The 60,948-nt window shown below is 46.9% G+C and overlaps 2 protein-coding genes across 2 annotated transcripts; both read right to left on the reverse strand.

Annotated features, from left to right (window-relative positions):
- Positions 1-26,214: 26,214 nt before the first annotated feature.
- LOC131258763 (dynein beta chain, ciliary-like) lies at positions 26,215-45,443 on the reverse strand. Its single transcript, XM_058260143.1, has 18 exons — positions 45,138-45,443; positions 44,031-44,201; positions 43,784-43,872; positions 43,316-43,652; positions 42,979-43,244; positions 42,223-42,921; positions 41,856-42,150; positions 40,818-41,796; positions 39,489-40,747; positions 39,055-39,084; positions 37,411-38,793; positions 37,074-37,340; positions 36,902-36,937; positions 33,859-34,191; positions 30,936-33,770; positions 29,447-30,843; positions 26,424-29,375; positions 26,215-26,341 (listed from the first exon to the last, which is right to left on the reverse strand). Exons 1-18 carry the CDS (start codon positions 45,441-45,443, stop codon positions 26,242-26,244), a joined length of 13,734 nt encoding a protein of 4,577 aa, XP_058116126.1. The 3' UTR covers positions 26,215-26,241.
- LOC131259799 (casein kinase I-like) lies at positions 34,717-35,691 on the reverse strand. The gene has a single exon (XM_058261389.1). It carries the CDS (start codon positions 35,689-35,691, stop codon positions 34,717-34,719), a length of 975 nt encoding a protein of 324 aa, XP_058117372.1.
- Positions 45,444-60,948: the final 15,505 nt, after the last annotated feature.

Genomic DNA, 60,948 nt, shown 5'->3' on the forward strand with positions numbered 1-60,948 from the left:
CCCAACCAACACGCGGCGTCATCGGTCTCAATTCCCTCTAAGAACCTCAATTAGCACTTGACCACTTTCTTTTCCTGCTGGAGAAGATGCTTTTGATAGGCAGAAACCAACAATAACCGGGTATCCTTCCGGGGGGCTTTGTTATTCTCTGACACTTTGTCTCTTTCTCTATGTCTACGCAACAGGTTCGTGCGTCACCAGGACTCTATGATCGGGATATCACTTGGTTTCGTTTCACTTGCATCTTTAAAACACTCAGGACTTCACATTCGCGGTTGTTTGTTTTTCGAGGAAAAACTCTTTCACCACCGGTTGTTCACTGTAGCTCACGGGAAAACTGTCCTTTCGCCAACCGTTTGCTTCATGATCTCACTTTTCGCCAGCGCCGCGGCGGGAAAACTGTCTCCTCCGTTCGTCACCAGCAGCACAGCCAAGATTTCGAACGATCGCGTGTCGATTACACAAATCCACTCCGATTGATCCGATCGCCGCGGGATCGATCAGGCACGCTCCAGAAGCACCGGAATAAAGCCCGAACCGGTCCAGCAGATCCTGCCGTGTGCCGAATCCTGTGCACGTTCCTGTGCTGCCCAGCAAATCGCGCGCGCTCTAGCCACCAACAACAAATCCGTGCGGACACTTTGCGCGCGGGGCGAGAGAGAGCTTTATTATGTTGAATGTTTATATATTATAATGTTGAACAAACTGGCCAACTGGAGTCCAACGCTGCGCCGGAGCCCCGTCGAAGTCGTGGCCGTGGCATACAAGCGACAAGATGCGACTGTTTGCAGAGGGGAACAGCAACTATTTGGCTTTCAAACAGTGTTCGAACTGAAGTGGTGCCTCTAAACTTTAAGCACACACAGCACGCCGTCAACGCGGTCGTCGTCGTCGTCGTGCGTTAGGGGTTGTTCTCGCGCCGGTGTGCGTGTGACCGTCCCTGTCGATCGCGTGTTGTGCTCGTCGTTGTTGGATGGTTGCGAGGCTGCGTTAGGGGTGCGTTTCCGTCCACGTTCCGATCCGATAGGACAGAGGAGCGCCGATACATAGTGCCATCTCTTTCCCAACGGTACGCTTGTGGTGGTAAACGGATGCTCCTTGCGTGTGCCAACCAATCAACCGGTTCGGTTCTGTCACCCTGCTCTACGCACACATCCTTGCACCCCGATCAAGATAATGCGATCGTACGCGAAACCAACACACCCTTAACGCGCGGCGCCCAATCGCTATGGCGGACGCAGCTCGTTAGGGGCGGAGCCTAACCCGAACCCGTTTTATCCACCAGGGAAACCGCTGTTTCCTTCCCGCTTTCCATCGTGACGGCGAGCGTGACGGAAGGTTTTCCACGCATGTCCCTTGCTGTGGGACCACCACAGTGGAAACCCAAAACACACATACATCCACCCGGAGTGTTCGGTATCCTTGGCAAGGTTTGTGCGGTCGGAAAAACGGCGCTTCGGTTTGAATGAAGTGGAACAATTCCGGTGGATGTCCTGTTTTTCACCCGCAAAACACCGTCCAACGCTGCCTGCTGGTGAGCGAATGCTGATGGCCGTGGGTTGAAGGCAGTGAAAAAGGTGTTCACCAAGGGTGGGGGATGGAAAACCCCTGATGATGTTGTAGCACAACGTCTCGATCGATAGATGGATGAAAACGCGCGCACTGGGAGTCGGTGGAATCGGGTCCGTTTTTCCTCTCTTAGCATCAAGCGCCCGGGGGTTTCAGCGAGTGTTTGTGTGTGTGTCTGTGTGGAAAATGGCTGTCGTACAAAACAGGAAAGGTGATATCGAAGTCACACACACACACACACACGCAAACCTTCCGGTACGCACGTACCGAGGAAAATATCCCCTTGTGTGCCGTTCCCTGGATCCTTGTTCTGGAACCCCCTTCTGAAGCGATGCTCTACAATACCAGCTTAAACCGGAGTAGCTGGGTATTCATCCGGCGGCCCTCTACCACCACCACCTCTCCACCAGCCCCTGGAAAGGTGGGCTAACCTCTCCTCAGCCTCCCCCCTCGCCCCGCACGTTGTGTGTTTGCACAATCGCGAGGGGCCATCGGGCCTCGGGTAAATGCCGGCTGACGGCATGCCCGTTTCGAGGAATTGACAGTTTATCGATGGAAAAGACGCCAACCGCACTCGTAGTGACAATTTTTACGGCGACAAAACCGGTCGCGGACGGAAAATCCCGGACCATCCCGGAAAAATGGCGCCCGGTGAAGCATCACGGTGGTGAAGGCCCAGAAATGTTCTCCCAGTGAAAGATTGTTTTGGTTCGCACCAGCTTTAGTTAAACTTTGGTACGGATAAGTTGTTGAAACGCATCCAAGGTAGAAGCGATGGGGGATTTATTTTAAACCTCGGCGTTTGGCGCCCGCAGTGTTTCCGGAAACGATAGTGGTAATCAACCCTAGAATGTTGTTGCGGAAACTGTCCCACGGACACAAACACTGGCACACTCGGGGAGTGCTACAACCTTCTCTCGGGGCGACATCAGTTCCGGAGGGCCATAAATCGCAGCTCAAGAGGCGAAGTCGCGCTTCACCGTGCGCCTTCTTAATCGTTCCGGCGTCGTTACAGCTCGAGCTCGAGTCTCCGGTCGTCATTCTCAAGGTGTTGCAAAAAAGAAAGGCCGTCCACGGGACGGATCGGACTTGTACAGGACGCGCCAACCGATTGTTGAACGATGTTGAGATGGTAAGTTAAAGGGGCGCAATGGGTGGATAGCAGGCGTGTGTGTGTGTGTGTTCGTTGGTGCAACTAAACGTTATCTTATCAGGGAGGGATTTTGGTGTGAACTCGAGGCGTCCAAATTGTACGACGCAATGGCGCGAATCAGAGAAAACATCTCGCGGCGAGTTCTGGAATCCGAGTGAGAACATGTTCCGACTGTATTTAGAGACTTTAATTCTACGTTTAAATGAGTAAGTTTATTCGTTTTCAGATCGTTTCTAACGACCAGCTATAATCAAACACATGCTTAGATTTCATTACCAAGTGACTTTGAAGACTGTTCCATGTATTCATATTGTACAAAGAAACATTAATTTGTTTGTCAATGTGTTTCTAGCAAATTTGCGTACCTTTAACGCATTTTTCAATCTTTATCAATGTAAAAGTATCATCAAGATTGACTTCAAACCATTGACCGTGGCTGTGCATCATAATTATTTATTTCAACGTCGAGCTGCGTCGTTTGTTGCAACCCTTTAAATACATTCAACTGAAAGACTAAATTTTAAATACATTCAATTAACGGAAAGAATGATACATTCAACTGAAGGAAAAAAACATTTCTAGAAAATTCTGCTTTTGTAAGAGAATTACCATATTTCAATTAATCCTACATACTTAATCCAAGTTCTAGAGAACGGTCAATTCCGGACACAAATTTCTCAAGAAAAACTATGCTTACTAGACGCTTGGATTACTTTTTTTACTCTTGAGGTTATGTTAAATATAATTTAAGAATTCGTTGTGTTTGTGTCAACATCTTCCATAACTTGTTCAACTACTCATTTAATATTTACGCTGGATTGGAGGGATACGCTTTTTTTTTAGAATTACACGACAATATAAATGTTTCATTATACTTTTGAAAATAATGTACCTCATTATATTCAAATAGTATGTCTAAAAGAGAAAAAATCTTCAAAGCATAAATGAAGCGGTACTCAGAATAAAGTAGGTTTGCAGATTTTGGCACAAATTACTGAGTCATGTTATAAGGGTCTAGAGGCGCGTCGCATAAAAGGTTAATTTGTATTTAATCTCAAACATAATTGATAGCTTTCAGCGCTGCTTCGTTTATTCAATCTTTTACGCTGAGCTCCAGAATATCCCAACAAGATCGACTCAGCAAATCGTCCAAGATGCGACGGAACTTTCTTATCGCAGCCGTTTCCCGGAACCCGAGGATGGGAATTATTCATCGTTTGGTAGAGAACGGAACACGGACGACATTGTGCACCGCTCTGACGTCTTCCGCCGTGGTCTATCTCCGCGGTCGCTTTCTTGATTCTAGTTATCATTGTGCACACAGAGCTGCGCACTCGGCAAATACTGCGACGGAGCGACATCACCATTGCCGGCAGCAGGCAGAACGAAGGCAACGGTCCTTGCGGCCATCATGGCATCCCGGAATGGTTCGGTTTCAAGGAGGGAGGATGGGGAGGGGGGGGGGGGGGGGGGTAGCACGGAACAGCACGGAACGGTATTCGGTACGCAGTTTAAAGTCGTGCGGCCTGTGGGCTATCTGCGGCCGTAGAGCCACGGCGGACCGATTCTATTTGCTCACCTTTTTCGTCCCTCACCGCCACCACGGTCCCTTCCCCCGCCCGACTGACCCGACCGTAACATCGGCCTTTTAATCTGCATCCCCCGTTCCGGCGTTCCGAGACGTTGTCAAACCCAGACCGGGAGGGCACATTTGAATAAGGATAAGGTCATCTGCGTTCGTCGGCACTTTTTCGGCCCCTCGGCGACGACGACGACGACGAAGACTCGCCCCGTCGGCACATTTGCCTTTCAAGACGCTCCGTTTGAGTCACCGGACCGTCGGCCATTTTACGATGCCTTGTGCGTGCGGTGCAGCGCGAAAGGAAACTGATAAGAAACTGAATCAGAGTCCATTGTAGGAAGGAATATTTTCCACGACGCCTCGGGATGGCTTACGGTCAGCCCATATATGTGTGTACGTGCATGAACGCTCCTGCTTCTTGATGAGGACACTGCAACCCAATTGCTTTCTTTGTGCGCTCGGCGTTTGTGGATCCCCGGGAGAAGCAAGAGCCCTGACGCACGGATTGTTCTTCGTCGGCCGAAGTTTGTCGTTGTTTACCGAAAGTATCATATAGCGATAATACGTGCCTCGGTGCGGAAGAAAGTATGTCCTGGCTCATCTTCGCCTTCTGGCTTCCGACCCTGCCGGGCCAGCTGCCGGAAGCTTATACCTCCGGCCCCCGGCACATCCGGGATCCGGGTTGCCTTTGTTCACTCGCAGGAAACTTCTTGCTCGGTCCGCACGAGATTGCGGGCTTAGTCATCATTCATAAAATCGAACCATTACCCGTTCCGATCTCGCAATGGCGCCCAACCGAGCCGCGGGCCGGGGAACGAGTAGCGCGGAACTGCAGATACCGCCGGGATGACGCTTTGGGATAAAACCGCTGCGTTATCAGCCATTTTGTTTGCGCTGAGTCAGGGCACGTAGCAAGAAGCTGGATGGGTTGAGTCGTTCACAAGGTGAAATCTTCGCTTTGTCTTCGGCACCGAATGAACCGAGATTACCCGTCCCGTTGTCTCGGGTTTGGTGAAAAGTTGAGCGTATGCCAAACGTATCACATACAAGTTAGCTTCGTTGGCGCTAGCGATTCGAAGTGTTGTCGTAAATTTAATCAACAGAAGATGACCAATTACTTTAACGATAAGATGAAACTATCAACACTTCCTAGCATCCCTAGAACATTTGAGAGGTAAAGGATGGCTGAAGGCTTGAGAAAGCAAATTTAAATGCAACGTTAGGGTTTACCCTCAATCGAGCTGACGCTACAACACACTTTACAATTCGGTGAAATTGAAAATGAGCTTAACATAATGGCGGTATCTTAAACTCCGAAAATGATAAATCATATTGCTAATTGAAATCTTTGTTTGCCAAACAAACGTCTGACTTGTTGAACATTGAACAAGATTTGAAACACACAATTAGCAGCATTCAATTTGAATTTGAAATATTTGAATGAAGTATTCGATTATTCCAGCAAGAATATCATGATAAAATATTTAATAATCATTTTTCTTCCTCTAGCGTTCTTGGCATAACTACCGACTTTCCGTTATGCCTGTTCCATTAAGGGATTACCAAACTTTTTACCTTTGTGTGCTTTACAAAGTCTAAAAATTTGATCAAATACCAATTAATCAATGTTAACCAATTACAACGAAAACGAATAACCCAGCTAAACTAATTGAAGAAGCCACAAAGATCTTTTACAATTAAACATTCAATCGTTTAATTTTTGTTACGTTCCAAAAACCATATGATAGCTTAACGCACTTAGAATTGTTGAAACGAAAATGTATTCCTCTTCTCTTCATAAAAAAGGGATGAAAGCATTCCTTTATATTTCATTAACCAGTCTTCCGCTTGAAAATTGAGTTATTCTAAAGTTGGGAATTCGATAAAATTCGATAAAAGCTGTTAAAAAGCAATTAAAACAATTTGTAATTCATTAAAAAGAAGGTAATAAAACACCTTTCGCCCGGTTTCCGAACACGTTTTAAATCAATTAAAGTCCTTCCGAATGGTGATTCCATCATTTGCTATCAAAGCGCGATCGTATCGCTTCATTCCACTGGTAATTATCGCGTTGATTTGAAAAGAATGAAAAATAAAATGTTCCCCGTGGGAAGACACGGGCCAGACTCGCGGGGCGTCGCGATTGGGAAGGGCTTTGTTTGTTTGTTTTTTTAAGGCTTTACTTTTTATCGCTCGCCTTTCATTGTTTATCTCGCTTTGCTGTGGCATTCGATTGGGTTGTAAAAAGGTAATAGATGTCAATGTTTTTATCGGTTTTTTTTCTCTTACTTCAACAAATCAATCGGTGGTTTGCCGCCGCGCGATTGACGTGATTTTTTTTTTGTTATCAAATTAGCCACCGGATTGTCGTCCCGGTAGTTCCGCTTGGGTGGCGCTCCCTGTGGCTTCTGTTTGGTTTGGCTTTGTTTGACCGATACGATCCGGTTTGGCCGGTCGGTTTTGTTTTTCACCCTCCCCCCTGTTTTCTTCTTCGATCAGATAAATTATCTTATTCCCTTCGATCCCTTCAATCCCCAGTGAGTGTCCGGTAATGTTTTGGACCCTTCAATGGGTTTCCCGCTTTATTTAATTTCATTTTTTTTGACTCACTGTACCAACCGACGTTCAAGACGCTTTCGATCGATAACTGACCGATATCGGAACAGAAGCGTAGCGCGTGACACTTTTTGGAGGGGCCCCAGCAAGGGAGCTTGGGGTTTACTTTTTCCTTCCCCGCCATCCCGACTCCGGGGGGCACGCGACATGTGTACTACACGCGCGATAGGCACGCCACGGGGGGCGTCATAGATAGTCGCTGTTTGCCGACGGGGTTCCAGCTTGATGCTATATTTTGGAGCATTACTGGCTACTAAGTATGGCGGACATGATTGGTGTTTGCTGCCGACTATCAATATTTGATTACTTTAAAGAAGGAACCATGAGCGATAAATAAAAAAAATGATCAAATTAAACATATTCCTGGAAAATTCTCACTTTATCAACGATGGTAATCCATCGAAACGGATTTACGGTTTCTTGGAAAAAAGTATTTCATGTTCTTTCCATTGGGATGACGAAGCGTCGGTAACGAGTTTAGTTAGTTTCAATTTCCAGTTCCCTACCGAATCGTCCTCGTAACCACAGTTACATTCCAACGGTACGTCACGGCGAAGGATGACGGCCACCAGCTTCGACGGACGCGGCCAAACGAGCTGTTTGTTTTTCCCCATTCGGCCATACCGGCAAATGTTTGTTTTCACAAAAAATCATCGTATCATTACAATAATCACATACAGCATTCTCCTTCGCACCTGGCCCCGGGTCCTCCCCTCCCGCCAGCGGGCAGGACGGAAGAAGCCCGAAATGAGCCCCCGATGAGGCCCCGTAATCCCTCAGCGGAACGGGAAAAAAGGCTTGTAATCCACGCTGGAATGTTGGGTACCTTAAAGTGCCTTCAACCCGTAACCACGAGCATTTCCACGCAAACACTAAAACGTCGCACCGATGAGAAGGCTCACATGCCTGAACGTAGTCCGGACGGGTAGAGTGGCCCGGTCGTGGCCCACCGGGGGAAGGATGGCGCAGGTATGGGGAAGGTAAGTGAAAATGTACATAAATCCCATCGCATCGCATCGGAAAACCATCACCTCCGAAAAATCACAGCTAATAATTAAGAAATAAACATTGTTAAAGCTTATCGGGCAAACATCGTGCAACGAGGAACGACTCGGAACGGGTGCGCGGTGGGACGGCGTGCCTAAGAGGGGTTGTGGGGGAAGAATAAAAATTGTTTGTCTAAATATTGTCTTGTTTTCTCGTTTCGCCCGGGCACCCGAAACACGCTGACCGGTTATCCGAAAATGCGACTGGACTGCGTGCCCGCTTGTAAGTGATCCTCATGGCGAAGGGTGCGGTCAGGTGGGTCGAGGCGGGGTTGGAGGTGTTAGGACAACTGGGAGGTATTCGTGTGCGACATGACGCAACCAGTGTCTTGTGGTGTTAGGCCGCCCGTGGTGGTCATTAGAGAGTTGTTTAGCCGTTGAGTAGCGTCGTTTTTGAAAATTGGTACAACGAAGTATCTGTTCAATAAGTATAAGTTTAATTATAAAAAATATGTTTTTAAACAAAAACAACAAACAATAAATTGTAACGATAGTATACCATCGCAAAAGACACAACAAGTATGATGAAAGTTTTACTCAGTTTTGACTTCCTGATATAATTTGAAAGTAATACATCGTATTTAAAATATTTCAAATAGAGTCTTACAAGTTCCTATGATTTGCCACTAAAATGTTTGACCATTCTCCTACAGTTTCGGTAGCACCCTTCCTCCACCCCAACCCAGCATTCAGCCTTGCATCGTCCTGAAAAACAAACAGTTTACAGCTGATCATCCGATCCGATCGTTGTTGGGCGACGGACATGAACCGGACGGCGTCAAAAGTCACACCCCGGAGTCGCCTGTCAGTTTTGACATTTGCAGCTGCCCCTCGGCCCTTTCCGGGTTGCGTTATCGTTGTTGGTCATTGTTAAAAACAGATACACACACACACACACGCACGCACACGAAAGGTGCAATTCAATTACGCCCTTTGCCGAAACGGAACGCAACCGGTCTCGGTGTTTGCTTTGACGATCTCGATCAAACCGTCGTTGTCCGGTGGCTGTTTGTACATGTATGGCTAAGTCCCTGCATCAAGCAACCCTGGTCATATGAGGGGGAGAAGAGGGGGCGTGTGCGCGTGCTCGTCCCAATTATAATGCATCCGTAAACAACGTTTCACCCGGGAAGGAAGGGAGCCGATCTGGTCATTGTGCAGGGGAACAACTGAAAACAAAACTGATTTGTCATTGCGGGGTGGCGTCCAAGACTTTTTGGGCTGGTGTTGGTTAATAAACCCATAATGATCACCTTTCGGTGCGTAACCGCTAGACAAAGCGGCTCGGTATGGCACGATCCAAAACGTCAAACCATGACGGGACACATTTTTGCTCGAGTAGCGTTAGGAATTAAAATGCTCGCCCGATCGTGATGTCCTTTGCCGATTGAATTCTTACAGGCCACTGGACAGGGTGTTTATTGAAATGCTACCCCCTTCGTGGGTTGGTTCGTATGCTGGAAAATTCGGCCTTCGTTTTGAAGGGCAGTTAAATTAATTCCTAAAAATTAAATCAACCGCGCATCGGTTTCGCCTTTTGACTACTTGATCACACACTCCACCGTGTGGCTCCACTCCACGAGTCAACTTAGGTGAAGAATAAAAACTGCTTAATTTCAATGCGATAAAAACACGACACACGAAATTACACGACGTTTGGTTTATTTTTCTTCCCCATCCAACCCATTACCTCCCAGCCGCCCACTCCGCCTCTTTGCGAGGCGTGCAGTCTCAAGTGACCAGATTCTCACTCGAAGGCTACCCTTTCGGGCCGGCCCCGAAGTGTCAGACGTGCTCGAACGCTCAAACGATTGCATCCGACCGTGATATCCGACGCTGGACCACCCAGAAGAAGACGTCGCCGTCCGTAGGGGGGGATGGTATCAGAAATCGATGGAATTAGTGACATCATGCGTGGGTACTTGGGTCGAAGAGGAGCTGTGAAGAAATGGGTGTTTAGAAAAAAAATTGAGCTCCCCTTTCCCCCCCGCAGCACTAGGGCAAACACATTTAAGTGATTGAAAATTAAAGAACCGTGAGACGCTTGTGCTATCGATTGGTTGACGTATCAGCAGAACGCTTTTAAAAATGTACCTCACCGAGAAATTGGATTTTGGATGATCATGGAATAGGACAATATTAACGACATGTACTCGAACAGTTTTTGATAGTTCAAAAAAACTCTTCTTCATAGATCCATCCCCTCATAAGTTGATTGTGCATAATTATACAGTCAACTCCTTCATAACGAGTACCTCGTAAAGGTTCTTGCATATCAAGTAAATCGAAATGCTATGATAACGATATTTTCATAACTTTTCTTTGATATTTTTTTTTGATATTTGATATATCTAAAAAATCAACGAAGAGATTAGGTAACTTTAGCTAGTGCCTCAATTTGTAACTTAAACTACTATAAACGTACGCAGCAAACTAATAAAACTTACAATTCTTACAAAGATTTGAAATTTTAATTCTATTTTAAGATTGACAAAATGTTTATTGTCTTCTGTAGTATCATTTTTGTAAAACGAATTATTTCTTTGATTATTTGGAATGTGTAAAAATAAAATCTCGCCTAACTAATAAACTGAAATACTTGAACGGTCCTTGTAAAGCGAGCTATTCTAAGGAAAAAAGCTCTCGCATTGTCTCATTTCATTGAAAAACAAAATCCAAAGAAAACTCTTCGCTTGGTTTGAGCAATGACACTTTATTTCACCGTACGAGATAAGACAGATGAATTCCGGAAGTGCCTTGAATGGGGAGAAGTAAAGCAATTTGAAAAGAATGACTTCAATCGTAGACGAAACGCCACAACCGAGAGTACGATGAGAGCCGGATATATAAACACGTAGTATATTAGGGGGCCTATTTAAAGGATTAACAAGACAATGATATTGACACACTTCAGTCCCCTCGAGGACCCATTATTCAATAGAAGTCGATCGTGAAGTGCACGTTCGGGCCGCGGACGCGTTCGGGAAGCAGAAATGGATGCCTTCAAAGCCCCGGATATATAATAGCCAGCGGGTTTTGTCATGCGTAGTAAAGCGGCACACACAATGGGCGAACCCAATTGTGGGTTCCGGGGCGGAAGTTTTCCTCCCGAGTGGTGGTGCGCCGGGAGCCAAGTCCTCGGTTGTAAAACACCTGTAGCCTGCCGTACCGTACCGAGTGTCCTTTTTGCCCTCACCTCTTCACGTTCCTTCGCGTTCACCAAGGCGTACTGATTACTGGCAGCAGATCCTAGGGGCACTTCCTGATGAATAATATGAATAATAAAGTAGCATTTTGTTGTTCCGAATCCGTCTGCATCCTTCCGTCTTCGCCGCCGACCGCAACAAGATGGGAGGACTGATTTCTCTTCTTTTCGTTCGGTTTCATTCAAATCGAAATCTGTCTGTCTTTGGTGAACCGAGTCGTAAGACCGCGAGGATCTTGCTTCCGCAAGGAAAAAAAAGATACCTATGATAGGATTGCAAAATAAGAGCGAGTTTAAGGTTTTCTCATTCGTGCGTCCTTTTCCATTTTCCCGTTGTTTTGTGTTCCTCGTGACCTTAATCCCCGGGTGATGGCAAGGCTTGCCGTCCTTCTCTTCCCGTTATGTTTTTTGGTTGTTCATTTCTTCAGTCCTACCATCTCGGAGCACTTTAAGGCGTCAATGAATGGAATCGATTTGTTTTTGTGTTATTATTTTCTCAGGTTTTCGGATGTTCTTTAAGCAACGCTACATTGTCCACTTCCGTGGTCCTTCGTTTTTTTCTGCCCGGGTTCATTTTTTTTCCTATTCCGGCCGAGACATACAAAAGCAAAACGAATACGGAAGAAAAAACCGCTTGCCTTCGGGAAAACTTTTCCAAATGCCACTTAGCAGCATAATAACCGACGGAACGGTCCATGAAATTGAAGGACAATGGGCACCTGGGACGAGCTGGTCAACACCGAAATGAGCATAAAGTTCCATTCGGCGGTTGTGTTTTTCCGTACAGCGTTTATTTTTTTCTTCACTGTTGGTTTTCATTTTTTCCCCGTCTTATGTGCTCCGTGCTTCCGTGACCTACTCATATAGGTTTGCCGCCCGAACGGCTGCTGCCCACTGTCGGTGTGCCCGTCCTCCTTCGAACCCTTTCCGTACGGTTCCGTTTCGTTTCGCCGGCTTTCGTTTTCACCCTTGATGGACATTACAGCCAGTGCGTGTACGGGTTTATCAAATTTAATTAACATGTGATTGTTAAAAAGAAATACGTTTTCGACGCGGGCTGAGCTGGGGTCGATCGTTTCATCTTTTCAATTCATTCTTCCTCGTTTTGGGAAGAGCCCAGCGTTAGCACGGGATGCCCATGCTAACTCGTTTCTGTGTTCATCCGGGCTTAAGGCCCGTATCCGGATGGCTATCGGCCTGCACTCATTGATTGCAATCCGCGAACGTGGCCATTCGGACCTCCGACGGTGCGTTTTTAGCCGAGAGCATTCGTTGGGGGAAGGTGCGTGAGCCGCGTAAGGGTGTGAACTTATAAGGAAAGAAATGGAAGAGATGAAAAATCAAATTTACGCCACTTAGCAGGGAATTATACTTTCTTACCGCTGAGCGACTGAAATTTCGAAGATGTTAGAGGGCATGAAAGAAATAAAAATATTTTGTTCAAATTTATATCTTCTTCAAGTATTAAGTGATTCCGAAATAATAGCCTACATCCGAAACTCACTTGAAGATCATCTCAACATAATTCCAAAGCATCTCCTGGAGTTTGAAATAATTTTCCCACAATGGTTTGTCGGAAGTCCAACAAGGTCGCACACCCTCGGAAGATCGCCGGTCACTTGGTGTCCGCCGAAAGAACCGTCGGCGTCGATCGAAGTCAAAGTTCTGATCACTCTCGAGCGCCTCTCTTTTGGTCCGAGCTGCTTGTGATGATCCACCGCTCGAGGACCCTCGAGACGTGACTCATCACTGGCAATGGCTTGCCCAGAGAAATGCGCCACGAGTACCGACGCGTTGGATCTGCTGGAAGTAGTCACTGCCCCAACCGAAAGTCAGCCCGAACCGCGGACAATGGGTTTGATTTAGTTTCGAGAACTTTAGAAGCAACTTCTGACTCCTCAGCTCTTCCGATTCGCGGACCACCCAGGTCGTGGCTTTGTGCATTCGTGCAAGTGTTTCTAAGCGAACTCTTTAGGCTTACGACGAGTCGACTCCGGATTACCGATCGCTACTGTAGACGCGATCGTGATGGCTTTCGAAGACTCTCTCGGAACACATTCCACCCGAGCTGGGTTCGACGGACCGGCGTATGGGAAGATCGTGGCTCAATGGCATCCATTCATAACGTCCGCCCGAGCTTGACCGGTTCCCGTCGGATACTGGTGCAGGTAAGTGATCGCCAGTAAGTTGGGAGATTAATTTATGTTGCGCCGTTTTGCAGTTCCCTTCCGTTGCGTCCCGGATGCAAATGTCCAATGGCTGCAGGGCTGTTTACTTAAACGACGCACGGTACCCTTGGACGGAAACATCACATTCGGTTGAAAAAAATACATAAAATTGACCGATTGAACAGCCATCCGGAGAGCGGTGCTCAATGGTCCTGATTGTTGCATCCCGTCCCGAGGTGACCCCAAACACGGTCAGCTAAATGGTTCCAATTGAACCCGCGTGGCGTACGCACGATGGTTCGTACCATGATATGTTTATGGTTGGTGTTTGTATGGAGCTTTTCAACTGAATGTTATTTTGTCTGAGGTCGGAAATTCCGCTCGGTTTCGTTTGAGTAAGCCCCGTTTGCTTGTAACTGTAGTTCATCGTATAAATAACAGTAGATGACTTGGAAAAAATAGGAACTTTAAATAAAACGAAACTGAAAAAAAGACATAGACCCACAGCCTACTTCTGTATCTCCATTGATTTGACATTTACATTTAATATAACATAAGGACCTGTTGTGCTTTTCGAAAGCGAATGGAGGCTCTAATGGTAACAAATGGCCTTTCGATAAATTTTTAGTATCGTTAAGACTGCAAGTAACATTTCCCATCGAAATAAGAAATAAATATCGAAAACAAAACCTTAAAAATGTGTTTAATTCTTTACATCACTGAATGGTGCAAACAATATCACGCTATGCTTAGTACAATTAAATTATATTTAATCTCTCAGAATCTGCAGAGTTCCGATACACTAAAAAGACGGATTTAACTCACTAGTATAGTTCTAAAATATCTTCATTGGAGCACTTCAAAAAGAGCCCCGCAACCCTCCCACCATGCAAATTACTCCTAGTACTTAATTTAATCCTCCACTTTAGAACAGTTTCCCGGGAAGTCTTCGCACACTCCCTTGAAAAAATCCCTTCCGTCCCTAGGACAGGTTGTGCCAAGTCCAACTTGGTAAGGAAACATTCCTTGGGGTGGCCGTGATTGCCGTCCTCAAACGTGATAATCTTGCATTTCACCAAATCACAGCCCAAAACCTCGAGACGCCGCTCGGGGCGATAAATCAGCAGCTAGCCGCAAAAACCCGTAACCTCACACTATTTCTCCCGTGCCGAGGGTTTCAACCCGGACACGGAATCCCTCCCGGCGGCAGGTTCTGTACCGAATGCTAATAAACGTGTCGACGTTCGAGCTCGGTATTGCGTTTATCGGAAGGGTGGTGCAAAACTGCGGCTGCCAACGCGAGGGAGTAGGTAAATTTGTCTGAAAATCCCAACAATCCACGATCGGGAAAGTGCGCCGAAATCGAGGGAGATGGTGAGCCCCTTCGGATGAAAGTTAGAACCTCCCAACTGCAGCACAGGATATTAATAAACGTTTAGGGATATGGCCAATCGTGTAAGAAACGACTAAAAGAGAGAACGAGAGTCCTGGATAGATGGATGGGAAACTAATCTTTCCACTCGCAGAAAATCACCCTTTTGTCGTAGGGTTACCCCTAATACCGGGAGGGTGGGTTGCCTGCTGGTCATGGTCATGGACTACAACAGGAGCACAAACAGAAAAGCCCCGCAGGGGTGCGTGTATTGTTTCGTCGTACGCCACGCCGTGGAAGGATTCTTCTTGCGTGTGGTGTGAAAATGACGAGTTTTTGTATATTTCAGCAGGGAGGTAGAATGTAAGGTTCAATAAAGGCGGCATGATGGTTAAGTTGGTTGTAATCTATTACACAGCTAAAGAGCAATAAAACGAAAAGCAATTCTCTGAGCTTAAGTGATTTTGTCTTCTTGTATTTGTTTTACTTTTATATTTATTGTGCTGATCCGAAATATATTCTTCCCAACAATTCTTACCATTTTATGCCAAAAATATTTCGCAAAATTTCCTTCAACCCCTCACGTTCTCCTGGTCATGCAACCTAAATTCCTGGCCAGCACAATCATTTCCCATGAATAATGTACCATCGGTCAAATTGAATCAACCATTCCCTGGGGGGAAGGGGGACGCTAATAATCGACCCGCCACAATAAAGCAAGCCACGTATGCCGCTTTTGCGGTAACAGGTTCATTTCATGCACGGGGACCCTTCGGCTTCGGCGACCACGAGACCCACTTGTTCTGTGGCTTTCGTAAGTGTTTTGAGAATCCTTCCGATAAACCTCCCACTTTCCCACGATGAAATATTACTACTTTTCGAACATTTTAGCGACATGCGAGAATGAATTATCAAGTGCAGGCCTTTGTCAGTCGGTCCCGCCAGGGGTGGAATTGGGTGCAAAAGAAACAGGTTTCCCTCTCCCACCCCATCGGATGGGCGTAATTATCACATCTTCGTACCACTCCGGCGTTGGGCCCGATAGAACACGGCCGGTAACGTCAGGTGAGTCGTAAAAGTTGAACAATTATCTCTCCGTCGAAAGATACGTCGCGAGGCGTAATCATTGCTAAATATAGCTACATCTTTTTGTGGTCGGTCCGTGTGCTTAGGGGAGTTTTTTCTTCTCCTAGCTTCCAGCAAAGACACTCGGGTCTTTCTTGGACTCAGCGGAACTTCCTAAGCTAATCTGCATCACAGCTATCACGGACTGGGACGAAACGGAACTGGGAACCGCGTGTGCCCACCGTGCGGTCACGATTTTGTTTGGCAAAAGGTAATCGACGCCGGCTGGGAAGGTGTTGGGCCCGGTCTACCCAATTACTACCGTGATTTAATTCTAATAACATTCGCAAATAACCACCGAGTGGTACCCGTTTGTAAGTGATTGAGCAAATATGTGTTCGTTTGTCGAGCAAACGAGCGTCAAGTTTAGCCGAGGCGTTCGTTGGGAAGCGATCCGGCTTCCACAAGGAACCCAGGCCGAGGTCGCGGGGAGGGAAGATGAGGGGCAGAATGGAGGCTGCGGATTTGTTGAAACGGGCACGACCGGGTGACGGAGCTCGCGAGGAGCTGCCAGGTGGAGTAGTAAAAGTTAGCTGAGCAGTTTGTAGCAAATATTTTGGTGTCAAACACATATTTGTCTGGCGACTACATTACCGACCGGCCGTGCCCGGGGGGGTGGAAGCTGGTTAAGAAGAAATGTCAAGGTTAAGGGGGTCCAGTTTTGAGTGGCGAGAAGTAGACGTTGACTGATACACCGCGTTGATGATAGTGCTGATAAACATTCGCTGACAACAGTCAAGGAAAACAGATTGCACATTAATGCACATTAAATAGTGAAGTAAGAAAGGGATAGAAAGAAAAAGAATGAGAAAACGATAGATTTAGCGACAAATCCTTGTGCAATGAAGTTGTCAATCAATCGCTTTTAGTTTTTTCGTAGTTTTAGAATAAATTCTGAAGAACTAAAAAGAACTGAAAACTGAGAAAAAGGAATAATATACAAAGAAAAAACTTAACCAAAATCGAAGTTGTTGTTTATGCGTTGGTTATTTTAAATTAGTTCTAATTTCGTTCCTTAAGCCCTGTTGATATGCCTGACAAACTTATTCAAATGATATTTACTTACATTAATTTCCACAAATGAGACACTTAAATCACGTATCGAGTTTTGAATTTAATCTGAACAAGACAATTGTGAAAAAATACACCCAATGTCATCAAGTTTTAGTTTTCTACTTAACACAATCATTTGATGTAGTGTTTTAATACTTTTTTATTTACCTTTTGCATTCAATAATCTTTTAAGAATAATGATTGTTTGGAGGATCAGACAGCCCAGAAGTTTGTTTTTTAGTTTGAAACTTTGTTCGAATATAAATAAACCTTATGCTAAATTTTGTTAGTGATAAACGGTTAGGTTATTAAAGATTCCAATCCAGAAAAAAACCAAACGAGTGATGAAAAGCTCTTTTGTGTGCTTTCGAAATTCTAGCATTAAATTATACATACATTGTTTTGTCAAACTCATTTCGCGTCCCTCCAAAATCAATTTCATTTATCACCCTTGCTAAGAAAAATCGAATGTTTACTTTCGTGTCTGAAAACTCTTCATGTACGAGTAAAAGCCGAATGAAAACAGTAATAACATTGCCCAGCGCTGAATATCCGCCAACAATGGTGAAATGATGTCTTGGCCTGCGCCGTCTCTCCAGCCGGGAAGTGTATTAATTTCGTGTACAATCACTTTAAACAAACAATTACCACCGTTCGACATCCAAGTGACTAACGTCGGCGATGGCTCTGTGATACGCTCCTAAGCCGGTGTAAAGCACCGGAAAAAGGGGTTTCCGCGTGCGTAGGGAGTGATGCCAACTAATGCGGGAAAGTTTAAAATTTGCCTCACACTACCCTCCTCGCTGCACCGTGTCCATCGTGGACTGTGATGCTGTTGTTGCTGTTATGATTGTACGGCCACGTGTTCTTACTTGTGCACGTTTTTTCCCCAGGTCGGCCGACCAGTTCGATCCCGACACGGATGCTGATTGTTATTTCAATCGTATTTTTTTTCCTGTACGTTCTTTGGGAAAATAGGCAAGTGCATAAGAAAAACATAAACCGTTTTCGTGCCTTTTTCAAATCCAATTCGTAGGTGGTTCGAGGCCTGTTTGTAACGGTAGTGATTTGTTCCCTCGATTGGCGACCGCATGCCTAATGCCGTTGGTGTGCAGGGCATGGGAAATGATTTTCAATAGTTGAGATTGATTATTTTGAGGATGATTACGTGCGGGCGATGTTGACACGTGATACTCAGATTGAAATAAACGTTTCACAACTCTCGGCACCGCTCGCTGTTGTTCACCGGAGATTAATGTAAATAGCAAGACTCTTGCATATTCACTTGCTGCACAAACAACGGCATAATTTGTAGTTTTTTTTTTACTAGGAGGTTTTGAAGAGTCGCTGTCGCAATTCTTCAAGAAAAAAATTATAATCATGTTATTTTGCTGCCACATCATGTCCTTAAGGTCAGAGTGTTACACGTTTATTCATACATACATTATGGATTGTATTAATTTAAATTTGAAATAGAACTCTTTGTCACTGCATTTACTTTAGTACAAATGATTATTTTACTATGTTTGAGTACAACAATATGTAAAGAAGGTAAAATAATGCCTGAAGTCTGTTTATATTAAATGCCACCATATTTTTAATTTCAGAATGTTATGTAAAATATTACGAAAACATTGTTTGTCTATCAGTGTTTACAGTAAATCAAACTGTTGCGCTGCTATCCTCCTAATTATAATATTTGATGGATTTGTTCTAAGAGGTTGTGTCTCTTTTTAACCTGAAGTAAATTCCAATTACGATATTCTGTACATCAGCATTGTTTTGCAAATAAATTGCTAGTTTCTCCTTGTAAAACTCGCCAAAACACATCGGAATAAGCCGCCTTGATGAATTGTCTATTTAAAATGACCACACGCGTCATCCGTTTATCGGGAAAATTACAACCATTCACCTCTTCGACCACCTCCACCGAAATGATCAATGTGGGTTTTCCTAACCAGCTCATAACGACTGTCAATTTCCGCCGTGCCCGTCGGTAACCACCAACCCCTCCCGTCCCCCGGCCATCTCCAGCATGTTGTTTATTCACCATTCTACACCAATTGTACACCATCGCGGTGGCCAGCACGGAAAATCGCCTGCACAAACAAACGCCACTCCGGCGGGGGATCCGTAAGGGAATGGGCTGCGGCGGCATCGTCATTTGAGTCCGACCGATCGGCCGGCGGTGAAAGATCGTTTAGGAGATGCAGCATTTTAAAGTAAACCAACAGATTCCAAGGTGTCCAAAACGAGACTGCAGCCGTCCCTTACCGGAGGTTTGGGCTGCTTTACCTTTTTCGTAGCCGCCCGCGAACACGTTCTCCATTTTCTCATTCTAATGTGATCCAAAAGCTCGCCGTAGAGGTTAGAGGAAAGGAAAGAAAGTTTGTTTTCCCTGTTCGGCGCTGTTTATTTCCCTTTTCCTGTTTCACGGTGTCCTTTTGGTTAGGGGGTGTTTTTTATTTTATTTTTGGTTTTGTTTTGCTTAGAAGTGTTTCCTTCCTTTCGGGACGCTTAGAAGCCGGGGTGAAGGTGAAGAAAGAAATATCTCTCGAGCACAAGTGATTCCGGTTTCGATCAGCACCCGGACGAGCTCCTCCAGTGTTCGCTCAAGTGCCGCCCCGAGTAGAGCTTCGGTAAAACCTCCCTCGAACCGCCGGGGTCAAAGTGGGAAAGCGGAAGGGCAGGGAAGAGGCACATAAAATGGTGCCGCATTTTTTACCTTTTCCCTCCTCCCACGGAGCGCTTCTCTATTTATTTCGCTTCGATTCTTACGAGATTCCCCATACCAAAGGCACGTCCAGCGACTTTCAAGTGCGGTCGCAGGTGTTGATTCCGATCGTCGGTGGTCCTGGCCGATCCGCCGGCTCGATTTTTCACTCTTCCTGACGTTCTCTACAAAGCTCCCTTAGGAGGATGACACGGCACATCATCATCATCACCGACGAGCCGGAACGCGGCAGTAGATATCAAACGAAAAGCGAAAGGGCGGAAAAGTCTCGCACGTTTAAGGATATTCGGGACCTGTCAGTGCCGAGAGTCGTTAGAGTGGTCGTGCTAAAAAGGGTATAAAAGTCGGCATGGGCGGACAAATTGGATGTTCTTCGGGGCACCGGAGAGTCACTGAAGTGCCACCTTTTTCCTTCCTTCACCGAGTAATAATTTAGAAGTGGAGAAAATTGTGAATGAAAGTCCAATAGAAAAAGGATTCGTTCGACGAAGTTTGACCATTCTAGAGACCACCCAGGAAGCTTCTCTAGGGAATTAAGATGTCTTAGTGGTGACTATTCCTAAAAGGGGTTTTGTTAATGTGTTAAATTTATTTCATTTGTTAATGTACTTTTATTCCCATGTCTATACAATGCGATGCTTCAAAATGTGCGAATGGGACCAAAAACTAACAAAACCCAGAGATGCTGTAATGACTGGGAACTACTATTTTCCAACGAAAAGTAAGTCAACATAGCACCGTTCACTGAATGATGACAAATTAGTGTCTAATGAGCCAGCCGCAACATTATGCCAATTTTCGAGTTTCACTTTCCAACGCCTGCTCAAACAAACACGCTCTCTTTTTAACATATGACAATATTGTCGTCCAAGAATGCACTTCTTTCTTGGGCCCCCCTCTGTTGGGCAGGAAGTAGTTCGGTGAGTGATCAGCCAAAAGTTTCCCACCCACTCAACCCCAACTGACCCAACTGGCAACCTCGTTTCGTACCGTTTTGCGGTTGGGTGTCTGTCACGTGACCACAATGAGTGTCATTGTGACATCGTTATGCCGCTGGTAGGTAGGATGATTAATTATGCATATGCTGCACTTCATTTACCTACTCGGTACATTTTTTTTGGTGTGCTCCCAAAACGTGCCCAAAAGGGTCATAAAGTAAAAACCGAAACCATTCGAGACAGAGGGTAGCAAAGATAAAAAAAAAGTAAAACTACATACGGATGGAAAGTGAACCAAACTTGCTCGGACAACCAAATTAGGGTCAAACGGAACTGTTTTGAAGTCGCGTGTCCCAAATGAGGCACATACGAGCCACCGGTGTTACGGATGACACGATCGAAGGGAACATCGAGTTTGGCTATCGATTGATAAATGTCGTCAGTTCAGCGTACTGGGGATTCGACCATGGTGGGAATTTCCTCGGATCCAAGCAAGCGGGAAAATGAATCATTTCGTTTGAACTAGATCCGTTGAAGAGCTCATATCAGAAGATTTTTTGAAAGGCAAATATTAGTCTTACTAAGAATCACCCAATGTTTAATTTATAGCGAATTGCAAATATTAAAATAGAAATGTTAAAAATAAATACTGACTAAGCTGTCATAACTTTTATTTTCGTAGAAAAAAACCTTTACATGAAATGTACTACGAACATTTATTGTGCAATTTAAAAATGTTTCTTAAAATCCATAAATTATGATGACCTCTTTAGGATTGGAATTATGAAAATGTATTCAACACAATTCCCCCGCATCAATCAAAGAAATCGTAGCCTACCGAATACCGGTTATCTACAAAACCCCAGGCTTGGAATGTGTAGCTCATTCAGACCCATTATAGTGCAATTACGTGCGCACGGTCACGAGTACAGGACACGACACGCAACCGATGGGACTCGCGTGCATCGATTACGGAGGTCTTGCACTCGGATGCCATGCATCCGAACAGCAACAAGTCGGACGGACGTTCACGTGGCCCATTTCACCTTTTTCCTTTTCCAGCTCGTGAAACAAATAGAATCATCAATTATGCTATGGCAGATCCAGCCATAAAAGGGTGAGTAGTTTGTCTCTCTGTCACCCATTTTTTTGGTGGGTCTTTTACCTTTGCAACTTCTTCGGAGCGGTTCAGTTGGTTGTTTTTTGCTTTTTTGAAGCGAGCAATTAGTGTGGAGACTCCTTTCCGGTCACGTGTCGATCGAAAACGCATGCTTTAGGTCGTTGAGGCAAGGGTAGGACGGCGTCGGCGATGAGGTGACAGGGTGGATAGTTAAAGGCACTCCCTGTGGCCTTAGGGATGGGGACGGGTTGCGCCATCCTCCACCCATGGGTCCGATGGGTTGTGTGTTTTCACACCATTGTGTGAGAAATAATTTGCTAATGCCAGACGCCCTTTGGCGCAGTTTAATGTTGTCAACGTTATGTGAATGAAATAAACGGTTGTTCTGGACATGCGAAAAATATGAAATTAAGTTATTTTGCTTCATGGTTTTGCGGAAAAGGAAAAGAAAATTAACAATCAAGCATTGCCATTTACTACGACTTAAAAATCTCATCTCACTGGTATGCAAGTTTAACCATTTTCAATGATTTCGCTGAGAATCTGGCATTCAATAATTTGCATTTTCAAGAACCTCCATTCTTCTGCCAACTAATGAACACTGGACGTGATGGACAAGAACCGCGACAAAAAGGGTGTCGCTCGTAAAAGGCCACTTTGCACCTTCCATTGCGTTTCGGTACGGTGCATCATTGACACGGTCCCGGTCCGGCGCACAATAAAACCGGCATCCATTGCCACCAAGTTACGCCCGAGCCTCGAGTGGCTCCCATTGAGGAGAGAAATTAATTTTATATGAAAGAAATTCCGTCATCCAAACCGTCCGTCGGTGGCCGGGATACCTTTTCTCACGATGACCCTTTCTTTTCAGCAGCATCTTCAGACGATATTGAAGGCAATGCACGGCAAAAAGGTGTGCCTCAAGGTGTGAAGTACGCTGCATCAGTGTCCTCGAGAATCATAATACATAAACACACACATACACACACGCGCACCCGTCGAATCGATGCATCCGCGGGCGATGCACCGTCGGACCATTTGTCGGCGTGCCAGCCTTTTACAACCTGCCGGCGTAAGAGGATCGTAAAACTGCATCGGATCATCTTACGGCACAGATCCCACGATCAAACCGGACGGTGCGGTGCTGATTGATACTTTACAGGAAACAGAATGAAATCCCTCGAGCCACAAAGTGGACCCCAATATCCGAAAGAAAGACCGTTGCAAGGGTTTCCCTGTTTTTGTTTGATTGATTACGAGCGATGTTGTTCATTTTATGGACACGAAATATCACGAATCCCGTCCGCACGATTGCTACCGGCCGCGGTGTTGATTGTTTGTCCTCAAAAAGTGTGTATGTTTTGATTAATGTTCAAGAGATTAATAATGGACCAGGGTTTATCGAAAGGAGCTACCTGGACTTTTCACTTCTGCACTTGATTTTAAGGACAAAACAGGATCTTTCATCCCTAACAGTCATGCGGACAAAAGGATTGTAAAGGACTCTTTCTATGTCATTTTTTAAATTTGATGTAAGACATTGAAGCGTGACATGAATCAAACACGCTAACATGTGAATTATAAAAGTTAGTTTCATTAGTGATGGGAAAAAGTTATGCATGAATATATAACGAAGTAAAGTTAGTTAGTTTAGTATAAAGAAAAAAACAATGCATCTTTAAATACTGAATGGGTACTTTCGATTTCGACTTTCTAAATTATGAGTGCATCCGAAAAATACGAGCTCTAGGTCGATTTTGATTGGAAGCTGAACTCGATCGACGTTTCCATATAACAATTCTCATCTTTATCTAAGTTGATGTCAACTGATTCGCTTCGATATTTCGATGTTTTGTAAGTTGAAAGGGTAATTTCCGTGATCTAGATTTATTTTTAAAGTATTCTTCGAATCATTTTAGAAGTCACCATTAAATTTGACCAATCACATGGCACAAATAAAAGCAGTAAAACAAAATAGAGTAAAAGTAAGGATGAAAAGAACAAACTACTGTTAGCGCTGCCAGAAAAGAATAGAAAATATAATCAAAGAAGGCTTGGTAAAACGACATGGAAAAGGTTAGCAAAGAAATAAGGCGGTTACAGTCAAAACTTTGAGAGAAGAAGTTGTAGAAATTTTTTTTTTTAGTTGATGGAGGTTTGATGGAGGTTTGATAGAATTTGATGGAAAATTGATGAAATCGATGTAAAGGAAATTTGGTGAAATATAGATGGAAATTCGAAGCCAATGAAAGCATCTACTAAACACGACTATTTAGTTATTTTCCGAGATAACAACTACCAAACCTATTCTAAAACTCAAAAACCTAAATACAATCCTTAACCAAAATGTAACTGAAAGAAAAGTTGTGAAACATTTTACTGATCTCGCAAACACAGTGTCCTGTTTTTTTGGAGTCAATTTATCTATCTTGTAATGAAATTCGATCGCCTTCCATTCAGCCCTAGGCGATGGCCATAGGTAAGGAGTACAAATGGAAGGAACAAGGCCATCAAAAGGATCCCTGGCCGGTGCTCTTTCAGTCAGGCCTGATCGAAGCGGACGTCCATTGCGAACAGTGAGCCAATTGCGAACTCGGATGGGCTCGCTGAGTAAAATTACCAACCCTGGTGCGGGAGACGGTAAAAGATCGAATTACTTACGAACCAATAAGTCGCAAATGGGCGCAGAATTTTCGTCGGTCGACCATTTTCGCCCCCCTGCCACTTTCTCGGGGAAAGTAACCCACCCAATATGGTGGGTGCAGCCAGGAGCGGTCGAACGGTGACACAGATCAATCAGCCCGGCAAGCTTTTAAAATATCAAATTAAAATGGACGCCATCGGTCCCGTCGCCCCTTTCTTGCCGCCCGTAACCCCTTCCCTTCTGGCCGGGCGCTATTTAGGGATTAGTTTCGACCGCTTACCGATGGACGGAGATGGGATCGATCGGCGGACGTAGTGACGAATGATGATTTATGAGGGGTATCAGAAAGGCGAACCACCATGACGTCTGAGATTGGCCCGAATGTTCCGCACGTTTGGGAGTGAGTGAGTGCCCAAATTGAATTGATTCTGCACGGTCGAACTAAATATTCCCGTACCCACTAGCGATAATTAATGTCCGCCGTGGTCCGAGCGATGGACATGATCCACCGGATGCAGAATATAAGAATATCGCATTGTTATTTATCTTTCTATTTGCCAAAGTACTCAGATTCCCACCGAACGAACGGTCGGCAGTGGGCCGGTTCGGATGGGTAATCGTAGACGGGCCATACTTTCACCGTAAAGGACTTCCATGGCCTGCCATGGTACCGGATTTGGCATCCTTCTGTGTGGGCTTTTAGCGTTGGCAGATTATTGGGAACGGAGCGGCCGCTAAAGGTAGGTAGAGGGCTTGAAGGGTGAGTGCATTAGCCAGAAAGGATATGGGATATATTCATTTATTTGATTAAATTTTTGGAGCTCTGTTTGTACACTCACTTCCGGTGAAATGCATGTGAGTTGGGAAAAAACGAGCAGGGAAATTGAAGGATTGTAATAGAATATTGGAACGCTCAGCGAGGATAAGGTGAGGAGGATTCGGGGAACTTTGCCTATATGAAATCCAACTTATTAGCTTATTATTGTTTCATCCAAAATGATCCACATGATTCACGTTAAACCAGTTGATAAACCTTAATAAACATATTTTGCATAATATCGTTGCTTCTTCTGTATTCTTCACACAGTTTTTACCTTTGATCTTTTTTTTGGCTTACTAAACACTTTCGTTAAAAGTTGTACAAACCAGGAAAAAAACCCCCGCAGGAAAGCAACAGAGATAACGGCTCGGAACTTTAAGGAAAAGAAAATCTTTTATTAGAAATGCGAAATTTTTTATAATAAATGAAATTGTGCATACCAGGTTTCTTATTTTTATGTATTTTAATTATGTATTTTAATTAGAATGCTCACATCATGACGAGTGGTCTCTGCCCTAATTTTAATGATAGATTTATCTCATTCAAAAATCACAAAGTGAGATTTTTCCTGATTTGGTTTTACTGTTGGAAAGAAAGTTGGAATTTTTAAATAGAATAGCCTATTTGTCAATTAACATTTAGTCTGCGAACCAGTAGGAGTATAGTACCCCTCAAATGATTTTTTTTACAAAACATGGAACTTTTAGATTTAGAATTATTGATTTAAAAAATATCCGTTAGCCGAGATTAGTGTAAAAAGCTACGCCTGGAGTTCAAGATTTAGACAGGTAGTTTTGAAAACAAGGTTACTAAAACAAAGCAGTATCAAGATAATTAAAGGTTTTCACTTGCACACGGTTGCTACTGCCAAGCTGTGCCATAAAAATGGAAGTAGTTCTCAAAATTACCACTAGAGGGCGCTAGATGACTCAAATTTTAAATTTGAATAATAATCCGTTGTGGCTCGACCGTTTAATAAAACGGGGGATGTAATTGTTTAGTAGCATTTGAAACAATTTATTCAAGAATTTCCAACATCAAAGTCAAACAAGTTGCAGCTAGGAATAAAGTGAAATTTAAACGAACACACACGTTTTCAAACTTGCAACAACAAACACACTCCTCCCAAAGTCCATTTGGCCGACTTTTCCTTCGTTTTCAAATTGAAGGTCCACACGAAGGTCGGACCGCGAATGCTGGAGCAGAAAAGAAAATTTGGGTTAGAAATTGTCAACCATTTTGACGCAGAAAAAAAAAATAAAAAAACACCACACGTACCGTGTTTTGTATACCGGGCACTCGTAAATGTTTTTCGTCTCCTGCTTGTCCTGCGTGATCGCTTTGATGTAGATGACAGGCATTTGGGGGAACAGCTCCTTCATCAGCGAGTTGGCAATCGAGCCGACGTTCACGTCCCAGCGAGCGCCTTCCATGAACAGACCGTTCACGTACGCACCCTCCCTCGGCGGGGCGCTAAAGTCCTCCTTCCACTTCTTGGTCACGTCGCAGCTCAGGCACATCTTGTCCAACGGCCACTCGTTTTTGCGCGCCGTCTGCTGCATGATGGCCGTGAGGAAGCTCTGTGGATTGAAGAACCCGGCCAGCCACACCGAGGAGGGCAGGTTGAAGTCGTTCGACCACGCCTCCAGCTCCTTGATGCGCATCAACAGGTCGGCGAACCAGGACTGCAGGCCGTGCATCGACGGGTACGCCCGCTTGGTCCAGCCGTCCGGCACCTGGTCGAAGAAGAGGGCCTCTTCCAGCCGCTCCATGTCGGAGGTGATCGTCAGTTCGCCCTTCAGCCCGAGCAGCAGCTCCCGGAGCGAGCGTTTCAGCTCACGCACGAGGATGTTCATTCGCTCGCACTCCTGGAACGCGACGATGATGAATGGCGTCCGATCTTCGACACGCGCCATCAGTTCCACCATATTGAACTCCTCCGGTAGCTTGTCCAGAAAGTCGTCGATGGTGTTCTTCACGACGTCCTCGCGGCTGATGGAGGCACTGCTGGCGGAACCCGAATCGCGTGGCTGCAGCTCGAAGATGGTCCGGAACGCTTGCTCCGAAAGTGTGGTCAAGAACCCTATCTCCGCGTTCGGATGCAACCCATAAAGATGGGGCGATTCCGAGGGCAGATTATCATCGATGTAGCTGTGGTACCCGGCATAGTCGAGGTTCGGAGGAGCGGGGAATCCGGTGCACAGGTTCAAATCGCCGTCCACCAGCTCCGGCTGCATGAACTCCTCCAGGTACGTCCGGCACAGTCGACGGTCCCAATCGTCCGTGATGTGCCCTCCGTACATAATCTCCCCGAAGAGGTACCGCAGGTCCTCCCACGGCACGCGGTTGTTCGCCTCCAAATAGTTGTACAGCACGTACACGCTGATGGTGAGATCACCGACGTTGAACGGGTACACCCGGTTCCAGCCTTGCGGGCCGAACTTGCGGCGCTCGGCCACCACCGCATGGAAGTAGCAGAGAGAGAACAGGATTGCCTTGAATTCGGCCTCCTTGCCACACATCTCCAGCGTTTCCTGGGTGAAGTTGTCGAGCGCCTTGTGCACATTCGCCAGCATGCCCGTCGGCGGTTCGTTGGTGATCTTGATGGCCGACTCCAGGATGCCCTGGGGAATGATGTGATATTCCGCCGAAGGCGCCGGCTCACCACTGATAAACAAGCGGTAGTTCGCGTGCGCCCCTTCTTGAGTCGCTTCCATCTTTTTCTCCAGCGTCGGCAGCCACTTCGCCACCAGGTGAATGTTTTGCAGTATCACCCAGTGACCATCGCGACAGGCCACATCCATCGCTGCCTCCGCCACCACCTCCTGACCTTGCCCGAGCGATACGTTGTAAAAGTTGCCATAATCGGACGAGTACTTCATACGCTTGCCCAGCTTTTCGACATCCTTCAGCGGATCGACACCGGGTGAAAGGATGAAAAACACCGGAGTTGAGGCGCTCGACTCTTCGAACGACTTGGCAAACTCCACGGTGCGGGCCTCCACATACCGAGCGCCAAGCTTTTCCTCCACAAAGTACCGTACGGCGTAGGTCATCCGATCCGGACGCAGGCAGCGCATGATGCAGAGTCGCTGTAGCGCGTTCTTGTTCTTCCACTCACCGGGCATCTTCTCCCGCTCGGGGCACTCCGATTCGACCAGCTTGCGCCACCGTTTGGCCGAACCTTCGATATCCTTGTCGAGCGCCCGGAACTCGTCCATGTTCGCCAGTGCCTTAATGCCACCCCATCCGCTGTTGGACAGAAAGTCGAACGGTGACGTCAGGTTGGGCAGGTACGGGAAGCGCAGCAAAAAGTCTAGCTCCACCGGATCGATCTCCTTGGCGTGCAGCAGTATCTGGATTGCCATCTGGGCCATAAATATGAGTTTATCCTTCTCAAACAGGCCCCGTGTGGTGTACATATGCACGGCGAACGTTATCGAATCGATCAGGTTGGTGACACGTTCCTTCAACCGGTCGGCCGGAGCCGTCCTGGCGATGGCATCCTTGAAGACCGTCGTGAACGCCTTCAGCGAGAACTGATAGATGGGATTGATCTTGTGCAAGTCGTTCAGGATGAAGTACAGTATGGAGGCACGTTCCGCGGCCGCTCGGTAGCTTTCACGCGCCACATCAATCTGCTGGGACGTTTTCCTACTCTCGCGCACCTTCACCTCCACCTCGGCGGCTGTCTTCTTCGTCTTCTCTAGGTTCAGTACGAGCGATGCGTCCTCGAGCACGTTTTCGCCGGCCGACGAAAGGCGACTGAGCAGATCGTCCTCCAGCAGCTTGAGTGTTATCTTAAACTTGTTCTGTTCCGTCGTTAGGTCCGCTTTTTGCTTCTCCAAATCGGGCCGTTCTGCCTTGACCACTTCCGCGAGCAGTTGCTCCTCCAAGCCATCGCGCGTGACGGTGAAGTTGATGAGAGTGGTTTGCGCCTGCATTTCCGGTTTGTAGTGCGGGTTGGCCAGCTTCGTCTGCAGGATGAGCTGGAACGAAGGGTTGTAATCGATCTCTTTTTCACCCATCCGCAGACAGCGCCCCTTCTTGACCAACATTCGACCGAGCAGCGGGTCCAGCACGGCATCGACGGTTTCACCAATGTTTTCGATAAGCAAGATCTTCCCATTTACTACACACTTCTCGATCGCGTCCAGATACCCCCGTGCCGTAAGCCTTAGGACCGTCAACTCGTCTCCGTATCGCTGCTTGATCCACTTGATACCTTGTCTGGAGGGGATAAAGCAATTAGAACCATGAATCGGTGATGCTTTCGAAACTACTACGAAAGTATTACTTACAGTTGTGGATCGATCATCAGTGGCCAACGTGAGGAGTACGTCAGTATGGTAGCGTTCTCGGCCGACATACGATCTGACGGTAGACCCTCGTTGTTCCAGGAGGCGATCATGGCGTCGTCGCAGATCAAACTCAGTGGATCGACACCTTCCGTGAACGGTATCATCGGCCGCGACATGCGGAATGTGGGAATCCACAGTTTTTCCTGCAGCTCGACGCGGTATCGTCTGGTGAAGCAACCGACATAGCTGATAAAGCAAGCAATCAATAGCACATCACCCGGCAGGGTCACCGTTTGACCCTTCAGCGTGGCTATCGATTCCCGCCATCGCACATTCTCCGATGCCAGTCCGTTCACCAAACGATGCGCCAGATCGATGGTAAAGGCGGTCTTGTCGGCCTCATCCTGGCACTTTTGCTTTTCGGCCAGCGCGTTGTTAAACGCCGCCTGGATCACTCCCAGCTTGTCCTCCAGCTCGGTAATCTTCGTCGTCAGCTCCATCAGTTTATCCTGCGCATCCTTCAGCTCCGTCTGCGCCTCGTTGAGGGCACGCTGCTTCGGTTCGACCACCTGGTACACCTCGTAGAACTTATGTATATTGATGACCCAGGCGGATAGGCCGGCCGCAGCGATCGATTTGGCCCGAATCTTGTCCGGATCAAACTCCGGATCCTTCAAGTACAGCTGCAGCGCCTTGATCACGTCAGGATGAATGTGTTCCTTGTCGTAGTAGAGGAGATCGTTCAAGAAAACATCCACCTTGTTCATGATCATCTTGCACGACTTCCAGCTTCGATCCTTTGGGATTTTGCCCTTCGGAGAGAACAGCACCAGGACCGCAGCGCACACGTTCACCACAGCATCCGGCGGCGACCCGAACGACTTCAGTTCGGTTAGGTTCGTTTTGTCCAGCGTATCCAGCGCCTCCTGAGCCGCGAGCAGTGCCGGTTCCGCCTTCCGTAGGTCCTCCTCGCATATCTTTGCCTTCGCACCGACATCTTCCTCGATCACGCGCACCTTCAGCTCCTCCTCGGCGGCAATACTTTTCTCCTTCTTTACCTTCTCGTTCTCGGCACCGACCACTTTAATCAGCTTATCCGCTTCCTCGTTTTTAACCTTCAGCACAATCTCCTGATCGGCCAGTTGCAGCTGCAACGAATCGACCTGCTTAGCGCACTCGGCCAGTTTCAGGATACCACTTTCCAGGCGATGGATTCGTTCGTGTAGCTCGAGTGTTTTGTCCGTGAGTAGCTTGGCGTACAGTGAAATCAGCTCCAGAAACGATTTCGGTGTCGTATAGTTATAACGTCGTTCATTCTGAAGATATGTCTGAGACATTTCATTAACCGTACCGTGCACATAGGACATGAACACGGCAATCGGTTCTACTAGTTCCGGCTACAAACAGGAAAAATAAAACAAATACGAATGTATTAAACATTGAAATGAACTTTCAACACCAACCATTTTGAACGAACGAGTATACTTACGGGCAAAACTTCTACCTCCGACAGGAATCGTATCGAAACCGACTCCAGTGCATTCTTTGGCCATTCGTGGAACCAATTAATTGCGGTACAGTTCACGATGGCGGGGAATTTACGAGCCCGGACGCGCAGTGTCGATCCAACCGGTGAAAAGCATAGCACTAGCTTCAACGACTTGCGTACCTTCTCGATGAAATACTTCCAGACGTTTTCCTTCGTGTCCATTATGCCCAACTGCTTCACTTCGTTCCGTAACGCATTGATGATGTTATCGATTTCATCCTCCGCAAAAAGCTCGGGAATTTCTCCCGACGCTAGCAGATCGTTAATCAACACCAGGAACGCTTCCTCGGCCACCTGCGCGTCCGTCATCAGGAACATGCAGGGAACATTTCTAACACCAGCCTTCATGTACATCACGGCCAGGTCCGTCTTTAGGTCCGCGATGCCGTAGCCCTTTCTCAGCTGGATTTGAAATACCTCCAATCCTGCAATGCTGGCGGCAAGGCGCGCCAGAGACTGCTTGCCGGAACCGCCCACACCGATCAGTAGCGCATTGCCCCGCGGACCCTCCAGAATGCGGCTGATGCGACAGATATGGCTCATTGCGTCCTCGAACAGAACTAAATTCATAGCACCGACCAGTTCGTTGTAGTTGGCTTGGGCTTCTTCCAGAGTTCTGTTGAGCGACTCCCAGCTCTGTACCGGCATATACTTGGGATCGGCCAAGCCCTCGGCAAAGTGCGAATAGATTATGGGCTTCGAGAACACCTTGGTTTCGTCTATTTCCTCGAACGATTTCTTCACCACGTCTACGACGAGCTTATTGAAGTTGTCAATGTCCCGCTCTTCCAAGAGCTTATCCCCATACACACGGGTGGCCTCGTGAGCCCAGAGTCGAATCAGCTGGTTCGGTTCCTGACACGTTTCTCCGTTACCAAACAGCATCCCTTGGAAGATGTTCGCCAAATCGCGCATGTTGAACACGTAATGAAACTTGATCGCGGTCGGAAGGAACATCTGGCCCATCTTGGTGTGCAAGTTCAGCGCGCAGGTGACCAAGGCGGCGCAGATTTTCTGCGTCGCCAAGTTGAATTTGTTCAATGGATTCGAGAGGTGCTGCGACAAGACCGAGTAGTAAATGTGGTACAACGGGTCGCCAGTCGGAAAGCTGACCGCAAACACGCAGAAATGACGCTGTAATCGTGGATCGATCGTAAACGAGCCGGCCGTTGGGTTCATGCACGACACAAACTGGCAATTGTGGATATCCTTCAGCGAGAGCTTTGCCCGATCGTACCAGTGGTGATAGTCCATGAACTGGCGTATCAGCGTATGCGGCTGGACGGTACCGTACGTGTCGACCTCCGGCATGTTCATGTCATCCACGAAGTAAACCATCGTCTTGTTACCTGGCGGGCCGTAGTTCCGGCCGGCCTTCTTCTCCAGTGGTTTCTCGAGCACACGCTGCAGCATCTCGGAGGTGGTGTAGAAATTGAACGGTACATTGGTCACTGCGTACTTGTACGACAGGCTGCTCAGTTTGTCCGCCACGATGACACTTTTACCAGATCCAGCACCACCAACCAGCATGACCGGATGTCGCTGCTCAATCAGTATGTCCATAAACCACCGGAGGCGTGTCGTTTCCGTCGTCGGAACCAGCATCGACTGGAGCGGTATATCGGTGTCCAGCTCGAACGTCGGCACCAAATCCGTCCAGGGGTTGAATTTTTTCGTTTCCGGATCGATGTAGTAGCTGAAAATGGTACCACCCGGCGGAAAGCGTATCGCTTTGAACTCGTTAATCCACCACTTGTGGAACTCGTTGCGCCAATCCACCATCTGATCCTGGTACAGCGCCGACCCGAAGCCCCAGATGACGGCAAACACGTAGTATACCTCGTACCACTCCTTCGGGCACTCGGGTGGAAGGTTCTGGGGCGTCAGCAAACAATCCAACAGGTGGCAAGTCATCTGGATCATTGCAATCTCGGATATTGGGGTGATCTTTTTGAAGCGTCCGTGCGCATCCATCAGCGGAGGAATGTACTTATCGAACAAAACCGAAAGGATACCCTTTTCGGCCTGCGTCTCACGCGAGTCAATCCACGAGGCAACGAACGGATTCCAGCCGAGATCCTGTGGGTTGATGTACAGGATGCCGGCTCGTGATACCGTGGCGGGGGTCGCAGTTCGGAGGTTAGAAATTTCAAACAGAAGACGCATCTCCTTGGTGAGAGCGATACGCTCGTTGCTGGCAAGCGTGAGCACCTTGTTGTCGTCCATAACCGTGTTCAAGCTTTCGATCCACATGGGGTCGATGTCACCGTCGAGCACTATCCACTTCGGTCCCGTGCCGGGCATGTTAGCCTGGTCGCGCATGATCACCGAAAACAGCCCATCTTTCCACTCTCTCGTCGCCGGGTTGATAATTCCAAACAGCTCATCGTTGGTGACCGCCTTCGGGTTTAGGTCGTTGAAGTGCGGCTTGCGCTTTTGGTTTTGGTATGTCTTAAACAGTGCCTTCCACACTTGCGTTTTACCGGTGCCCGCGTTGCCGACAATAAACACCGAGTGGCGCACGGCGAACAACTCCTCCAGCTGTACCACCTTCAGGATAAAGTTATCCTCCGGCTGAAGCTTCATCTCCTGGGTAGACCGACGGATTAGCTTTTCGAAATCCGGCGAACGTTTTCGGGGAACGTCCAACGCCGGGAAAAGATCGCCGATGAGTCCCATGAACACCGGCACATCGTCGGTAACAATTTTGGGGATGTTAAAGTCACGCAACGCTCTCATCAGGACCTGGTCTTCAGGTCGCTCACGGTCACTCCGCTGGGTGGGCGATAAAAGAAACACGAATTAAGATATCCACCGGCACCGGTAGGTTTAAAGTAATGTTTCGCCTTGTGCCGTTACTCACCTTCAGCGATCCGGCCACCACCAGCACCGACTTGATGGCACGCAGGCCCCAGTCGTAATGGTCCTGCTTCGACAGGAGCTCCTTGCACAGCGTGTAAAGGGTAATAAACTTACGCGCCAGCAACCGAGCTTCCTGGAAGCCCTCGGCGACGAGCATGATTTCGCAAATGAGCTCAAAGTCCGGCACCACCATGGCGCAGGGGCGGAACAGCGCCTTCAGATTCTCCGGTAGCTCCGTGCGTCCGGCGTACCCGGGATTCATCGTGATGAAAATTCCCACGGTGGGCACGAGCGAAATGGTCTCGCCCATAAAGTTAAATATGGTTTTCTTGCCCTATTTATATGCAAATTTAATTATCATTTCAAAGTATCGTTATGGTGGCCATTCGCGGTGTGACCGACCGCAGTTCAAGTGGAAGCGGATGTGGGTGTGAATAAAAAGAGTGAGTAAAGCGAGAAAAGAAACAATTTTAATGTTTAACAATGGTGTGACTTATTGAAGCGCAAGTAAATTCAGCGGCCAAATCATGCATTTGCCCCAAGGACGCAACGAGATGCAGTACTGCCAACAGAACGATAGTGACAGGAAGAGGAGTTCTATTATGCTAGCGTATATAGAAAAACCAAAACAAAATTGCTAAGAGTGATGCGGTATTGAGTAGAAATTGTAATAAAATAGAAGTGAAGCCAAACTACAACATAGTTTTTGTGTTTTCCATTAGCGAAAACTGATTAGTTCTTCTTTCGACCATTGTTGCGCCATCCTCTTCTGCCTATACGCGCGTACGTGTATTCAGTTCAATTTGTTTTACATATTTTTTGAAACGAATCCGTTAAACTATCAAGATTATCAACAAATCTACTCGTCCATGGCACGCGGCGTCTCGTTAGGTTTGTTTTTACCCGAGCTCTCAGCCGGTGGATCACTGCTGGCCTGCAGCATCTCTTGCTGCTTCAGCACGTTCCAGTCGTAGTTGAAGTCGTGATGGTGGTTCATCCTGCGAAGCAAAATTCGGAACACCTGTCTCAGATACATGTAGTCAGGTTCCTCCTCGAAGCGCAAACTGCGGCAGTAGTGGAGGTACGAGGCGAACTCAAGCGGAAAGCCCTGGCAGAGCACCTCCACCGAAGTTGACATCTTCTTCTCGGTGATCTTCTCGTACTTCTGCTTCTTGGTGGTCGCCTTCAGACACTGCCAGGGCAACGAGCCGCGGTTGAGGTACATTAAGACGTAGCCGAGCGACTCCATGTCGTCACGGCGGCTCTGTTCGATGCCGAGGCCCGTGTTGATCGACGCGTACCGGGCCGTGCCGGTCAGGTTCTTACCCTCACAGTAGGAGATGTGGGTGCGCGTGTGGATGTCACGGTACTGTTTTGCCAGCCCAAAGTCGATCAGATAAAGCTTGCTCGCGTGGCGTCCGATGCCCATCAGGAAGTTGTCCGGCTTGATGTCCCGATGGATGAAGCTGTTTTTATGCAGATACTCCAGCCGACTGATCATTTGATCGGCTAGCATCAACACGGTCTTGATTGTCAAGCGACGGCCGCAGAAATTGAAAAGATCTTCAAGCGAGGGGCCGAGCAGGTCCATCACCAAAACGAAGTATCCGCGCTCTCGACCGAAGTAGCGCATGCTCGGAATACCGAACCCACCATTCAGCACCTTGTATACCTTATTCTCGTCCATGAGATGCGGGTGGCTCGAGATGGTCTCGATCTTCAGTGCCACTTCCTCGCCACTGGTGATGTCGATTCCCAGGTAGATTTTGCCGAACGAGCCCGATCCGATTTCTTTAAGTATCCTAAACCTGCCAGCTACTATTTGTCTATTCATGTTGACGGCTGCGCAACAAAAGAGGAATGACTTCCGTTTATTCTAACTGACACACGGCTGACAGTTCTTTTATCCCTTCTGTCACTATCGTTCGTTTTGGCAGCAGCGCATACAGGGTTTTGCCACCCAATTTGCTCGCGCAACTTTATGCAGTTGCACAAGAGATGAGATTAAATGATGATTTCAATCTACATTCAGTGCGAATATATTTATACATGCAGTGCAGTAAATTTTCTAGACTAGCTATTACAAGTAGATTGAAAAGCATAGACAAGCAACTCGGTAAAGTTTTCCTAAAAAATGTACACGAGCATTATCGTGAGAAGATAGTAATTTTTTTGCGAATGAGAAGATTGTAAGTTTTTTAAACTAAACTCTTGTACATATTGCAGAAACGAACAAATGTATGTCAGAATTACGTTATAAGAAATAAGAGTTGGGTTTAGAAGGGGTATCAAAAACTAGAAACATCCCGCTAGGCGATTTCGAGCAATCGTTCTAAAAACGTTCTAAAATGAAACAAACATCGAGCAGTTTTGTACGGGAAGTAGGACGAAGTAGAACGACTGCTCGAAAACGTGCTGCTTTTGTTTCATCCCCATACAAAAAAGTAGAACGTTTGTTCCGTGCGTAGGACGTATTTAGGATTATATTTCGAGCTGCCGGCAGGGATATCGCTAGGCAGCTCGAAATATCGTCTTAAAAACGTCCTACGCGCTATGGTGAGTAGGACAAAGTAGGACCACTGCTCGAATCATACTGCTCGTTTCATACCGATACGTTTGTTCGAGCGTAGGACGTTTTTAGAACGATATTTGGAGTTGCCTGGCGGGATTACGCCAAAGGTTCAATTCTTTTGACGATTAATTCGATTGAAGTCCGTGCTGAGGCTGACTGTAACAGTAGCTTTTACCAATCTGGTAATTGTTAAAAACTTTAACACGTTTAACTAACCAACTGCGTTAATTGTCAGACCCACGGATAATCCGATCCAGGATAATCAACGTTCCGCTGCACTAACATGTAATTGCCGTTAGCCATTGCCTACTGATCGTAAAGATAAATGAACCAACGCTATTAGGCGGCAATAGTACATCAAATGATATGCAGCAACTTCTACCAAGGTTTGATTTGGGATTCTTTTGGGGATCAATCATACTAACACGTGTTTGGCCATCCTAGAGTGCGTTAGTTACAGTAGACAAATTACCTTACTATCGCTAAGGGTTGCATACTTTTTCCCTCCCTATCATTATAATACCACAAACAATCATTTTACCACCAAAGAGAAAGAAACAGTTCCATTACATAGGCGGCTACATTCTCATTACGTCACACACAAATCTCATGGATAATCTCAAACCAACCAGAGGGTACCTTACCTTGATTGCGTCCTGAATCGATTTAACCTGTACCGCCACCACGGACAGCACCTCCACCGAGATACGATTGAACTCGTCGAAGCAACCCCAGGCACCGGTCTGCGATAATCCTTTGTAGATGTTGCCACACGATTTATAGTCCATCTGCTCGGAGCAGTTGAACACGTACACCATGATACCGAGCGCACGGCCAAGATCTTTCGTCGTTTCCGTTTTTCCTGTTCCGGCAGGACCGGCCGGTGCACCGCCCATGATTAAATGCAGAGACTGCCGAAAGCGGGCGATAGGAAGAGCAATAAATATCGACATCTTTGAGAATGGAGGATGGTTTACCAACCTGCGTCAAGGTGATGTAACAACGGTCCGTAAGAGGAGTGATTACCAAACGTGGTGTATTTCCCAAATACTCGTAATCGTACCGGAACTGGGCATCACAAATGTTTGCGAAACAGTCCTGCAGCGTGTCGTCCCATCGGTGACGTAGTTGGCTTTGCCATTGGAACGCTTGGCCAGTTTCGACCTTTTGCTGGATCATTTTGGCCACCACGTCTCGCGAGTGTACGTCGATCGTGCAGATGGTCATGATCTTCTGCCGATCACCCTGACTTAGGTCTCCGCAAAGAAGAATGATAAGCGCGTTCAGCTGGAGGATTTGCTTCTTCTGGTAGTCTTTGAGGGCATTTTCGTAACCCTCTTCCAACTTTGCGAACGCCACGTTCACCTCCGTCGTCCACCAAATTTGTGTGGCACACAGGGCTGGCTGGGCCGGCCAATCAAAGATCCACGCATCACGAGGCTTTTCTTCGTAAGCCGACACGGACCGCTCGAAAAGATCACGCAGCGTTACGCGCATCGAATCGGTGATGCGGTTCAGCCAGATCTCAACCTTTCCGTCGCAATCGCACGGATCCTTGAAAGCGACGAACTCTTCGTTCTCCTTCGAAATCATCCCGAGGGCCATCTTGGACGATCCCTTTTCGAACCGCAGCTTGGCGATGGAGTCGTACAGTTTCGTTAGGTGTTTGGCCACCATTTCCGGCTGGTTACCGTTCGATAGGATGTCCAGCAAGTCGGCCGACGACACGAAGTAGAACCGGGGATACGCCAACCGTTTTGTTTCCAGATAGTCATTCAGTGCCTTCTCGCACAGGATAAGCTGATCGAGCAGTCCCTCCAGTTTCTCGTACAGACCCGGTCGGTTGGTTGCCTTCACTATATTGGGGGTGGCGAAGATAATGGCCAGCAGCGATTTGAACTCCCGGTCGATGTCATCGAAACGCTTCGAGTCATCCGGCAGCTGGTTGCGAATGTCCTCCGAGCCAATGAAGATACTCTCCAGATACATCCACTTGCGCTGAACCTCAAACCAGGCCGTAATAACCTGATCCGCGTTCGAAAGGGACAGCTGCCACCGGGAGACCTGGTCCAGGAAGTAGGCGATGTACTTGGAGGACAGCAGATTCTGTAGCTGCACCTGATTCTCTTCCAGCATTTCGATGACCTCCTCCGACACCTTGAGCAGCTTTAAATTGGTGCGCTCGTGGGATTCGAACTCGAACGCCAGATCCTTCCAGGCAATTTCGAGATCGTGCAGCATTTTTTCCATCGCCATCTCTTTGACCGATTTATCGACAATCGTTTTCACTTCCTCCTCGTAGTTGTGCAGGTTTAGCTCGAGCAAATCGGCCAGCGTGGTGGAGTCCACCATTTGGAAACGAACCTACCGAAAATGACCGAATTAGTTGGATGATTGTAAGGCCAGCAGAAAAAATACAAAATAAAAAATCACACATACAATATATCCGTGGAAAGTTATACAAAGAAAATAAATTCAAAAACAAAAAAAAAAATAACTGAAGCTGGTTAGTAGAAAGGCAAGAGAAAGGTGATTATTTTTAATTTTAACCCAACGCTCCGCTGTGAAAACATAAACACGAAACTACACGATGCCAGAGGGCAGGGGAAAACGTTTAGCACAAACCAGCATTTCCTTTCCGTATGTTTGAATCAGCTGTACGACCCATGTTAACATTTTGCCGTGGCGGAGCATAGGAGCAGCAAAGGTAAGTGGGAGTAAAATTGAAAGAAATGTAGATTTTAATGCTCTGGTGCACACAACTGGGGGATTTTAATGACGTAAACAATCTGCAGAGTTTACAACGAGAGGCCACTTCAACACAGACGGCTGTTAAAGAGCGAACGGAAATACTGAACCCGTAACATAATTGGGAATCCGGTGCACTAGAATGCGACGGTGTACTTGACTCGTATGATTTTAAAGTTATTTGAATCGTTCGTAAATTTGTTAGAGTTCATTTGTTTTAGATTTTACCTTTAGGTAACTGCTACATGGAATTCAAAACTCTGCCAAACGTAATTAGTTACTTTTTGTAGCAAATATGGAACACTACAAACCTTTGTTGCGTGCATAAGCTCGAACCAATGGCGTTCACGGATGGCCGGATTCTGCAGCTCGGTAATGGCTCGCAAAGAGGTCATCAGGTTCTTTAGAATCGCTTCCAGGTGCAGGTACGGTGCCCAGTTTCGCATATCTTTGTCCAGCTGACGGATTTGCTTGCCATAGTTCTTACACTCGACGTCCATTGCCTCGACGTCGATTTTTTTCCAGGACGTCTTCTTCCAGTCGTTCACGCACGACTCCACGCTGTACACAAAGTCCCAGATTTGCTTCAACATTTTCACTTCCTTCCGGCACAGCCGAAGCTTCGTGTCGTCCGGTGGACTGAGCTCGAACAGTCCCGCCGAATCGGTTAGATTCTTCAGCTGTGTCTCCATGATGTTCAGCTCCAGATTGACCTGATCACAGATTTCGTACACATTCTTGCACGGTACCTTGAAGCACGACAGTTTCTTAAACCCGTCACGATACAGCTTCATGCGAATGTCGAACAGGCTGATGCGCTTGCGGATGAGATCCACCTGATACGCCTGGGCCGGTGCGATCTTTTCCCGCACCTTCTGGGCCGTCTTTTTCATGTGCAACCATCGCTCGGGCAGCTCGGTGAACTGTTTGTAGACCGTTTCGTTGAACTCGACGTTGTACGTCTTGAGCAAGTCGACGGTAGCTTTCAGTGGCTCGAACATGTTGTCGGTGGCCGCTTCGCGTTCCTTGATTTTGTTCAGCACGGAGAGAATTTTCAGCAGCGTGGGGAAATCTTCCTCGGCAGCGTCCATCCCGAGCACCTCATCGCACTCGATGCTAAACTCTTCCAGCTTTTGCAGGCTCATCACCACCCGATCGATGAGCGTCTGCTTGTAGATGTTCGACCAGGTGCCAATCTCGTGGAGTAGCTTGTGTTTGAAGTGGCGAAAATCTACCAACAACCACGTGTCGAAAACGTGCGACACTTCGGCCTGGTAGACTTCGTCAAACAGATCTATGTAGCTATCGATCTGAGCCTTGAATTGATCCAGCGTCGGAGCCACTTCCTTGAGCGGGGTCTCCGCCGACAGCAGCATTTCCATCTCGTCCTGGGTCAGCGGTCGCCCATACTTTAGAAACTGCGCTAGAACGCTGTGCTTATCGTCGAGCCAGAGGTAGTTGTAGTTGTCGAACTGCTTAACGTACTTCTCAGCGTCCCTGGTCGATTGAATGACCATGAGCATAATGGAATGTTTCATACGCTCGATGCCATCATTATTTCCAAGATGAGCTGTTAACAAGGCCAATAAACATTCGTTACTCGAAGCTCTAAGTCTTATTTTCATAAACAAGATACTTACAAATGTACGTTTCCAGACAAACATTGCCGTCTTCGTCCAACCGCTCGTTTTCCGGAGGTTGAGCAACGCGTGGAATCATATCCGACATACAATAGATGTCCGTGATCATGCTCTCGATGAGCGCAAAGAAACCGTCCGGATCGTATGGGTCCAGCGAGGGATAGAACCGTGTTTCCGGTGGATGCAGTTCGTACTTGATCTCGAATATGGGTTGATTGTGGCCAAGGCGGTTTTCCATTTCAAATTTGATGTACTTCACGCTAAGGTGTACCGCGTCCATAATTTCCTTGGAAACGATCGAGTCCACGTACTCCTCGTACGGTCGGAACAGTTCGAGTTGTGACATTGTCTTGCTCAACTCCGATTGATCTAACGATGGAACGTCGTCTAGCGTGTCTGCTGCAGACTGTTCTTCTTCCATCTCCTGCACTTCGATTGCAACACTTTCTGGTTGCGGTTCCCGTTGCTCGGAGGTCATGTCAATAAGGCTACTTTTCCGCTTCGATCCGGTATCGCTGGTAGAGGTCATTTTTTCTTCGCTTAACGCAACCAGATAGTCAAAGTATAGCTTGAAATTTTCATCCATAACCTTGTCGATGAGCTTCTTCGTGTCCAAACAGGCTTCCAGACGGCGCTGGACTATCAATGCACGGTTCTCTATGTTGATGAGCGAACTGGTATCGCCATTGAGACGCTCGTATAACGGTGTCTTACCCCAGCTCCGGATGCTGGCCTGTATTTTCTTCACGTTTGCTTGGGCCTTCAGAACACGCGAGTGCAAATTGTACAACTTTTCGTAAAGTCCATCGATGAACGTTTGTTGGAAATTGTTCCAGTCGATTTTTCCAGAGCAGGCCTCCTCCAGAATGGTATCGATTTCATCGATTTCCTTTTGAATCAACTCGAACTCACATGACGCGCTGTTTTTGCATATTTCGTTGTACCATTCGACAATGCGCGACAACTTCATTCTAGCAGCCTGAAAGTTTTTAACAAGTTAAAGAACTTTTCTTCCATGTTTCTCACAAACTATCCTACCCAGAGAGCTTCACCAGAGGCGTAAAATTGCAGTGCTTTGTCCGGTATGTTTCCTGTGGCCATACATTTTAGATAGCGTACCTCCGCCATGATGGTTTGAAGGACCTGATTGAAGTTCATGTCCAACAAGCGTGCGTCAGTTCGACTAAGCAGTGATTTACTCATGTAGTTCTCGATGTGTTTGGTGACGTCGGCAACCCAATTACTAAACAGCTGCTGTTCAAATTCCTCCAGTTGTTCTTTTAGCTGGTCCACTCGATATAACACGCGTTTTCCTTTTTCGTGCTCGAAAATCCTAGAAGTAATGATAGAACGAAAAAGTGTGTAAATCTAGAAATCATTTTCTATCTCAAGATATAAAACGTACGGTAGTTCAATCATCGCCAGCTCGGAAATTGGTTTTCGAATACGGTCGCGAAGCTTATGCACCCAGGCTATGGCCCCGGCAACTGGTGGAAACCCATCGTCGATGGGAATCCCGTTAAGTCCACGACTGTTGTACTCTTCCACGCCCTTCTCGTAGATAGTTTGCACCACTGCAATGTCGTCCTCGAACAGATCCACTATGCTGGACACTTTCATTGCACAATCTGGCCGAATGAGCGGTCGGTTGAGCAGACTACCCAACACCTGTACAAGTTTCATCAGCTGTTCCACATTGGAGCACTCCTCGAAGGCAATGACAAACTGGGCCGCAAGACGTCGCTCGAGCACGCTCGCTTTCTCCAAATATCTCTGCCGGTCCCGCTGGAACCCTTTCACGCGGGGATCCGGGTCCAGTGGGTCGTACTGGATCGATCCCCAGCGCTGGTAGAGTTTATTGTAGTCGTCGTAAATTTCCTGAATTTTACGACTTATCGCTCGTCCTCGCAGGCCACCGATTTCCACCTTTTCCAGCTTCTTGAACTCGGCAGCCGTGTTGAAGATGTCCTTGATCTCGTTCAGTCGCACGATATACATGTCGAGCCGCTCGAAGACGTCTCGGGGGCGGAAGGTCCAGTATATGGGCTGGGTGTTGGGTTTCTCGTACTCCGACAGCCGCGAGCGAAAATCACTGAACTCCGACCTAGGAACATTCAAATAAATTAATTGTCAATCACATTAATAAGTCTTCAGCACTTACTTGTAAAATTCCAGTGTATCAATAATGTGACTTATTTTGATCTGCGACTCATCGACCTCTCCCTGGAAAAGGGAGCCCGGATCAAGCGATTTCGTCGCTTCTGAAATGGCCATGTTGCTTATCATTTTGAAGAGATTCACCATTCTGGCGTTGATACCATAGTAGCACGAGTTGGCCCAAACCAGGCACACAAGATGAAGCATCGGTGAGATCATTTCCGCCGAGTCGATAAAGTCGGTGCTTTCAAACGTTTCGAATGTTTTCCGCTGAAATTATTCCGCCGGATCAAATAACAATTTCCATTTGATAGCTTTCCGAACGTCTAGCGACCACTTACCAGCGGTTTCAGGTAGAGTGAGATGTCATCCGCTTCGTGGACCGCTTGAACCACGCTTTTGAAGGTCGACTTGAACGAGGTGGAGTATACGGAATCGATGCCCTCCAGAATGACACCGATTTGGCGCGACTTTGGCTCCGTCAGCTGGGCGTAGATGTTGCGTAGATTTTTCTGCCGCGATTCCCAGAAAGTAATCTCCTCTACCGGCGTCGGATGGTGGCCATCCTTGAACGCCTGCGACGAGTCCTCCTTCAGCACATCGTTGATCTGGCACGCCCACTTAATGACGATACCCTCTAGCGAGTTTTTCATCTTCAGACTGCACGCATCGATGTTGCTGTGGATGCGAAAATTCAAATTCCATAAAACTGGGGCTTACCCGAGCCGGAAATGGGTTAAAGTTTGCTTAACGCCCACGCGGCAACAACCTTGAAGCAAACGATGGAAACCGACGCGTACGATACGTACCCTTGAAGAACCTCCTCGCCGACTTGCATAATGTTATCGATGGAAATGGGCATCGGGAGGAGCGTTTGATTTATGATGTTGCCTTTTACCTGTGGGAAAGTTAGTAAAGTTAGCAGTGTGTTATGCGTGCAATCTGTAGGGTTTAATAGCTTTTTTCCGAGGCTTTGTTAACAGATTCAAAGGGAAACGTTTTTTTGTAATGCAAATTTGAGGCAATTCAGTTCGGCGATGTAAGACAACTGCGTACCTCTGAAATGATGTTGCGTAGCTCTTGAACGTGGTTGTCGATATCCTTGACGATGGCCGTCGGCCAACCTTCCTGGTTTTGGGGATTGTTGATCATCGGGTAGAAGATTTCATCGACCAAAATTGAGAGATCGTCGATTGGATTTGGCGTGAGGTCACCATAAATCAATTGCTGAAATTAAGAATTGTTGATGCGGTGAGGTGAGAAGATGGCAGTTTCAATAATGAAAACATTTTAAATATCATGATAAATATTTCGTAACGCAATAAACAGTTTGCAGTTTTCCATCACATGATAGAATAGAAATGCTTTGAAATCCCAGGTATACCATTTTCAGTAAGCGCATTCATTAATTCTCCATAGCTGCCGTAGAGTTGCCTTATTTAATATGATTTACTTGTTCGCTTAACACGTGTGTTTCTCCCAGACGAAGGACATTACTTAAAAACCGAGTTTTACAAGCGCACCAGCGATTACCAGCGCTGTAATTGTTCGTAAATTGGGAGGTTTATAGCCGCATGTTGAATTTGGTGGCGAACAAAACACCTCCCTGTGTGCATACCAACCTTGAACGCGAAGTGTGAATTAAATGGATCTCGGCACGCAATCTCCAGCTTGCGCTGCTACCGACCGTGCACGCCCAACGAATTTATAAGCACAATATGTTCAACAACTCAGTAAACTTGTCGAATTAAACGGCAACTTTTAAATAGTGCTCCCAGGTGTTACAGTTAGATTGGTAGGAGCAGTTGTTGGATGATTGATGCAAGCACAAAAATCTAAACTAGTTGGTTTAGAATTGCATTTAAATTGATTGTGAACTCTTGAACAGAGGTTTTTCGAAAAAGTGAAAACGAAAATTAATTTTAAACATAGAAGTCAAGCAAACACAAATCGAAAATGTTGTTTTGTTTTTGATGTTTCCATCAATCGAACGCATAAACAACTCTAACGCTGGTAGTCAAGGGTTGTTACCAAAGGCAACCACCGACGCACTCATAGTAGCGTACGATTCAACGACTATGCAATGCTTCCGCAAGTATGAATATTCAGCCTAAATTCAACCAACGATGGGCGATAGCCGTGCAGCTGAAACGGTAAACCTACCTCACGAATTTTCGCGATGTCCAGTGCCGCCTCGGAAATCTTGACGAAGTAACAAATCTTGCCTTTGGCGTTGGACGGAAAGTGGTAGGTAGGCACGAGTGCACCCGCGTTGTTGAGCGTGATGAACAGCTTCATAACACCGGGATGCAGCACCCAGTCCATAACGATCGTCCGTAGCTCTTCGTTGCCGATCAGCTTCTGCCACTTTTCGTCCTTGAGCCGCATCGTCTTGATCACGTACCGTCCGGCGAACGCCGAACACGGATCTTCCTCCTTTTCTTCCTTTTTCTTCTTCTCCTCTGCCATTACGAAGAGATACTTCGTTCACCTGGTCTTTTTATTGCCTATTTCACACTTATCTCTTGATCGTTCTAATTCAACTCAATTCTAATTCGCAAGAACCCCCTGATGGGGCTGTCAAACAACACTCTGCCGTATTTCACAAACTCGGTTCCGACGTGCGTCTTCTCACCGCAAGGTGCAAGCGCGCAATGAAAGTATCTGGGCATTAATTTCCACTTTAAATCGATCATACTGAAGTTGTGCGCTACCAAAGCCTACTGGTGCCGCCAGGCGTACTCTGCCTGGATACGCGCATTGTTTGGTTCCCGTACGTGGTTTCGGTATTGAAGGGGTACTGGAAGTGTTTTTTCTCGCTTCTTTTCACGCTCGAACCTCCCATGAAGACTTCAATCAACGGAAGGAAATCCGTTGAAGGGTGAAGCCAGCACCAACTTTTCCACCACCCCCGGGTGCCAGTAACGTGTGGACGGTCCAATATTGGTCCCGAGGGTGTGCAAACGGTGGTTGCCATTGGTGCAGTGCGAAAACATGCTTTGCTCTCTATCTGTAGATGCCGATAATTTTACTTCGATTTTTTTTTATTCGTTTTTACCAACACTTTTTTTTATGTGGTCTGCACTATTCAACACTCGTCGTTCATTACCTTTTCGAGCGTGTTCCGTACGCTGTTGGATGGCGCAGGACGACGTTCCGTGCCTGGTGTCGGTAGGGTATCCGAAAAACGAGCGAAAAAACTGGCTCGCAATTCGTTTGCAAACGAGTAATTCCGAGGTAATTTATTTTTACACTTCATGTGTTCAGTTTCTCGTCGCATTGTACTTCTTTTTTCAATGCCTGTCCCGTTTCGCAGGATTCGTCGTAAATGGTTCACAAAGAGTGTTTCATGTACGTGCTCATGATGGTGCAAAAATTTATCAGAACACATGAAGTATATTGTTGATGAATTCAATTGTTGTTTATCAATGGACCGAGCTTTAATACTCTTGTACAACTTTATTAAAGACTCTGGCTTGCAAATTGTGTCGAGCTGATGGAGACGCCAGGTAGTTCTCATTAAATCGCAATTTTTTACGATTTTTATGATAAAACATGCACTGAAATTGAAGTGATGAAAATAAATAAGTTAATATGGACCGTTTGTTATATTTCTTTACACCTTACAATACACAATCTCACCAGGTACATTTCCGTTATGCCGCTGTAGTCATAAATATTGTATCAGAGCCAATTATTATTTATGATTGTCACAAAGGTGCAACCGTAACGTGTCCATAATGCGGCAAAACGTGTTTGATAGCGGAAAGGAAAATCCACCATCAAAAACAAACCAGCAACACCAAATCGATGAACGAGTTATTTATGATCCGGTGCTACGATGGTGATTTCATCCGGCGTCCCGCCACCATCAGCATCAAATCAAAAATCTTTCGCAAAGGTCAATAAAATTCCGTTAAGCATTGTTGGCTGTTTTATTGCCTCCGCCGTTAGGATTTCGTAATTCGTTCAACAAGTCTTTATGGAAACCGGCGCGATGCGATTGGACTGCGGAATAAAATGCAACAATTAGAACAAAACAAACGCAAGAACGCCGAACCGTCGGGTTGAAGTGTGTTTTATGTCCTATTCCAAATGTTACCTCCTTAGGCCAACCGGTAGGTCTAATGCTACGTGAAATAAAATGATATAACTAATGAAGGACAATAAAAGTCCAATTTAATACCTACATTTCCTTACATGATGCTTAACACACGTGATCAGCTCAAACGATGCTGATCATAAACAGAAATTAAAGAAATGTAGACGCTCTCATCTCGAAACGGGTATTAAAAAAAACACACAAGCACACACGTGTTAATGTGTGCTAGCGAATGAGCCAATTTTTCATACCGTCTTTATGCTTCCCACCGAAAGGCTGATTTGCAGGTAACCCTCGTAAAACCGACCCCGGCACAATGCGGGCCTTTATTCGCTTTTATTCCTCGTACGCATGTTAACGCAATTCCATGGCCGGGCTTGAATTCATGGTACCCGAAATCAGATCAAATCACGCGTAAACGGCGCGATATGCGAATGCGGTTGAGAAATTTTCAATGTTAATGTCATCTACGCACGGAATCGGACCCAAACCCGGCTGGACGAATCCGCCACTAGCTGGCCAGTAAGAGTTGGCACTTGCCCGGGGACGTCACTTCCTGATCGTAACCTGATTACAGCCCGTAACACCTTCACCGAAAGGATCAACGTTCGTTGAAAGCTCCGCACTTGCCGGTTGAAAAGTGTCGGCTCGTTCCAGGCATTCGTTCTTCGCGAATACACGACGCAAGCCCACGAGAGCCTACGAGAGCCACGTCAGCTTGGTTGGGGAGCGCACGCGAGGGCGCGCGTATAAACAAACACCGTATCTTAATAAATGGATCTGCCGAGAAGGCAAACTAGGAAAACGGAAGCGAGCGGATAGGAAATAACGCAGGAAAGCGATCCATTGCCCATCAACGTAATGGGCTCGGGCGTCGGTAGCATTGACCCGGTTTTCTCATCTGATCTATGCACGTGTCATGATCGGTGGAAATTGGAATGGAAAGGGAAAATCTTCAACAAGGGTTCGCAAATGAATGAAGCCTTTGGGACGGCGTTCGCTCAAAAGGAGTCAGATGAAGAAAATTTGCGTTTAATTTCTAGTTTTTCAACAGTTATCTTTTTTAATTAAAGTATTTTTCTATTATAATATCAACGTTCGCATTAGATGGAAATCGGGGGATATGGAAATCAAACACGAATAGGATGTTGGCTGTTACGACAAAAAGATGCGTGATGTTTCTTCGGGTTGCGTGCGAATATTCCGTTTCGTGTTCTATTAGAACACTTCTGCGCCTTCAGACGGACACGGTCGGGCACATCCATTATTGTCGGCTCGACAGGACCGCGACAACCGTCATTTTCACTTCCGGTGTCTACCTCGTAATGAACAAGCCATTCGCAATCAGCATGACGCGCTGAGGTCAAACCGAGACCTTGACTCGGCCGCGAAGACACTCATCTCACCGTCAGGCCGACCAGAATGGGTGGAATATTCGGGTTCCGAATCCTACGAGCGGCACTAGATATCAACACACCCTTTGAGGCCGAAAGTCCACCGGTCGCGCAATGCATATATTCATGAGCTTTCAGAAGTTGAAGCTGGCATGAAGTTTCAGGCTGGCGTGCACCGCAGCCGCTTACCGCGAGGTAAGAAAAGTAAACTTGACCTGCTTTGTACCACGGCGCATGGAGATGGAGGCGGCTGCACGAGAGCTCGAGCCGTTGATGAATGCATACCGACGGCCGGTGGACTTGTGGTCTAATGAACATCAACAAAGTCGTTCTGGAAGATGGCCCGAACATGCCAGGGAGGTCCGCCGGGGTGGCGAGTTTGATAGCCCAAGGGGGGGCGGGGAAGTAAAACAATTCATTTGCTCTCCACTTTATCGTCGGTCGTAATCACGTTGCATAAGCATTTTGGCCACCCCTCTTTCGCGAGACACCCGCCATATTTGTGGCCACCGCCGGGTCCAGCGCCATCGGAAGGGGGGGGAGGGGTCGTGAGGGTGCGCACGTTTCCGTCTGATTTTTGTTCCTCCAGCCACCGGATGTCGGGGGTGATTTGGGTGTGAGTAGCTTTCGATGTAACCGCGGTTGCCGTGGGGCGTGAGGCGATGGCCTTAACCCAGTTCCGCAACAGCACCCTGGCAGAGCATAAACATTTTCTTTTTCTTGCTATTCAAATCACTTTCCGACCGAGCCGTTCGGGGTGCGGGACTTGGGTGCGGGGTAAAGCTGGCTGTGATTCGGCTTTCGTTTTGGCTTTTCCTGCCACACTTTAATGTCGAACCCGGGAAGGGTTCGGTAATGACAACTGTTCGTGTGCGCGGCAAGGCCTGTGCCGCTTCCGACAAGATGTTGTAATAAGTTGAACGATCGTCATAATTTTATGTACGACCCTCGGCCGGCCGACGATGGTGAAGGATGGCACACTCTGGGCATCCGCAGGACCCTCCTTTTTGGTGAGGCTTGGCTAATTCATCTCGGTCGGGGTTCACCAAGAGGTTGTCGTTAAATATCGGTGAAATATTATCGAGGGTAACTACCCGTTTTATTTGCGTACTTTCTATAGCTTTTTTAAGCGAGTTATGAAATTGTTTAATCTGAAGAGTGTCCATAAAATTGCTTATATTTCTGAGAATATGCAAGTAGCATCGGGGTTAAATTTAAATGGAAACATTTCTTGAAATAAGATAGCTCCGTTCTCTATATTGCGAGATTTTTTCTCGAGAAACCCTCCTTTTTCATCTATTCAATATAATTCAAACCCATCGTTTAGCTTGCGGGATGGCTTTTGCCGAACGTCCTCGTGGAAAATGCTTACCCTAAATTTCGCGCAAAAGATGTAAGCATTGTTCGGTGGCGGGTGCGGTTTCAAATCCGACGGGGCGCAAAATGGAAAATACCAAAATTAATTGTTTCTTCTTTCCGTTCCCGTCGGTGGTGATGCATTGCTGTCATTTCCACGCTGACAACGCACATGAACACCGGCACGCCGCGTGGGCTCATGTTTGGAGCACTGGCGCTCGGGAAACACATGCCTCGCGTAACGAGCGGCTTACCGTGGCGTTTTCCGCGCGGAAGAAAAACCCAGCCCCCCGGAAGGACCCAGACGGCTGCGCGACCCTTCGTCAACGTCTAGCAAAGCGGCTAGTCTAGCTGGCAGTTTTTCCTTTACTACATTGTTCAAATTGTTTGCGGAAAACACAACCACGAGCGAGGACGAGCGAAATTGCACCCGCACCGAACGGGTACATTCATCACCGGGTAACATTGTTGCGGTCCCTTTTTTTCAGCTGTTGTAACGAAAGAAAAAAAAGAAACGCCCAAACAACCCGGCGGAAAAGAAACCCTCCTTCGAGGCGCGTGATTCTGGCGAAAATCGAATAAATCATGCCTCACTTGAGAGTGATTAATTTGTTTGCATTTAAAAAGTGCTAATTTTCTCACCTTTTCTCTGGCGCGCCATCCCGGGCGCGATATGCAGCGAAGGTGTTTTTCATCTGCCCACCGTACACATTTCCCGTGTACGAAAAATGGATCCCGCGCCGGGCCACGAGTGAAAGCGAAAGGGAGTGGAACTTTTCTGCCGAATAAACGACCGCCAAGCGAGCGAGCCCGCGTTGCGCGAGTAATTTTAATTTATTTCACCACCCCGAAAAAGCCCGCACCTTCGCTTTCTTCTAACGCCTTCCGAGCCATCGTGCGCCGAAACTGGGCGGGAGAGTTTTCCAGCAGCCTTTTACAAGCCTTTCGGGGCGCCTTCGCCACTGCTGGTACCCCCGCGAAAAGTGGGTTGGACTCTATTTTTCCGGTCAATTGTGTGGGATCTCCCCTTCGGCCGCGCTCCAAAGACGAAGGTGCCGGATATGGCTACGGGCACGGGGAGTACGCGCGGTCCCAACACCAGCAACACCCGAAAGGGCTGGCCAATTTTTCGTACCCACGCCGGCCGTCTGCGCTGGGGATTTCCCGCTTTGTTTTTTTTTGCCTCGGAACTCCTTGGGCGCACCCAGCCAAGCCGTCAGCCGATAAACCTTCGTCTTATCAAGGATACACCGAATACAAATGGTGATTCGTTTTGAGTTATGGTCGCATTATCGCCCGGAAGGGGGCGCAACAGTGTCCAACCGTCCGGACGCACGGGGAGGGTGATTTGGTTGCCGCTGTTTGGGGGTGGTTTTTATTTTTTTTTTATTTTAGGTGTGTTCGTTATTGTCTTCTGTCCGGTCGCCGGTAGGTGGAGGTTGAGGTGTTATCCTTGGGTTTGCGGTATGCTGAGCCATTCGGCGCAAAACCAGCAGCAAAGCAGCATGATGCGTGTAAGGAAGGTCCTGTTAATGGCTCGGCATTACTCGTGTAACCGTGAATTCAAACCCCGTTCGGTCAAGGGGGCCTGAGAAGGAATCCTAAGACCACCGGCACGAACTCGTGGGGCCGTTACGTCAGGATGTGTTTGTGTGTTTGAGTGGTTAATGTTGAGTTTGAAGGTGTTTGGTGGAAACATTCGGTTAACATTGCTCTTACTTCTGAAAACAATGGGATTATGAACGAAAACAAATCACACTTCATAGAGTAAATAAAGAAAGTTCATTTGTTTGTTTTTTCACACTATTAAAAGAGTTAAACTTGACAATTATGTATGAGTCTCTAATGGTGTATTGGAGTTATTATTGCAAATTAATATTTAGGACCGTCATTTCCGTCATTTTAGTCATTTTAGTTCAATTCAAATGTATAAGAATTTGACAATCATGTTTTCAACTACATAAACTAGGAAAATAGGCAATGAAGTCTTACATGTAAATATTTTGGTGATATTTATTTAAAAAAAAAGATCAGCTAAGTGCTTGAAACTTTGGCCCATAGTTCCAACATCAGTACTTAGCACTTAAAAGACCTCTCGGACATTTGTGCCTACGACTCGCTCTTACGTCCGGTGGCGACGTTACAAAGTTGCGCCGTGGGGTGGGCGCTAAGGCAAATAAGAAGTGCAATTATCCTTGAGCCGATAGCGCCCGGCTAGAGGCCGTCGGTTTTGAAAAGGGCTGACCCACCTGCAATTGACCTCCAGCGAAGGTTTGGCTCGGTCAGCTCACTCGGGCCCGCGCCTTTGATGTGTCGTGGTATTGAAATCCTTGTGCAGGATCAAGATTTCCGTTAGCATTCCGAGTGTCGAGCTTTGAAGTGGAGTGTGGTGTTGTGTTGTGTGTGTGTAATTTTTTTTTTTATTTCTTTCTTCCCCGGGGTCTGGCCCATTTTTGGTTCGTGATTTTTATTTCAAATCGTGTCGGGCGCGTGACTCGTGCGGGCGTGTGACTTGTGTGACACCCAGCGCACCCGTCGGACAGTCGCAAGCTGGCGCTCCGATCCAACCGTGGTGGCAGTTTAGTTTTAATCAAGACACCGACCGGATCGTAAAGTCAAAGCTTACTTCGGTGAAGTGTAGGCTCGAGGCGATGGAAGTTATGTTAAAGAATTCCTGGGCCTAAGATAACCGAACGATACAGTGGATGTGATTCAAAACAATCAGTCTAGTCCAATCCAGTGGTGGAAAGTGTAAAATCATCTGGTGAGCAAACATGTCCACCGGCTTTGTGCATCATAAATTGATGGAGTGTTGTTGAGGAAAGCTGACAAGTGTCTGCTCCTACCTAGTTCGTGCAAAACTCCTACAGAATTGATCGACTGGCTCTAGGATCGAGTCAGTCGTTGGTGTGTATAGCTTCCATCTGTAATTCAATAACGCTGCTGTTCATTAGGCATACCTGGAACGACAATGTACCGCAGCCCACAAAGATTGCATCGGGTAAGTGATCATATTGAATAGATTGTTATTTCAGTTTTGAAACTGAACTGACACTTCAAAGGATGGTGAACACGGTGGATCGTGTTGATTTGACAGTGTGCATATTGTGCGCTTGTTTTTCGAAAATCCTAGGCCAAACGAGCATCGGTTTTAGGGTTTCCATTTACTTCCTCTAATTGTGTTATAACAGACCATAAACTATTTTTGGAACACGTAGAACCATCAATTGATGCTATTCATAATTACGATGAAAATGTATATGAATAAATGTAAGTACAGCAACGTCTGTCAAACCAAAATAAATAAATGCGATATCCTGTTAAGTGACGAGGAATTTATTCTGGTTTATTTAAATTCAAAGCAATATTTTCCTCAATTTACATGAATTTAAAATGAAATAGGATAAATTAATTTGTGCTAAAACACACATTTGCCTCCTGTTGGGAAGCATGCCTTCCTCATTGTGTGTTTTTGGTCTTCATTTGACGAAGCAATTCATTTTACACCCCACTTATCTGCTTGTCTCTACCGTTAATACAACGCTTCAATGAAGAGAATGATACGATCAATTTAAAAAATTCCACGCTTCCCAAATGGCCTTCCCCGTTCCCAACAGTTTAGTAGGGCGCGGGGAGGAAAAAGCGCTCCGGAAAAAGTTGTAGCCTGGCACCAAATCATAAATGTACGTTGATGGCTCGAAGGAGGCATAATGTTGAGCCGTTAAAAGGCAAAACTGGAGGATTTCTTTTTTCTTCCACTGGTTCTTGGCAAACATTCTCCTCACTTCCATCCGGATCTCCCGGAGCGAAGAAGCAACATTGGGAACGAAATCAAATTTATTCCGTATATATGATCGAGTGTAACTGTTCCGGTCGGGCAATAAAGTCAAATCGACACCCGGTCTCATCATTCGGCCATCTTTACGATCACCTTTACTTTGTTCCTGCTCCGCAACGCACCGTAACGAATGGTTCCGCTCGTTCGCTCGTTCGTCCTTCCTGCGATGGGGTTTTCCGGCTTCGAATGTGTGTGTATGTGTGCGTGTGCCGTAGGACGTGCGCACGTTTAAAATGCAAAAGAGTTGCCGAATTCATCAGCGAGCAAAACGACGAAGGGCGAACACCGCACGCATCAATTTACGCCCCGCTGTTGGGAAGTGGAATGAATCGAAACGTTTTACTCTCATTGTCACCACCTTTTTTGTGGGCCGATGGGTTTTTTTTACCACCCCGTTCTGCCTCGCATGACAGTGGGAATTTCCTCCCTTGGCGGCGCCACCAAAGGGCAGGCAGTTTACAACGTCTGTTTTACGACCGTTCCAACCTTGCCGGCATCCTCCAGCGGCTGAAAAGCTTTTCCACCCAGCGTGTCGTGCGAAACAATCGTGCGTTGCGTTTGTCATGCGATATCCTGGAAGTGTGTGCTTGTGTGTGTGTGTGAGTATGCCCATGAGATGGTGTGTTTCGAGGAGTGATTATAAAATGGTTATTCCTCACAGCTTTGCCGTGATGATGTATTGTGATAAACGACGAGGAAAACCTTCGGTTGGGGTGGGAAAAAAGTGCGTACAACATGGTGCTGCCGGTTTCCTTATCGACGACTTTTATCATCGTCGGCCATACACCCCGTGCCGGAGTGTGTGCGAGGTTAAAGTGATATTTACACGTTTTAAGGGTCGATTGTTTTTATTTCCACACACACAGAGTCTTCTCACCGAAGGCGAGAGACGGACGCGCTTTACGACATAAAAGGAAAAGGTTGGCAACCTCGCATCGTGTATTTTTTTTAATTTTCCACAAAAAACATTCACAAAAGGATGCAAATCATTCCCTTTTTCCCCAAATGGAACGGACGAGAAAAGCATGAAGCGGTGTGGTTTCTATGTTTCTATTCCCGAGAAGAAGGACCCTTTCGGGCGAAATTAAGCAATTATCACCCGGAACGACGCCCTCGGTAGCGTGTGGCAATTTTCTCCGTTTGCACCATTCCATAGGGTTGCGATACCGGAGGCGGTTTGAAGCGAGCGGGTGCGTTAAGCTTAAAGTCTTGTTGGAAATTTTATGACCGTTGCCAACGAAGATGGGAAGTTCCCATAATTTTGATCCAACGTCAACGTGAGTTGTGTGGCAGAATTTGACTCTAATGTTGGCTTGGGCTGGCATAAACGATGGAACCGGCAGGGCGGGGCTGTTACCCTCTAAATGATAAGAAACATGCAAAAGGAATTGTAGATAAACAGAAAGCAAATGTCAAAGGAAAGTGGTAAGTTGAAAGCTCTCGGAGCGAGTGTTAATTTTTCTTTTTTTTTTCTCCGCCGCCTCGAGCTCGCACATCCTTCTGGGATGCTTTATGCTGCTCCCAAACTGTCACAAGTCACTGTGATTGCGATGAAAGGAAACATGTTCGCTTTTTTTTTTGGAGGGTTTTGTTTTGTGGAAAAGAGATCCTTCTTTCATTCGGGTGAAAGCCCTTTTCGTCACCTTTTGACGAATGACACTGAGTGGGCCAGATGAAATGCAAAGCGAAGCCGAACAGGAGGAACAAAAACCGATTTTCCTTCGTGGTGACAGCGGGATTTGCCCCGGGGTTGACTGACTTACAGGCCTGCCAGACATTTGCAGAAGGCTCATCAGTTTTCAGCGTAAAGTCTCTTGAAATGTGCCAAATTTTAGGAGATACTTAAGGGAATGGCGATGGGAGGTCGGGGGAAAAGGTTTTCGATTCTTGTACGCTCCACTACACAATTTAAGTTTGCGAGAATCATAGAAGAAAAAATCAACAATTTCCTTTTACCTATTCCGGTATGATTTAAATTGAATGCGTTTAATAGTGGGTTACATTTTTCATGCTGATAAATGGTTGCATCCATACGACGTACGCCCCCATTAAAAGCATATCGGGTGATATAGTATAAAAATAAATATTGTTTACTGCAGCCAAATGAAAGACACTCACGCGAGTCCATTTCGCACGAATTCAGAATTAACCTGAATCAGCGATCCGTGATGCAATGCTTTTAGTGGTTTCCTCTTCATGTATGGAGTCAACTTTTTCACCTTTCGCCATTAAAGGGATCAACGTTTAAGAGGGATCAAACTAATACATGCTTTTCCCGAAGGCAGGCGCTATTGAAATTCGTTCCGCAACCCCAACTCCAACCCCACGGACGGGTGAGATGTTCGATCGATCGATTTGGCCACTGGAACTGTTTGGCAGAACCCGAAAAAACACTCGCGATCCATTGGTCCGTATGTGAAAAATGTGACACGCATACACAAAAAAAAAACCCAGAAAAAAATGTGACTTCCATGACGTTGGCCTACGGAAGCATCGGAATGAAATGCCTTGCGGTGGTGTGGAGCGTTGGAGCTGAAAACCAGACATCCCGTTGGTCCGATTCCACGGCCGGGGATGTCATCAGCATCACCAGGAATGCGGCGGAACAGGCGGGAGGGGGCTCGAAACGTCCGAGGTGTAAAAGCGACCTGTTTGATTTATGACTGCGAGCGGAAATGCCGGCGATAAAAAGCTTGCGGCAATGTGGGTGTTAAGATAAAATAGCAATAATAGCCTGGCGGCTTCGGCCAGGAAGGTCAGAATGAATGAACGATGGTATTCCGACCACGACTGATGTGCTTCAAACCGTGCGCTTCCGTTATCCTTGAACTCTTTCCCCGTACGAGCGGGCCAAGACGGGGAAGAACAGGGAAGCCTCCAACCAAACGCGTTCGTCTCCAGTAAGAACCAACCGGTGTGCGTACGGAAATGGTTTCACAATTCGAGCCCAACGCAGGTCCGCTTTGGACTCCATTCAGAACATCCGGGCGTCAGTTTTGGTTCGGCTAGTTTTCCCTTCCCTGCCCAGGCTGCAAAGGCTGGGATGGCCGGGGTCACCTTCACACTGATTTCACATCCGTTCCTGCCTTCAAAGGCACTTGTACTGAGTGTGTGTGTGTATGCGGTCGGAATTTACACGCCTGCTTTTGGTCGCACTTTCGGAAATGTTGCCGGGCGCTTTGTGGCCCGCGGAAACGGAGTGCTCGGTAATTTCTGCTGACGCGCTAGTTTATCGCCTCCATGCAATATCCTTCCACGACTTCTCGCTTCCTGACTTTACCGTTTTGCGGCGTTTCACCGACGCCATTCCGCCGTTCACTCGATCAATTCCGACACCCGGCTCATGCATTCTGGCGGAGTATGGCGAGTCTGCAATTTCGCGGTGTCAAAGGCTCTCGGGGGAACGCCACCGGTAGCCACGTCACGGCCAGCTTTCGAGCGAAACGAGCACGAACTCACGTGGTTCCGTGGTTCCGTGGTGTTTGCCGTGTACTTCTCGCTTGGGTTGTATCATGCTTTCCGCGTGGTGCAACGTGCTTTCCAGGGTGTTTCATTGGCTTTGCCTGTTAATCGTTGGTGTCTTTGGCGATTGAATCTGGAACTGATCCCGTTCCCTGCCCGATCCGGCATGTTCGGGATGTTTCCAATGATATCTTCGATGTGTTTAAAGAGGAAAAGTCTTTTTCCCCGTGACAGCGTTTCGCTTAAAAATACAAAAGTCTTTAAGACCAGCCTGTGCAGAAGGCCTTCCAACGTCCGGAAATTATTATTACACAAATCACACCACGCTAATGAAGATTCCATTCACGTATATTTACCATCAGATTGGTTTCTTTTCCTACTCCCCTCGGGACAGGGTGGTGGGATTCTTGGTTCCGACCTTCGGTGAGCGTGATTTCATGTACCATTCATCTTTTCTGGTCTTACGGGTGACCTTACCCATGATCTACGGCTCGCATGTGACAGGTTAATTGACCTTCGGAGGCCCAAGGAACCGTCCCCCATCCACCGTGTCTAGCTGCTCTGCTCGTTCGCTTCCAACCCCTACATTATAAAGATGATAATCGTGACTTTCCCAACCGACACTAGCTCGGGAGGAGGCGCAGAGGAATGCGTAAAACCAACGCTCGTCGGCGATAGCCTGTGCTCTTGACCGACAAAACGGCAAATTACAACCGACCGCGGGTCGGTCAAGGGGGGGGGGGGGGATGGGGAGGGGGGGGGGGATGGGGCGGGGGGGGGGCAAGGAAATAAAATGATGAACGGAAACATTCAAATTACCTCCTGTTCCTTGCCGTCGAGCCAAGGCAAACGGTGTGGGTGGGTGGTGCTTTCCCGCATCCCGAGGTACATGAAAACGGGTGGGAAATGGTCAATCATGCTTTTCCGGTGAGCAGATGCCAACGGCTTGGGCCACATCCGTGTCAGCGTTTTATGAGCCGTAGAACGAATTGGGTCAATGTTAAACCGAGCGCTCCGGTCCGGTTCGACGATGGTCAACGGTGGGGGCAAGGGGCTCGGTTCTGGTGTCCGAATGAGTCATGGGAGCCGGGATCGAGGGTTATTATCCGTTTGGAGCTCTCGGGAGGGTCGGTAAAAATATATCATACTTGAATTATTTCCTGCCCGTTGTACATTGGAGTAATTTAGCGAAATGATGGCAGTGAGGAGAGTCGGAATAAATTTACCATCGCTACTTTAGTTTAATTCTGAAAGTTTAGGATATCCTTGGGGCGAGTTTTACCACCTTCTTTCCTTCGAAACATCGGTACTCTAAAGCGTGAGTTAAATTTAATCGATTTTACCGTTCCGTTCGCTCGCTAACGATCGCAAAAACCCTCCACAACCGGAATCCTTGATGAATGACGAGGACTGGCCTTGACACTTTTGTCTGGAGCCAGCCTCCGGAATGCCGGCATTCCACGCCAGCCATACTTCCGGGACGTTAAACAGGAGCATGGGTCCGACGCGGGACACGATTTGACGAGGGGTTCAGACTTTCAAAACCGGCTCCCGTTTGGACCCAGCGTCTGGTAGGTATTAACCAACATTTATTAAACGATCGCTGGACGCCCGTTACTGCCGGTTTGCGAGCCGGTTTCTTTCATGGGGAAGATGGTGGTTTTTCGGTGGGCCACCCGGGAGCGGTACGGATTCATGCACCGGAATGCCATTCATCATTTGCGTGACATTCAGCAGCAATGCGCCGGCGGCTCGAGGGATCTGGCGAGACCGTGGGAAAGAGCAAATATTTTGCTGAAATGAAAAATTGTGGTGATTAATCATTTTATTTCCGGTTAGTTGTGCCACGGGTTTTCCACCCCGGTCCGATGAAGCATTGCACTCAGCTACTCCCATCGGGAAAGCTTATCATTATTTTGAGTTTGTTTGTTCGTTCAATGGAAACAAAAAAGCGCTTTCCGTTTGGTTGAGAGATTTTCGTTGGAGAAAAATATAGAGCTTATCATTAAACATAAGACATTGTCTATCTATCACCTCTAAAACGGCTTTGAATTGAATGAGAGGATGAATGATCTATAAATAACTTCGTCCCATGAGATCGCTACCAAATCAAACGTTCTGCCAAGCAAAGGGATAAATTATCCCAAATGTATGAGACCCATTCTGTGTTGACTTTTAATGAAGGTTTGTACCATCTTAGCTAACGATGAAGATATTGCCAAGATTTACGACTCCCGGCCCTTCCGCCGATCCCGCCCAGCCAAACGGGGAAATTAATTTATTCCTTCCGAAAAACTGTCGACACTCTTTTCCGCCGTCCTTCAGTCTGCGAGACGACTACCGCTGGCAGCTATTTAACATTCTTCGGAGAGCACGCCCGGGGGCCCATCCTGCTGACACAGAATTCAATTTTCGCCCCGACCTGACCCAAAACAACTAACCTCTCGCAAGCCTAACTTCGCGCGCACACTGCCAAACTGCCATCCCTAGACCTTGGCACGTTTTGCTAGCTATCGCTGTTTTGCCGGTAAACGGTTTACAAGGCCATCATTAGCAAAGGGAAGCGGCCGGCAGCGATCGCGAGTCGGGCGCTCTTCGACCAATGCTGGACCAGGTTCGCAAGCTCCCACGCCGGCCCACAGCGCCCCTCGCCCTCGGCTCGGAACCGATAATGGGAGAAAAATTGCCTACAAATAGAGCACCCAAATTTATTCCACCTTTTCGATTGGCGCTATTTTCTTATTATTTCATTTCACGGTCCCACAACCTCGTTCGGCAGGATTCGAAGCGGGCCCGAAAGCGAGCGGGGCGTGATGCTTGTTATCAGTGTACGAACGAAAGGATACGGGGAAGACGGGAGGGAACATCCATTTACTAACTATTTTCTCCGCCTAGAAACTCGACTTCGATTCATTCGGTGTCCCGAAGGGTCAGTGGTGAGGGGTGATGGGAACGGGGGGGTAGGGGGCAGTTTAACGAAAGGTTTTCACTTCGGCGCAGCTATTTTCGGATCAAAATCAACGAAAAGTGGAGATTTTTCTTTGAACCTTTGGACAAGGCTTAAGTTATTTTGGTTGATGTTTGTATAGTCTCTATTGGAAGAAATTTTCTATTTGAAATGTCAAACCAAAATTAATGCCTTTCGAAGAAATATTACATAATAAAACACAATTTAATTCAAATATAAAATCGAATAGCCAGGTAACCATGAGACGAGAAAAAGAACAAAAATGGAAACTAAATTTAAACAAACTCAATTTCGCTTAATTTAGCCACATCAAATTTGAAGCAGCTTCTGGAAACGAGAAAGTGCAACCAAACCATGGCGTAAAATGAATAATAAATGCATTTTTTAGAATTTCCTCAAAAACCTTGCTCACATTCAGTAACCAGGCAGGAACTGGACCAGTGAATAATTGTACGGAAACTATTGTTGCGGATCGTTTCACTGGCCAGGTTCGGTGTTGACCTTCGACCATGCTGGCCGCACTCGTCATGTTGAATGGTTTCCCTTGCTGCAGGCCCGGAGGATAGGGAGATTTCGCTCCATTACAATGGACATTACTGAGAAAACACACCGAAATACACCGGAACACACACAACGGCCGCCCCTCATCCCGTTGCGATAGAACGTTGGGGGGCGAAAAAGGAAACACCCACTTTCCCGGCGAGCGATCCAGGAAAAGCGAGAAGCAACCTTGCAAGCAGTAACTACAACCTGGCCGTGGTCGAATCGGAAACACTTACCACCAATGGTTGGAAGTTTCCCCCATAGCTCCTCCACTCAACCGTCCCGGACGCTTCCTTTACCTTCACTTGCAT

Source organism: Anopheles coustani, chromosome 3 (assembly GCF_943734705.1).
Source record: "Anopheles coustani chromosome 3, idAnoCousDA_361_x.2, whole genome shotgun sequence".
NCBI classification, from domain to species: Eukaryota; Metazoa; Arthropoda; class Insecta; order Diptera; family Culicidae; genus Anopheles; species Anopheles coustani.

Bases quoted from the DNA above. Each gene is read 5' to 3' on its own strand.
- LOC131259799 (XM_058261389.1), bottom strand. From the start codon at position 35,691: ATGAATAGACAAATAGTAGCTGGCAGGTTTAGGATACTTAAAGAAATC.
- LOC131258763 (XM_058260143.1), bottom strand. From the start codon at position 45,443: ATGGCAGAGGAGAAGAAGAAAAAGGAAGAAAAGGAGGAAGATCCGTGT. The intron at 43,245-43,315 runs GTAAGTGGTCGC...GAATAATTTCAG, and splicing joins CACTCTACCTGAAACCGCTG to CGGAAAACATTCGAAACGTT. The intron at 33,771-33,858 runs GTGAGTAACGGC...TCGCCCACCCAG, and splicing joins TGGTGGCCGGATCGCTGAAG to CGGAGTGACCGTGAGCGACC.